The sequence below is a fragment of the Mauremys reevesii genome, unplaced genomic scaffold, assembly GCF_016161935.1.
Source record: "Mauremys reevesii isolate NIE-2019 unplaced genomic scaffold, ASM1616193v1 Contig58, whole genome shotgun sequence".
Taxonomy (NCBI): domain Eukaryota; kingdom Metazoa; phylum Chordata; order Testudines; family Geoemydidae; genus Mauremys; species Mauremys reevesii.
The window spans coordinates 178,039-249,356 of record NW_024100871.1 but is presented as its reverse complement, the minus strand read 5'-3'; the positions used below and the strand labels follow the sequence as shown (position 1 = coordinate 249,356).

Here is a 71,318-nt window from a genome sequence, read left to right as displayed (position 1 = left end):
AAGATTTCTCATTTTGGATTTCCATCTTTAAAAAAGGGAAGAAGGAAGATCCAGGGAACTACAGGCCAGTCAGTCTCACCTCAGTCCTTGGAAAAATCATGGAACAGGTCCTCAAGGAATCAATTCTGAACCACTTAAAGGAGGGGAAAGTGATCAGGAACAGTCAGCATGGATTCACCAAGGGCAAGTCATGCCTGACTAACCTAATTGCCTTCTATGATGAGATAACCGGCTCTGTGGATGAGGGGAAAGCAGTGGATGTGCTATTTCTGGACTTTAGCAAAGCTTTTGATACAGTCTCCCACAGTATTCTTGCCAGCAAGTTAAAGAAGTCTGGGCTGGATGAATGGACGGTAAGGTGGATAGAAAACTGGCTAGATGGTCGGGCTCAACGGGTAGTGATCAATGGTTCCATGTCTAGTTGGCAGTCGGTATCAAGTGGAGTGCCCCAAGGGTCGGTGCTGGGGCCGGATTTGTTCAATATCTTCATTAACGATCTGGAGGATGGTGTGGACTGCACCCTTAGCAAGTTTGCAGATGACACTAAACTGGGAGGAGTGGTTGATACGCTGGAGGGTAGGGCTAGGATACAGAGGGACCTAGACAAATTAGAGGATTGGGCCAAAAGAAATATGATGAGGTTCAACAAGGACAAGTGCAGAGTCCTGCACTTAGGACGGAAGAATCCCATGCATTGCTACAGACTAGGGACCGAATGGCTGGGCAGCAGTTCTGCAGAAAAGGACCTAGGGGTTACGGTGGACGAAAAGCTGAATATGAGTCAACAGTGTGCCCTTGTTGCCAAGAAGGCTAATGGCATTTTGGGTTGTATAAGTAGGGCATTTCCAGCAGATCGAGGATGTGATCATTCCCTCTATTCAGCACTGGTGAGGCCTCATTTGGAGTACTGTGTCCAGTTTTGGGCCCCACACTACAAGAAGGATGTGGATAAATTGGAGAGAGTCCAGCGGAGGGCAACAAAAATGATTAGGGGGCTGGAGCACATGACTTATGAGGAGAGGCTGAGGGAACTGGGATTGTTTAGTTTGCAGAAGAGAAAAATGAGGGGGGATTTGATAGCTGCTTTCAACTACCTGAAAGGGGGTTCCAAAGAGGATGGATCTAGACTGTTCTCAGTGGTACCAGATGACAGAACAAGGAGTAATGGTCTCAAGTTGCAGTGGGGGAGGTTTAGGTTGGACATTAGGAAAAACTTTTTCACTAGTAGGGTGAAGAAGAACTGGAATGCGTTACCTAGGGAGGTGGTGGAATCTCCTTCCTTAGAGGTCTTTAAGGTCAGGCTTGACAAAGCCCTGGCTGGGATGATTTAGTTGGGTTTGGTCCTGCTTTGAGCATGGGGTTGGACTAGATGACCTCCTGAGGTCCCTTCCAACCCTGAGATTCTATGATTCTATGATTTCCTCTTCCTCCCTTTTTTCCATCTTCCCACCAAGAAAAGGGGAAAAAAGGGAAAAAAATACAAAAACAAATATTTTTCACAAAAGAATTTGAAAACCTGATTTAGAAACGATCACAAAAAATATTTACCCTTTTTCACGTTGCTGTCTTCTGGGCTCTGCTTCTAGCAGGTTGGCTCACACTATGCTCCGCTGACCATCCACTATACATCTTAGTTCCCACAGCCACCCCCAAATAACTGAGCTCCCCCGAAATCTCCTCTGTCCAGCTGATCTGCAGAGCTGACTCCATCCCAGGGGTGAAATATGCCCAGGCACCATCCCAGGACAATCCTCTCCTGCATCAATTACTGTGAAAAGTTGATCTCCAAAACTGCTCTGCCTTGTGGCCCTCTGCTGCTTGGCTTCCCGCAGAGATGTTAACGTCTATTCCCACATGTTTCTTTGGCCTTTTCCCTGATTCCCACACTTGCTTAGTCACACTGATTCTGGGTCCCACCTGCTCAGAGGTCACTTCCGGATGCTCTTTCTCAACTGCCTTGTGTTCTTCCCCATCTGTCCATGCCCCGGTACCTGTTTCTCAGCAAGGGCAGCAGACTCCTCAGCAGCCCAGAATGGGGAGCGGGGGCAGTTAGGGCAGGATGGGAAGAAGTGGCTGGAGCTCGGTGTGGAGGATGGGGCAAGTGGAGACTAAGCAGGTGGGGAAGGCTGTGCAGTCTCATGGTTACCGTTCTCTGGAGGTGAAATTCACCCCTGTGGAGAGGGTCCAGCATGAGGCCCAGACCCATTTATGTTCCCTTAAGCCCAGAGGGTGAATTTGCTCCCAGTGGAGCTGGGTCCTTCTCACCAGGGACTGGAGACCAGGTTGGAGGTAAAAGGTTCAGGTTCATCCAATATCCCAGGTCCCCCAATCACCCAGTGACCTTTCACCCTGCCCCAGCTGTGCCTTTAGCCAGGGGCTGTCTTGGTCCCCAGGCAGTGAGATGGGCCGGGGGTGTTTCCTCAGTGATATGTTTAGACTCGAACAAGCAAACCAGGCCCCTTCAGTTCTCAATCTCCCAGCCCTAAATAGAGACGCTGTGGCCGGAGCACGCAAGGGGGGCGGTGTGGGGCAGGAAACGGGGAGTGGTGACGAGTATTAGACCCAAGGAGGGGACAGAGCAGATCAGAAAGAGACTCTCCTGCATCAGCCCCACAGACCCCAGGGGTTGCTGGCATCAGGGAGAAGGGCTGGCTGGAGAATCCAAACCTGGGTATCAGACGGGGCAGATCGGAGAAGAGAGACAGGCCAGAGCTTCCCCTCTGCTGAAGTCAGACAGGGCAGAGTGCGCAGGTGGGAGCAGGGAGTGACGGTGGATTGTCACCTGCCGACCCCATCAGGAGCAGAAGTTGCTGTGTCGTTTCCAACCCGATCGGTTCCCTCCACCTCCCCAATGATCCTGTGTCTGTGCCTCTTGCTTCCCGGTGAGTATCGGGGAACCCTCTGCTAATTCATAGGAGGCTGGGAGGAAACAAAGCTGAGAACAGCACCTGGTCAGGACTGTGGCAGCAGGGAGAGAAATGGGAACCAGTGTAAACAACGAGTGTCAGAGTTACTGGGCCAGATCCCCAGCTGGTGTAATTCAGTGTAGCTCCACAGGAGTCAATGCCGGTTTACACCAGCTGAGGATCTGGCCCCATAGAGAGCTGAAGGGAAGGGTGATTCCCAGCTCAGCCAAGGTCTGTGTGCGCGAGGAACCTGCCCTTCCCCAGAGCTAACGTCCTGCCTGGTTTGCTTCTTCACCAAACACAAATCAGGAATTTTTCCCTATCTATTAAAGGCAGGTTTTGTACCTCAAAAGGGATCTTAGTAAAGTGGGAGATTTTATCTCCAACACTAACCACATGGCACCTTTCTGTTCCCAGGGCTGAGTCCCAGCAGCCAGGAGATCTGCTCAGCTCCTGGTGAGTCCATCTGTCTGTCTGTCTGTCCATCCCCAGACACACTCAGCCCTCTATCTATCATGCCTGTTACCCAGCTGGGCTGAAATAAGAGGCTGCTCCAGACACATTGCATAGACCCCGCAGCCCTGGGGCAGGCTCAGTACGTCTACACTGCAATTAGAGCCTCATGCCTGGCTCATGCTGTGTAAACAGCCCCATAGATCGAACACTGTGAGTCTGAGTCAGCTGGCATTGGTCAGCTGTGGGATTTCACCGCAGTGTAGATGTACCCTTAGCAGCTGAGAGCTGTTTCCACAGCAACCAACTTCCTTTGGCAAACTGCCCCCTGGGCTCCCCCCTAATACAGGGGACACTGACGGCCCCACTGACAGCTCTGACTCATTCCCCTTCCCAGGTGCTCTCCCTGCCCCCACCCTCTACCTGAGCCAGACGTCTGCCCGGCCAGGGGTCTCCATGTGGCTCCAGTGCTCCGTGATTTCCGATGCCCCAGCCACCCACATCGTCTTCTGTAAAGACGGGGAGGAGGTTATGTCCCAGAAGGGCTCGGAGGAGAAGGTCATCTACAGCTGGGAACATGTGGTGTCCATGCGCAGCTCTGGGAATTACACTTGCGGGTACGAGATCAAGGACAGTGACAACCGGGTGAATGGATCCCAGCTCAGCCCTGCCCAGCACCTCAGTGTTACTGGTAAGAGGGATGAACGGCAGAGCGAGTACAATTGTCCATGAAATGGCAGAGAGAGAATCCAGACGCAGATACCTGAGTGACAGGGATGTCAGGAAGAAGAAGTATCTTGTTATCGTCCATATGCACCAGCCCCTAGTTGCAGACACAACACTCCTTTTGTCTGTCAGTCACACAACTGTTAGACAGCAGTAGGTTATTGGTTCCCAGGACTCCTGGGTTCTCTCCCTGGCTCTGGGAGCAGACTGTGGTTAGTATTAGAGGCAGCATAACCAAGCACATAAATCTGGCACATTCCCTCTTAAAGGCACCAAGACAAAGTAGATTCAACTGACGTTTGCTATGTGAAAACCTCCCTTCTAATCCCAGCACTGCCTCATGTGACCCTCTGCAACTTTTCCTTACCTGTACAAGGGGTGAATGACAGCTGTGATCTATACCATAGAGGCATGAGCTAGTGGCTGTGAAGTGCAGAGAGGAGATAGTAACAATCAGTGGAAGAGCTGGGCCTAGATTGCAGGGTCTCCTGGCCTGTAGCTGAGAGTCACCCCCTGGCTCCAGGACACCAAGTGAGGAGTCCAGGCCCACACCCACAGCTTCTACACAGGGGGACAGGGTTGATAAATGCCCATAAAGTGCATTGCACATGGCTGGGCTGATTGAACCACTCAGGGAGCTCCTTTGGGGAGGTTTCCATTTGGGAAACAGTCATGTCACATTTGACTGGTGCAGGGGGCTGGGCTCAGCCATCGCAGACACGTTTCTCACACACTGAGTGTCACCTGGAGGCTCTGACAGGCCCAGATTCTCCTTGTCTCCATTGCTCAGGCCAGGTGAGCAGCAGTGGAGAGGAGTCAGACCCCACAGCCCACGGAGATGCTCTTGGGCCAGACCCCGGGGATCTGAGCCCGGCTCTGTCCCTCCAGCTCTCCCCTCGCTGCATAGAGACTTTGGGTCAAACTCACCCCTGGGGTAACTCCTCTGTCTGCAGCACTTACACCAGGAACAGACTCAAGGACCAGCTCCTTGGCTGGTGTACACTAGCAAAGCCCTATGGATACCAATGGAGGGACGCCAATTTACACCAGCTGGAGATTTGGAAGATGGACTCCAGCAGAGTGGTACTGATTTACACCCATGAGGGATCTGGCCCCAGTGGCTGGTAGAACCGCTCTGTCTGTCGCTGGGAGGCGCGTCCCTGCGGAGGCTGCAGGCGTCTCTCCCACACGGTGCGATTCTCTTTGCCCTTGTCCCACAGGCAGCGCGAGCGGCAGCGGAGGAGGGGAGGAGCCGACCCCTACAGGTAATGGTTTATTGCTGTGTCACACCCTGATTATCAGAGCCCGGCTCTGTGCCCCCAGCTCTGGCCTCAGCTCTGGCATAAAGTCTGGGACAAATCCCCCCCCCCCCCCCCAGGGTGGGTAACTCCTCGGCCTGCGGCGCAGTCACTCTGGATATGCTGGGCTCTGCTGGTGCAATTCCCCCAGGGCAGAGGGGCAGCAGAGCCACCGGCATCACTTACATCCCACTTCCACCCTCATCTGAGGACATAGCTGGTGCCAAGGCCTCATGCTGCCCCTGTGCCCAGGGCGGGTCACCCCTGCAGTGAGCTGCCAGCCACACTGGAGAGGGGCGATAGGGTCTGGGTTGCTGCGTCTGTCACTGGCTCTTGTGAGGCCTTTGTACAGAGTCCCGGTGCAGCCTGAGGAAACCTGGGCTGTTCCCTGCTCCTCTGACCCCTCAGGTCTGTGCTGGGCAAAGTGGGGAGCCTTCCCAACAGCCTCCCTCACTTGGGCCTCCTGTCAGGGGAACGTGCCCCCTGCAGCGTGATCCCTCCATACAGCTAGCTCCTCAAACCATCCCCTGATTATCTGAGCTCTCCCAAGCATATGCTGAACATCTAAACACCCTGATAATTTCCATCATTTGATCTCTGCAAAACATGCACCAAACACAGCCTCCAGTCTATTCCCCAAACATCTGAAACCCCCACCTGTCCCCAACATCTGATCTCCCCCAATCATGAGCTCCTGCATCATCCACGGAATATTTGAGCTCACCTGACTATCCCCCGAACATCTGAGCTCCCCCAAACACTCCCTGTCCAGCTGCTCTGCAGAGCTGACTCCATCCCAGGGGTGAAAGGTGCCCAGCCACCATCCCAGGACAATCCACTTCTGCATCAATTATTCTGCAAAGTTGCTCTGCAAAACTGCTCTGCCTTGTGCTCCTGACACATTTCCCTTGAGGCCCTCTGCTGTTCGACTTCCCACAGAGCTGCTAACCTCTATTCACAAGACTTTCTTTCTTTCCCATGTTTCTTTGGTCTTTTGCCTGGTTCCCCCACTTGCTTAGTCACACTGATTGTGGCACCCACCTGCTAAGAGATCAATTCTGGATGCTCTTTCCCAACTGCCTTGTGTTCTTCCCCATCCAGCAGTGTCCCAGTACCCGCCTCCCAGCTGGGACAGCAGAATGAGCAGGGATGCAGAAGGGACCAGGATAGGGGGAAGGGACCTGATGTCCTTCTCTCATCAGGAGCCCAGAATGGGGAGCGGGGGTAGTCAGGGCAGAAATGGCTGGAGCTGGGGAGGGAGGACAGGACAGGGGGAGACTAAGCAGGTGGGGAAGCCAGCGCCGTCCCGTGGGTACTGCTCTCTGGGGGGGAAATTCATCCCTCTGCAAATGGTCCAACTTGAGGCTCATATTCCATTTATGTCCCCTTAACCCCAGAGGGTGAATTTTCCCCTTGGGGAGCTGGGTTCTTCTCACCAGGGACTGGAGACCAGGATGGAGGAAAAAGAGTCAGGCTCATCCAACATCTACAGACCCTGCAGACTGGGAGAGGGACTGGCTGGAGTTTCCTACCAATGGGGGCAGATGGGGGCAGATCAGAGCAGAGATAGAGACCAGAGTTTAGCAAAGGAGGCAGATCTGGGAGTGACTACGGATTGTCCCCTCCTAACCTCATCAGGAGCAGAAGCCGCTGGGCTAGAGAGCTGAAGAGAAAAGCAGTTCCCAGCTCAGCCAAGGTCTGTGTGTGCCAGGAACCTGCCATGCCCCAGATCTAGAGTCCTGTCTGGTTTGCTTCTTCACCAAAATACAATTTATTTCCCTCTCTATTCCCTCTTTTGTCCCTGAAGAAGGACCTCAGACAAGGGGGAGATTTCATCTCCAGCACTAACCACACGACACCTTTCTGTTCCCAGCACCTAGTCCCAGCAGCCAGGAGATCTGCTCAGCTCCCGGTGAGTCCACCCATCTGTCTGTCCCCACATACACCCATGCCAAAGAGGTTTGTATTAATAGAAAAGGCTTCCAGCTACAGAAGGTTATTATTAATTATTATGATTACTGTGGTCCCCAGATGCCCCCTCAAGGATCAGGGCCCCATTAACCCTATGTGAGGCTCTGGTCACTGCCTCCGAAGAACTGACAGTCTCAGATCTGACATTATCCCCCCGGTACCCAGAAATGCTGAAATAAGAGCCTGTTCCAGACACATTGCGCAGACCCTGCATCAGGCAGAGTGCATCTACATTCCAGTTAGATGCCCACAGCTGGCTTGTGATGTGCAAACAGCCCCATAGCCCAAGCCCCGCCATCCTGAGTCAGCTGGCACGGGTCAGCCATGGGGATTTGATTGCAGTGTAGACATACTCCAAGCAGCTGGGAGCTGCTTCCACAGTAACCAGCTTCCTTTGGCAAACTGCTCCCTGGCTCCCCCCCTAAATGGGCACCACCAACAGCCCCACTGACAGCTCTGACCCATTCCCCTTCCCAGGCCCTCACCGTGCCCCCACCCTCTACCTGAGCCCGACATCTGCCCGGCCAGGAGACTCTGTGCGGCTCCAGTGCTCCGTGTTCTCCCAGGCCCCGGCCACCCGCGTCATCTTCTGCAAGGACGGGGAGGAGATTTCATCGCAGACAGGATCAGAGAAGGTCATCTACAGCTGGAACCATACAGTATCCAGGGGCAGCTCCGGGAATTACTTCTGTGGGTATGAGACCAAGAACAGAGACAACTGGGCGAGCAGATCCCAGCTCAGCCCTGCCAAGAAGTTCAGCGTTACTGGTAAGAGTGATGAACGGCAGAGCGAATACAATCGTTCATACAATGGCTGAGAGAGAATCCAGAGACACATAGCTGAGTGACAGGGTGATGGGCAGAAGTAGGTTGTTATCCTCCATGTGCACCAGCCCCTAGATGGAGACATGGCACCTGCTTTGTATGTGTGTCACTCAATTGTTAGTGGGATGGGAGGGGGACACTGGTTCCCAGGACTCCTGGGTTCTCTCCCTGGCTCTGGGAGCAGACTGTGGGTAGAGTTAAGGGCAGCACAGCCAAGCACATAAATCTGGCACATTCTCTCTGAAAGGCAGAAGAGAAACTTTCACCCTTTTCTAAGCACTTAGCTGGTGCCAAGGCCTCATGCTGCCCCACTGCCCAGGGTGGGTCATCCCCATGGAGAACTGCCAGCCACACTGGAGAGGGGCAATAGGACCTGGGCTGCTGCGTCTGTCGCTGGCTCCTGTGAGGCCTTTGCACAGAATCCGGGTGTAGCCTGAGCAAACTGCAACAAGAGTGACCCTGTTCTGGGCCAAAGGGGGGACCCTCCCCAAGAAGCGCCATCACTTAGGGCTCCCGTCGGTGGAACGTGCCCCCTGCAGCATGATCCCCCCTTAGATCTAGGCCTCCGGGAGCTCACACGGGGTCCCCATTACAGAGGTGCTGCTCTGTGCCCTGTGCTGGCACTGCAGTGCCACACGCTGCTTTGCACACGGCCATCACCGTGTCCCTTTCCATGTTGCAGGACCGGCCATGTCCCTCGCCATCTGGGCCACCCGCTGCGCCCTGGTCCTGCTCCTCCTGGTGTCTGCGCCCGTCATCACCTTCGTGATGGAGAAACGGGGCCTGCCCATCCTGCGGAGGTGGAGGAGACTTGTGGTGGGAGCAGCAGCATTTTGGGGGAGGAGGCAAAGGGAGATCCGCACTGACTTTGTGCGAGCAGGAGGGAGAGTGTGGAGGGGGCTGGGGAGATACCAGTGACCAGCTCTGAGTGGGTGTTGGACCACTCAATGTGCAGCAGCAGTCAAAAAGGCAAACAGAATGTTGGGAATCATTAAAGAAGGGATAGATAATAAGACAGAAAATATCATATAGCCTCTATATAATCCATGGTACATGCACACCTTGAATACTGTGTGCAGATCTGGTCACCCCATCCCAAAAAAGATATAGTGGAATTGGAAAAGGTACAGAGATGGGCAACTAAAATGATTAGGGGTATGAAACAGGAGGAGAAATTAAAATGACTGGGAATTTTCAGCTTAGAAAAGAGACGACTAAGGGGGGATATGATAGAGGTCTACAAAATCTTGACTGGCGTGAAGAAAGTGAATAAGGAAATGTTATTTAATCCTTCACATAACACAAGAACTAGCAGTCACCCAGTGAAATTAATAGGCAGCAGGTTTAAAAAACCAAAAGGAAGTACTTCTTCACACAATATAAAGTCAACCTGTGGAATTCTTTGCCGGGGATGCTGTGAAGACCAAAACTATAACAGGATTAAAAAGAGAACTAGATACATTCCTGGAGATTAGGTCCATCAGTGGCTATTAGCCAGGGTGGGGAGGGCTGCAACACCATGCTCTGAGTGTCCCTAGCCTTCTTGCCAGAAGCTGGGAATGGGCAACAGGGGATGGATCACTTGATGATTCCCTGTTCTGTTCATTCCCTCTGGGGCACCTGGCCTTGGTGTTACATTAGCTAACTTCCAGTCATTGGGTACAGAAGCCGATTTAAAGGACAGGTAACAAACCTTAGTTAATAGTTCCGCAACTTCACATTTGAGTTCTTTCAGAACTCTTGGGTGAATGCCATCTGGTGCCGGTGACTTGTTGCTGTTAACTTTATCAATTAATTCCAAAACTTCCTCTAGTGACACTTCAATCTGTGACAGTTCCTCAGATTTGTCACCTACAAAAGCCAGCTCAGGTTTGGGAATCTCCCTAACATCCTCAGCTGTGAAGACTGAAGCAAAGAATCCATTTAGTTTCTCCGCAATGACTTTATCGTCTTTAAGCGCTCCTTTCGTATCTCGATCATCAAGGGGCCCCTCTGGTTGCTTAGCAGGCATCCTGCTTCTGATGTACTTAAAAAGCATTTTGTTATTACCTTTGGAGTTTTTGGCTAGCCGTTCTTCAAACTCCTCTTTGGCTTTTCTTATTACACTCTTGCACTTAATTTGGCAGTGTTTATGCTCCTCTCTATTTGCCTCACTAGGATTTGACTTCCACTTTTTAAAGTAAATCTTTTTATCTCTCACTGCTTCTTTGGGCAATACAGCTCTGTTTGCTGGATACCTAGGTAGATTAGGTGTGAATGTAAATACAATCTGGTCCTGAAGCCTTTCCCCCCCAGCCCCCAGCTCATCACTAGCTGTCAGGGAGAGCTCATTTACACTTTGCTTACAAATCATCATTTGAAATTATTAGATTGGCCAACATCACTGAAATGAATGCACTGACATTGTCATAGAAAACAACAGCTGTATAAGGAAGCTAGTCTATGTTCATACTTTTCAAATCTATTCTACTTTCAGATACACATATTTTATCATACATTGTATATGCTTTTAAAGTGTATATTAATGTTTCAATTTCAATTCAAATTTCCAAACAGTCACTAAATTGGCATATAGCTAGTTCACAAAACTGGGGGGGGATTCAGGGTGGGGGGGTGTAGGGAAATCACTGTAGCCAGGGTCTAGAATCTGTTTGGATTATGGTGTGGTGGCAGTTACACCATAGCTAGGATTGTGTTAAAGACATTTGTGGTTTTTTTGACAATAGAAGGGATGACACATATACTGTGGTTTTGAGTGAGATTTAATCAAACAAAACTTCTGTTATAATCTTTAGCCAGTGATGGACAGTTTGGGGGTATTGATTGTACAGTTTGTGTCTCGTTGCACACTGCACTGGGCCAGCCAGTTTCCCCAACCTGAGACTGGATCAGAGCCTGAGTTCCCTCTATTGGAAAGGCCCCATATCCCATTTCATTTTCAGCTGACACTGGAGGGTTGAAGCCCTGGCTCTTTGATCTCTGTTTTTGGCTGAAGCTGGCATGAGATTCCCCCCTGGGTGGGGGCCGTCTGGATGGGGCCAGAACTGAGGGGGACAGAATCAGAGAGAGGGAGAAAGAAATTTTCCTGTTGAGAAACCAGCCTTTTCCTAATGCTGAATTTCTGGAAAAGCTGTTGTGGGGGTGGCCATAGGGATGTTACGTGGGTGCTAATGGGAGGGGAGGTGTCTGTTAGACATTCCGTTTCTTACAGTCAGTTCCTCACAACTGAGAAGTTCATGAAACTCTGCTGTAGAGACAAAAACCATGACAAATTTTCACAGTTGCGATTATAGCTTTGGTCAGTAGATGGCAGCATTAATGAGTGAAAAAAAAAATAGCCAAGGTGTGGGAGTTCATATCTTTCATTGGACCAACACAGGTAAGATGGAGTTTTCCATTGGAACTGGTGCAAAGTTCCATCTAGTGGATGGGAAGGTTCCTTCACTGGGGCAAAGTTGCAGGGGTCAGAGATGAAATATTTTCAGGGGTTTCTTGTTATCTCTGTTCCCTACTTTAAGAATTGTACAGTGTCTATAAATCCCACAGTGGAACCCTGGCAGCACCATTGACATTCCCAGGTGTGAAATGCAGCCAAGTGCGTATTGCTGAAGACCCTGTATAGATGTGAGACATCAAGGGGCCATGTGCCTTTCCAGTGGTGGGAAACGCCCCCACAACCACCCACAGATTAGCCCCAGTCACTGTTCTCTGGCCTCTCATCCTGTGACTTCACTGATGGGAATTTTACATGGATCTGAAAATAAACACCAAGGAAACTAATGAGGGAAACCCAAATAATGAACAGGAGACAGGACCTTTCACTCAGACACTCTGCACTCTCAGATTTAACATTTCTATTGTGGTAGCACCTAGACACCAGCTGGGCGCTATACAAAGAGAGCAAATGACAGTCCCACCCCGAAAGAGCTCACAGGCTAATATCTGAATCCCAAGTATCCACTAAAGACAGAAGAAAACCCCAGCAGGGTTCCGTTGTGCTGGCTAGCATCTGTATCTCTCATTAATAACATGTATTATCCTCACTATATATATACACATTAAGCACAAATAGTATTGTTAGGTAAAAAGCAAGTCCTACTCACCTCTCCAGCACCCGAGTTTGTGCGGAGTTGGTATAAGGCTCAGAGATCTGTCAGAGACCAGACAACAATTCGTTGATCAACGGGCTCACACCATCCTTAGCTTAAGAGCCAAGCTTTGGAGTAAGTGTGGCAAGTTTATTAGGGGTGAGCATCAATGTTTATACACAGAAGTAAACAAAGTAATTAACAGATCATAATGGTCATGCATAATCAATCAAGATTCTACAGGATAAAACAGGTTAAAATGTAAATTAGAAAAGACAAAGGAGGAGATGGCTACTTATTGGGAGGGGGGAGGTGTCAGGAGTAGTTCGCAGGTCAGAGCTTTGATTAAAAGTTTCAGATAGAGACATCAAGTCTGAGTTAAGTTTCAGTTCATAAAGAGTTCAGACTCAACATTCCTCCATTTGTAGCTTTGGGATAACTATTTACCAAAGCTACACCCCATTTTAAGGAGCCAAAGGTCGCTTGGCAATTTCAGCCTGGGCCAACTCGAAGAGAGTAAGGCCTTTGGCTGAAGTAGAAAAAGAATAAACTGACCCACATGAGTTTTAACCTCGTGGGAATATCTAATAAAAGCATTATCTTCATAAGCAGAAAATAAACTAAAAAGGCATAATAAAAAACATACAGTTGTCAGAATAAAAGGTCCTCTCATTTTTTCCGAGTCAATTTAAGTCTGATGTCTGAAAGAGGTAAGCTGGTCCACTGGTCAGAGGCAGTGTCCTCAGTGGTGGCAAGAGCTGCTGGTCCGTCACTGTGGTCCACTACGGCTGGCTTGACGTGGGAGTGGTGGATCCAGGATTTGCGTCCTTCCAGGAACACTGCAGTCTGGGTTGTTAAAAGAACCTGGTGGGGTCCAGTAAACCTCGGCTGGAGGGCGTCGCCACGAACGAACTTTTGGCCCAGACGAAGTCCCTGGTTGGAACGGGTGGATCTGTTCTTCCAGTGGCACAGTCTGGGAAAACTGTGAGGCTTTCCAAAGGGTACGGAGGCGAGCCTGTAGGGAGAGAAACGGGCACGCGGTCATATGATCCCCTCCCAATAGTGAAACATCAGCACGTGGTAGCACCCCGCCTTTGAAAGGGGGATGTCCATAGAGCAGTTCAAAGGGGGATAATCCCAATACACGGGTTGGGCGAGTGCGAAGGTGAAACAGGACCAAGGGAAGTACCTGAGGCCACTTTAACCCTGTTTCCTGACAGTATTTAGCCAATGTAAGCTTAAGCTCCCTATTCATACGCTCAACTTTCCCGCTAGACTGGGGGTGGTAGGGTGTATGAAAGGAGTGTGAAATGCCCAGTCCTTGTTCTAAATGGCCAAGGACATTACCAGTAAAGTGGGGTCCGCGATCTGAATCAAGTATGAGAGGGATGCCAAAACGGGGTACAATGTCTCTAAGGAGGATCTTCGCCACTGTGGCAGCAGTACAATTAGCAGTAGGAAAAGCTTCGACCCATGAAGTCAGAGGGCAAACCAAAACAAGGAGGTGCTTTTTCCCAAAAGCCTTTGGCATATCTGCAAAGTCAATTTGAAGATGTTGAAATGGGGCAGCAGGCGGAGGTCTTCCACCCTTAATTTTGTTAAGAGGCGGAGCAGGTCCATTTCGCTGACATGTGCTGCATGCTTTCACTATTGACAGGCAGTAGGGCTGAATGCCTGGAGCATACCAAAAGCGGCGATGGTGTCCACAAGGGCGTGCGTGCCGTAGTGACCCCCTTATCATGGTGCCAGCGAACTGCCACGGGTATGTGGAGCAAGGGAGGCAGGCTCGGCCATCCGGCATAAGCCAGGTCCCTTTGACCAGAGTGGCTCCGAGGCTCTCCACGACTGTAGTTCAGCAGCAGGTACTGGTGCGAGTGCGGTGGAGTAAAGGAGGAGGTCACAATAGCCAACGTGGGCATGGCTAAGGGTAAGACGGCAGCCGCCTTGGCGGAGGCGTCAGCCAGGGCATTCCCACGGGTGACGGGGCTATCATCTTTAGTATGGGCCCGGCAATGAACTACAGCCAGGACCGAGGGTTCTTGGAGGGCATCCAAAAGCTTGTGGATGAGGGGGAGGTGCTGAATGGGTTTACCGGCAGCTGTCTGGAAACCTCGAAACTTCCAGAGGTGGATGTGACAATGCACAACTCCAAAAGCATACTTGCTATCAGTAAAAATGGTAACGGTCTTACCAGCGGCCAACTGGCAGTCTCGGGCCAGGGCATAGAGTTCGGCGGCTTGGGCTCCCCAGTTGCCTGGCAGTGAGGCGGCCTCTTGAATGTCCCATTCAGAGGTGACTGCATAACCGGTGAAACGCTTGCCATCAACATAGAAGGAGCTTCCATCCGAGAAGAGGATGCAATCAGGGTTGTCCAGTGGCACGTCAAACAGGTTGTTCCTTATCTGTAAGATGCTATGAACTACTTTCACACAATTGTGCTGATCCTGGAGGACTGGCAGGTCAGGAAGCAAGGTAGCTGGATTAAGGGGCCCACACCTTTTAAAAATTAGATTAGTGTCTTCTAGGAGTTCGGCCTCTAGCTGCTGCTGACGATGGGCCGAAAAGACTTGGGTTGTGCCCCTACGCAGAAGGGCTGACAAAGCATGAGAGGTCCAGACCGTGGTAAAATGACCAAGGGTCAGGCTCTTTGCCTTTGTGATCAGCAGGGCAGCTGCTGCCAGAGTCCGGGTGCAGGATGGGGTTCCCTGAGCGACAGGGTCGATCTGCTGGGAGTAAAAAGCAAGCGGGAAATGGTGGGGCCCGCTCAGCTGTGTAAGGACGCCACTAGCAATTCCGCCCCTCTCGTGGACAAAAAGGTGAAAGGGTTTGCTGTAATTGGGGGGGCGGAGAGACATGGAGGAGGCCACACTGTCCTTGAGTAACTGAAAGGCTTGGATCGTGTCTGGGGACCACTGCAAAGGGTCAGGAGCAAGGTTAGCAGTCAGTCGGTGGAGCGGTTTGCTCAACTCCCCGCAGGACGGCAACCAAGGTCGACAGAAGCCAATTAATCCTAAGAAACCTCGAAGTTGTTTCTTGGTGTTTGGCAGAGGGCAGTTTTGGATAGTCTTTATGCGGACTGGGTCCATTTGTCTCCCCTCTGGGGTTAACAGGAAGCCCAGATATCGGACCTTCTGTGAGACCCACTGAATCTTGTTAGGGTCTACCTTGTGGCCTCTGGTGTGTAGGTATAATAAAAGTGCCTTACCATCGATGCGGAGGGCGGCTTCTTCGGTTACCTAGTAGGATGTCATCTACGTATAGGACTAACGTGGATCCCTGCGGACTGGTGAAGCCTTCCAAGTCGTGGCGGAGGCATTGGCTGAAAATCGTGGGGCTGTCTCTGTAGCCTTGAGGAAGTCGTTGCCAGACATAACTTTGTCCCTCCCAGGTGAAACCAAAGAGATATTGAGAGTCTGGGTGCACAGGAATGCTGAAAAAGGCTGATTTTAAGTCAATAACAGTGAACCATTCAGCATCCCAGGATTTGGCTGATGATAGTAGCTGGATCAGGAACTACTGCATGAAGAGGGACCACATACTGATTAATAACCCGTAGATCCTGTACAAAGCGCCAACGAATAGGGTCTCCGTCCTTTTAGGAGGCTTTTGACAGGCAGTATAGGGGTATTACAGGAGTGCGCTGAGGCGGACTAGCTTTTGTGCAATGAATCCTCGACAATGGGGCGGATGCCTTCCGGGCTTCCAGCGACAGGGGTATTGGGGACTGACGGGGGCTAAGGAGGGCTTCACTTGAATCCTTACTGGCTCTGCTGAAAGGAGCAGGCCAACATCAGTGTCAGAAATTCCCCAGAGGGTTGAAGGCAAATCAGTGAGGTCAGGGGAGAGAGAGGGGGGGGTTTCCCAATTACCCTGAGTTAGGGCCAAATCTCCTAACACTGTCATCAATAATCCTACCCCTTCAGGAGTGCAGGTTAAAGTAGCCTCAAGCTTACAGAGTAAATCCCGGCCCATCAAAGGGATCGGACAAGCTGGGGAAAAAAGAAAACGGTGAGAAAAACATTTATCAGCATAAATAACATTTAGAGGCAAAGTGAGTCCCAGAGACTGTGGATTGCCTTCCACCCCAGTTGCAGTTTTAACCTCAGAGGATAGCCAGGGAGAGGGGGCATGATTTAAAAGAGAGAAAGTAGCTCCAGTATCAATGAGGAAACAGACAGGCAGTCCCTGGACTGAAAGGGTTAGATGAGGCTCTTTGCTGGGAGGGGAGAAAGTGAGGAAGGAGCCGGCTAAAGACATTAAGGAAATAAGAACATCACATTGTTTGCCTTCGCCCCCGGGGTACCGTCATTGAGAAGGCTGAGTTTTCTGCAGCTGTTGCTGTTGCCCGTAGTTGATCCAGGCCTGAGGAACGGGCTGAGCTGGTGGTGCAGCGGTGTATTCGTCCCTGGTGTAAGTATCTGCAGATGCGACCGGACCCTCTGGGCGTCCCCAGGGGCATTCACGTTTAAAGTGACCGGGCTGTCCGCACTGAAAACAATTTCCTGGTGGCTGGGGTTGCCAGGACCCTCTTCCCCGAGCACCCTGAAATCCCCTGCCACGGCCACAGCTTCTGCCTCGAATACCACCGCGAAAAGCTAAAGCCATCAACTTATATTCTTCCTTTTTCTCTTTCTTTCTACTACTTTCCCTTTCTTTCTCCCATGCAAAACTCCTCCCGAGGTGTGCCCCTCCAATTCCTCCTTGTCCCTCTGCAGAGATTCCAATCTGGAGTCCTGCAGATTCCCCTCTGCGCTCTGGAGAGAGCCCCCCTGCGGAGGAATAGGGGCAGGTGCAGTGGGGACCAACTGACGAGTTAAAACACGCCGTGGTTTACACCCTTCATCGAAATAACATGGAGGGGGTTCACTCTCGGGAGAATACCTGACTGCCATAATTTTTAAAGATTTCCACAGCTCTGCTGCTGTGTCCCAACAAAACCAGTAACATAACTGTCCCGGATGGTCTTTTTCGATCTGGCTCCTTACTCCTCTTAAGGCAGCCTGTTCGAAAGAGCCATCTGAAAACCACCTCATCTCGGGTCGACCAATACATGGTATACCCAGTCCAATTCCTTACACACAGTGTGTACAACTTCCTCCTAGACATTCCTGTCTGTACTGGGAGTTTCCTTCAGTCCATAACTTATTTACAATCCCCCGCGGACTCTCAAGAGGCACGCTAGTCCCTTGACCCATGGTGTCTGACAGGAGCCCTCCAGCTGGCGTTTATCCTGCTGTCCAGTACACGACCCCTCAATATTGAATTGGCTGGGAGAAATCTCCCGTGGCGCCTGCCAATTCGTATATGAGTGGTCTGACCACTGGACAGAGGCACCGCACCAGAAGGAATCCCAGACGAGCCCCAAATTGTTAGGTAAAAGCAAGTCCTACTCACCTCTCCAGCACCGAGTTTGTGCGGATTTGGTATAATGCTCAGAGATCTGTCAGAGACCAGACAACAATTCGTTGATCAACGGGCTCACACCATCCTTAGCTTAAGAGCCAAGCTTTGGAGTAAGTGTGGCAAGTTTATTAGGGGTGAGCATCAATGTTTATACACAGAAGTAAACAAAGTAATTAACAGATCATAATGGTCATGCATAATCAATCAAGATTCTACAGGATAAAACAGGTTAAAATGTAAATTAGAAAAGACAAAGGAGGAGATGGCTACTTATTGGGAGGGGGGAGGTGTCAGGAGTAGTTCGCAGGTCAGAGCTTTGATTAAAAGTTTCAGATAGAGACATCAAGTCTGAGTTAAGTTTCAGTTCATAAAGAGTTCAGACTCAACAGTATTAAGGACAATTATTAGAGCAATTATATAAGTTGAGCTACACCTTTATTATAGTCTTGTTCACTTGTGCCAAGTATCCGATCACATCCTGCATTTGCTGAAGGAAGCTTTGGCTTATAAATAGGAAAACTGCCAGGACCAGGACATGTCAGTGTTTTATCAAAGCAACAGGTGGGGAGTTACTCTTACAGGTCTGTACTGGAATGTCAAAGGAATAGGACAAGACGTATGAATGTTCCAGCCTAACACAGACCTTGGAGTTGCCGTCACGCCCTTTGGTGCCGTGTGTTCAGAACAAAGAAATAAGGGGAACACCATGGTACCAGAGAAACAAGGTAGAAAGCTGATTGGTTAAATTTAGTGTCAGATGACATACCCAGAACCTTGTACCTTTAAACAGGTAGGGTTTAAGAAGAGGCTTTAGGGGTGTAACTTGGGGAGCAAACCTTTTGTGTAAGGGGAATGTAACACAAGGGGGCTTCCAGATACTGGTATTGTACTAAACCTTTTCCCTACAATACATCATTGTTTGCTTAGACCAATAAACCTGCCTGATAGTGGTTATCTGGGCTCCTGAATAAATTTCATTATGAATCAGAGTGTTGTCAAGCCACTGACTTTACAATGTATCCACAGGACAGAATATCAAATCAGAAACAGAGACCTCTTCCTTAGCTCCTGCCCACCGAGCCCTCAACTGCAATTTCCTGTGACTATAGATGTTACAGCAGCCCCTGGAGACCCCAGCCAAGGGCAGGGCCCCTTTGCGCTGGGTGCTGCACAGACACTAACAAATTGTCTGCAGCGGGAAATTGACCTGCAGACCTATGCTGGCCTAGCTAAACCACTACAGCTATCCCGGGATAACCCTGGTGGGGACAATCTTAGCATTACTCCAGTGTATGAGGGGCTTTTTCCCGACAAACCCTTAGTGAGAGACAGCCCCCGGCTGGAAGAGTTCACAGACTAAGAGAATTTTCAAAAGCTCCTGAGGGACTTAGGAGCACAAGGCAGTGGGCACAGAGCACAGTCGTGCATTTGTGCTCCTAAATCTCATAGGGGCTTTGAAAATTGTCCCCTGAGACAAGATAAAATTATTATTCCCATGTCAAAGATGGGCTGCTGATGTCCAGAGAAAGGAAGCTACAGGGCCAAGGGCTCTATAGCAGAAATAGGAATTGAATTCCAATCTCCTAGAAGTGCTACTTTGGTGCTTCCTTCTCTAAATTTACAGTCTCTCTCAGGAGGGATTATTTGTACAGAAGGAAGGAGCTGGGCTGGGCTGTCTGGCTGGGACAGCTCATGGCAGGGCTAAGCTCTGACAGAGCTCGGTGTAGCCCTGGCCTGGCTGGGAGTGAGCAGAGGGCTGCAGGCTGCGGGGCGGAGTGACTAACAGTGTCCCCAACGAGGGGTGGGGGTTGGGACTGAAGGAGGCTGGAGGAGTTACCTGGGCAAAAACTGTTCCCGCAGGGGCCTATTCTGCAGTGCTGACCAATGGTGCCTCCCAAACACCCACTCAGAGATGGTCACTGGTATCTCTCCAGGCCCCTCCCCACCCTCCCTCTTGCTTGCACCTCGTCAATGGGGATCCCCCACTACCTCCTCCCGCAAAAAGCTCACGCTCCCCCCATAAGTCTCCTCCAGCTCCACAGGCTGGGGCAGGCTCCATTTCTCCAGCATGAAGGTGATGACGGGTGCAGACACCAGGAGCAGCAAAACCAGGGTGCAGCGAGTGGCCCAGATGGTGATGGACAACATGTCTGGCCCTGCAACATGGAAAGGGACATGGTGATGGCCGTATGCAAAGCAGTGTGTGAGACTGCAGTGCCAGCACTAAACACAGAGCAGCAGCTCTGGAATGGGGTCCCCGTGTGAGCCTGGATCTAATGGGAGGATCATGCTGCAGGGGAGCATTTTCCCCTGATGGGAGGTGGTTGGGGAGGCTCCTCTCTTTCCCCCAGCACAGGGTCACTCTTGCCCCAGTTTGCTCAGGCTGCACCAGGATTCTGTGCAAAGGCCTCACAAGAGCCAGCGACAGAAGGAGCAGCCCAGACCCTGTCACCTCTCTCCAGTGTGGCTGGCAGTTGAGCACGGGGGTGACCCTGCCCTGGGCAGAGGGGCAGCTTGAGGCCTTGGCACCAGCTCTGTCCTCAGGAGAGGGCGGGTTGGTTTGCTGATACAAATGCTTTGCGGGGGAGCTGGGGCAAAGAGCCAAGTTGGGGTCCTGCTAAAGTCAGTTCCTGGGACATGGTTGCTGCCTGGGAACTGGGAACTGGTGCTGGGCTGAGATTCCTGAATGAGGGGTTTGCCCACATGTTGTTTGTGACACCTCTGTTCCAGGACTGCAGCACAGAGCGTAAATAACTAACTACACAGAGAGACAGAACTTGTGAGCCCAGGTGTGATTATGTACCTGGTGACTCCTTCCAGAATGACAACAAATACAATGAGTGAAGAGGGAGAAAATAATTCACTGACTGCTGGTTTAGTAGAGGGTGAACCCCAGATGAAATTCCCACCCATCAGAAGAGTTTGGGATTCCCCCTTTGAAAGAGCCATTTTCCTGCCCTGCAAAGTTGTTTCCAGGCTCAGCAATGCTGGTTAAAGCCTGGGAGAGCTGCACAGAGAATACGCCGCATTGGATGAGCCTGTCACCCACCTGTTGCATTGTGTGTTTCCTCTACATCCATCGTCACGGCAATCACACTCAGACTGGGTGTTGCCCAGCCCAGGACCCACTTTTCCCTAAATAGAGACCCCAGAATAAAGAAACGCTTCAGAAACATTTACCATATGGGGAGGAACCCCTGACACCACCGCTGTTGGAGTCATCACCTAGGCAAAAAATACACAAGAGATCAGAGCAGAGCATGGCCCCACTCCAGGCCCATACACTGCCCTAGCATAACTACACCATGGGCAATGACTGGCTGGTGGCCGTGCTGCTGAAAGGGGTCTGGGGTTAGAGAGGGTCACAAACTGAATCCGAGTCAGCAGTGTGAGGTAGTTGTGAAAAGATCTAACGTTGTATGTGTAAGCAGAGTCAGGATGAGCTCTACCCTGACATCTGGTGGTGAATTGTGGTGAGTGTAGAAAAGAATTTCAGGGGCTGATCGTGTTTGCATAGGCACACCCATCCCGCCTAGCATAGCCCACGGCAGCCTAAAATGGTTACTTTGACAGCTGTGGGACCCCCAATTTCTTTGTTATTGGGGCAGGAGGAATAAAGTGTTGTCACCCTGATTATGTGAATGAGGAACTATGAAACTGCTTTATGACAGAGAGTCTCACCATCAATTAAGTAGCACTCGCTAGACAAGGGATGTGGGTGCCAAAAGCCAGTGAACTGAGAGAGAGAGGGGCTGGGAACAGATGGCTGTACTTGGTGGTGTGGGTGCTGTGTATGACCCAGAAGTACCAATTGCATCTTCTCCTTTCTTCACTGTTGAATATCAGAGCTGATTTTTGATTCCCTTAAGAATCTAAGTTACAGGTTGCTGAGCTGAACTCACATTGGGTTAATGGTGTACCAATACTGAGACTCCCCTACTATGAGCTGAAATCACTGAGTGCTGTGCTAACTACTGGGGGAGCCTGAAGCTATATTACAAAGCAGAGCAGCTGGTGGAGCAGAGCAGTTTGTGGGATGGTTGAAGTGGCCCACGGAGTGAGTGGTGCCAAGCAGTTTGTGGGGATGGCTGGACCGGATCACAGGTTGGCTGGTGGAGCAGAGCAGCTGGCAGAGCGGAGCGGAGCTAAGCAGTTTGTGGGGAAGGTGATAGCAGAATCCCACGGAGAGGCAGGGCAGACTGTGTAAGGTGCCCCGTTCTACCCAGGCTGGCACGGGGAGTGGAGGGGAACCCTGCAGATAGACTCTTGAACTCTGGGGCTGCACTGACCCGGGACAGAGACTTTTGGGTTGCGGGGACTTTTGGGACTGTGGGTGATTTTTGGGTTGCTTGACTCAAGAGTCCAGGGTAAAGGACACAGCCTAGTTGAGGTGTTTTCCCAATTTAATGTTATATTGTTTCTCATGTTATTAAACATTTTCTGCTACACCGAGACTCTGTGCTTGCAAGAGGTGAAATATTGCCTCTTTGAGGCGCCCAGGGATGTGTGTGTAAGATTTTCCCAGGTCACTGGATGGGGGCTCGAGCTGGTTTGCATTACGATGTAGGGAAGGGACCCCTATGCATTGAACCCGGCCCTTGCTGCTATCAATTCGGCCTGGCAGAAGGATTACATATGTAAGACAGAGGAGGTCATTGTCCCACTCTGCTCTGCATTGGTGAGGCCTCAGCTGGAGTACAGGGTCCAGTTCTGGGTGTAACACTTTAGGAAAGTTGTGGACAAATTGGAGAGTCAAGAGAAGAGAAACAAAAATGATGAAAGGTTTAGAAAACCTGATCTAGGAGGAAAGGTTGAAAATACTGGGCATGTTTTGTCTTGAGAAAAGAAGACTCGGGAGAGACCTGATAACAGTCTCGCAATACATTTATCGCTGTTATAAAGAGGATGGAGATCAATTGCTCTCAGTGCCCACTCAAGTTAGAAAAGACGTAATGGACTTAATCTGCAGCAAGGGAGGATTAGGTTCAATAGAAGGAAAAACTTTCTAATGACAATGCAAGTTAAGCTCTGGAACAGGCATCCAAGGCAGGTTGTGGAATCCCCATTTTCAGAGGTTATTAAGAACAGGTTGGACAAACCCTGTGTCAGGGATGATCTAGGTTTACTTGGTCCTGCCTCGGTGCTGGGAACTGGTCTTGATGACTTCTTGAGGTCCCTTCCAGCCCAACATTTCTATGATGTCCCCATCTCCCAGGTGCCAGGACTGAGCCATCGGAGCTGAGATGGGTGAAACATGGGGCAGGGAGGCAGGGGTGGTTTCCCATGACAAGCTTTGAACAAAGATGTTTTATTAGAAATTTTTGATTTCAGGTTTTGAAAATGGATGAATTTCAGCATTTGGATTTTCAGGGGGGTTTCAGGTAATTATTCTCATTATGCCGTTCACCCCATGATGCTGAATTGCTGGGCAGGGCTGAGATGGAACACAAACACACACACACACACACGTGCGCCTTACCAGTGACACTGAGATGCTGGGCAGGGCTGAGCTGGGATCTGATCACCTGGTTTTTGCTGTCCTTGATCTCGTACCCACAGGAATAATTCCCGGTACCCCAGACACAACATGGTCATAGTTGTAGGTGAGTTTTTGCAATATGCCCCTCCGGGATGAAACCTCCTCCCCGTCCTTCCAGAAGATGACGCGGGTGGCCTGGGCCCCGGAGAACACGGAGCACTGGAGCCACACAGAGTCCCCTGGCCGGGCAGACGTCTGGCTCAGGTAGAGGGTGGGGCCCCAGAGAACACCTGGGAAGGGAAATGGGTCAGAGCTGTCAGTGGTGCCCAGCACTGTGGATGGGGCAGGAGGTAAACGGCAGGTGGGTCTGTGCCATGTCTCAGATGGAGGCTCTGATTCCAGCCCAGCTGGGCCGATGGGAGTATGAGCTCTCTCTGGTGACCAGAAGCTTTATCAAGTGGTTTAACTTGGGTTGTGTAAGAGCCTAAGGACTCGGCTGGGCTGGGTTGCCATTCCCTGGCACTGCGCACTCTCCTAGAACAAGAGGCCCCAGTGCGGGCACCCCACTGACGCAGTTGGGGCAGTACAGCCAGGAGAGAGGCAAGGGGCTGGGAGCTGGGGCCAGGGGAAGATAAATCCCTTGGGGTCAAAGCCGTGGCGTTCGCTGCTTCACAGGGCCAGTGGTCCGGGGGTGGGATGGTTTGTGGACGTGACTCACTCACCCACGTCTCACACTGGCCCTTGGACAGAGCGGAGCTGACAGACAACACAGCTGGGAGTGGATGGTCCGGAGACCTGCTCACCCTGCTCGGATCCCACACAGCCCCGTCCGCTGGCACCGCACTGAGCAAGGAAACACCCAAAGGGTGTGGCTGGATGCCTTGGAGACAGAGGGGTAAATGCCATGGGTAGATTGGGCACAGACAGAGGGACTCACCAGGAGCTGAGCAGATCTCCTGGCTGCTGGGACTCAGCGCTGGGAACAAAAAGGTGACATGTGTTCAGTACCGGCTAGACTCTCCACTGCTGTGAGACACCCTGGATAGCTGATAGGATCTCTGCTCCCTGCATGAGTACAGGCCCCGGTTTCAGCTCCTTCCATCCCACCAGGGGATCCCCTGCCTGCTCCATGAGGCTGTGCCAGGCACTGTGCAGAGCCCTGACCCCTGGGTCCTCTTCCAAAAACACAGATCTGGGGTTGGATCCAAGTTGTGTGACTTGGGCCTGGCTCTATAAAGAGTCTGACCCTGAGCCCCAGACCCACTGAATTCTGTGGGATTCCAGAACCAGATCCCAGTCTGGATCCCAGCTCAGTGTCTCTGGCCCATCGGTAACAAGGAGCCCTGGGGCTGGACCCCAATAATCCTCCATCCCCCAATGGCAACAGCCTTCCCTGCTCTCTCTGCCTCCAGGCTGAGCTGACACCCCATGAGCTTCCTGCCCTGAGCTCAGCCCATCCTGACTCCATGTGCCTGGCGTGGGGAGCTGGGCCCAGTGACACACCAGGGGTTTGGATACAGCCAAATGCCAGGTCACAGCTCCCAACAAGGAACGCCGGCCAGACCTGCAGCCTGGGGACTGGGCCAGGACAGCAGGGACCCAGGGAAGGATTTAGGGCCCCAGGGGACAAGTAACTCGGCATGAGCTCCCAGGGCGCCACTGGGGAACAGGGCTGATGCGCCCCTGGGCTGTGTAATGAGGGGGCAGGGAGCAGGGAGGGGATTTCCCACAGCATGTGGCCTTGGTGAGGACGATGATGGATCCCGTGCCTGGTTCTGGGAGCCCCACTTTGAAAGACTGTTGGAAAAATGCTGCGAGGGCTGGAGAAGAGGCCTCACAGGAGAAGCCGGGGGAGCTCCGTGTGTGGAGCTGGTCAGACAGCTGGGCTGGTCACGGTGTCCAAGCTCCTTCCTGGGGAGAAACCCCAGGTGCTGACGGGCTCCTCAGTGCAGCAGAGACAGGCAGAACCAGACCCGAACTCTGGACACTGAGTCTGGGCAAACTCCAGTGAGAAAGGAGGCAGCAGTTTCTCCCCGTGCGGGGGATTAACACCCGGCACCAGCTCCCCAGGGAAGTCGGGGAGTCACAGCCAGGCCAGAGGCCTTTCCAGGGGATGCTTTAATCAAACACAAGTGACTGGGCTCAGTGCAGGGGAGCTGGGGGAAGTTCTCTGCTCTGGGCTCGGGGGTCAGACTGGATGGGATAATGGTGCCTCCTGGCCTTAAACTCTGTGAAGCTGTGACTGTAACCCCAGCGTGTGCTGACTGCTAGTCCTGGCCCGTCCCCAGCACTGAGCGCTGGCCCTGTGCTGGTTTGGGACAGTCCCACTCCCTTGAACATCACAACAGCACAAACCTTTCTGTCACTGAAGGGGATTTGCCGACAGTCAGAGCCAGGAGCTGCTCTCGGTTCTGTTTCCTCCCAACCTGCTATGAATTAGCACAGGGGTCCCACATACTCACCGGGCAGCAAGAGGCACAGAGACAGGATCATCGGGACAGTGGGTGGGACTGGATCAGGGTGGTAACAGCCCAGCAACTTCTGCTCTTGACGGGGTCGGGAGGGGACAATCTGCAGTGACTCCTGCCCCCTCTGCTCCTTACACTGAGGGGAGAGCACAACCTCCTCCCTCTCCCCCGTGCTCCGTCTTAGGGCTCAGAGAGGAAGGACCTTCTCCCTTCTCAAAGTCTCCGTCAGCCCCTCAGGGCTGGGCTGTGAACCCAGACACTGTCTCTGTCTGAATCCCCATCAGGGCCCTATGGCTGAGGCAGCAGGGATGTTCCATCCCCTCCCTGCTCTGCCCTGTCCTGGCCTCACGTCTCATCGTCACCGCTCCCTGTTTCCTGTCCCGTACACATACACCCCGCGGCCACAGCGTCTTTATTTAGCGCCAGAAGCCTGAGAATCAAACACACATCAAATACATCACAAAAAACACTCCCCTGCTTTAGTAACAGAGGGGAGCACAGGCCTGGCCTGGCTGGAGGGTTTAACAATAATCATACCTTGCTCATCCAGAGATGTGAAAGTGCTTTACGCAGGAGGGAAACATATGGGGAAACTGAGGCACGGAAAGGTGGGAATATCACTGGCTCAAGGTCACCCAGCAGGGCAGAGCCAGGGACAGGATTCAGAACACCTAATTTCCAAGCCAGTTGTATGATCACTAGGCCACACTGCCTCTCTGCACCAGGGGCCAGCGTGACAAAGATATTTAGGCACCTAGCTCTGCAGTCAGACACGTAGTGGGATTCACTAGAGCTCCTAGGCAGGCTGGGCGCACGACTCCTGTTGGCAGCCAATGGGAGTTAGGCACGTCACTCCCTTGCGCACTCTGTCAGTCACACAAGGCGACCGTCTGCATCGCTGGGCTCCTGAATCTGGCCCCAGGTATTGAAGGACCCGGAGCAGGTGAGAAAGGGCAGCTCCTTCTCTGTGCTAAGTGGGGCCAGGCAGCCCCCAAACCACCTGCCCCCTTGTGTGAGCCGTGTCCCGCACAGGCGCTGGGAGGTCACTGCTGGGATGGCGGCTGTGGCCATCACCTCAGAGGCACACGCTGCTGACTCCGTGGAGGTGGCGCCGTCCAGTCCTCAGGCATTAGGGGAGCTGGGCTCTGCCCCCTCACCTGCTGCTCCTTCAGGGGGCACTTTGGCCTGTCAGTCCCCATCTGTCCAGGCCCACTTGGCGATGAGCTCTGAGCTCTAGGGCTGACAATACTACATCAGAGCTGAGCCCATAGCCCAGGGCTCCAGTGACTTGGGGCTATTCACCCAAAGCTCCCACCTCCCCCATCACATCCCTCCCCTGTCTAACGCTGGGAACAGGCTGAGCCTTGGGGAACCTGGGCCCAGCTGACGCCAGACAAGTCCCAGTGAGAAACAGGACCCAATTTCTATCTGGGTGAGTGATTAACCCTGAGACAAACCATGCAGGGCAGGGGGGATTCTCCATCCCTGACAGTGTCGGAGCAAGGCTGGAGGCCTTCCTGGGAGACGCTATGGTCCCACACGAGCTATTGGCTCAATGCAGGTGGCTGTGGGGGGTGTCTCTGGGCTGTCAAGGTCAGACTGGCTGAGCTAACGTCCCTTCTGGCCCTGGAAGCCAATGCACAGGGGCTGCTTGTGTCCCACTGTGGGGAGAGCCTGGCTGGATGGGCCCAAAAACACAGAGCAAGTGTCAGAGACACAGCCCGGGAAATAGGCTGCAGGGCTTCATTGATCTCACAGAGTCAGTGTCCCACCACCTGCTGGGCCTGGCTCCTGGGCTTGGACCCTGGGCTGAATCCTGCCTGCCTCCCTCCCCCGGCCCAACCCCCGGGCAGAATCAGACACTGCAGGACTAGAGAGTGACCAGCTGCTGCTCAGGAGAGAGAAGGGAGAGGAGAGTTGGTGCCGTGAGCAGCGGCTTCTGCTCAGCGACTCTCTGCACACCCAGTCCAGCTGCTCTGTGCAGAGAGGGAACCACAGGAAGAGCTGACAGCAACCTGAGCATCTGCAGAATCTCCTGTGCAGACGCCTCTTTCCTGGCCCAGCAGTGAGCTCTCCCCGGCCTGACCCCGAGCTAGCAGCCCAGCGGTGCGGGGGGGTGTCATAGGCTGTATTGTGGGATTGAACAACCTCTCACACTGTGATATTTCTGGCCCAGACAGTGTCTCTGTGGCTCCTTCTCTCCGTCTCTGACGTTCTCCAGGGGAGCCTGACTCTGATGCCCAAGAGCCAGGGGTCTGAGCAGTGACAGAGCCGCCCTCACAGAGGGAAAGTGACCGAGTCCCACCAGGCTCAGACCAAAAGCCCCTGGGCATCTCCTGTTGTCATGGTGCCTGAAAAGGATAAAGCCATGAGGTGTTTGGGGTCTGTGAAGCACCAGGCCCCCTCTGGCCATGAGGAGCTGATCCCTAACTCCAACAGGCTAACTGGGATTACCCCTGCATGGCAGCACCTTGGGGAATCTGCCATTCTCCCTCCTGCCCTGGGCCCTACACGAGGCCCCCTGCGACCTCTTAGGGGTTAACAGGCACTGGCCTGACGGGCTGTGAAAGCTTTTCCCCTCCAGCTGGGAGGATGCTGTGATGCCCTGGGACAGCTGGAGGAGCCTCAAACTGCTGTTCTAGCGGTAGACACAGATCGGGGTAGGCGTACGTGGGCCTGGCGGGATGCACACTCTCCAAGCTGTGTGCTGGCCAGACCCCAGAAAGATGGATAGAGAGATCCCAGTGCTCCCACTGGCTGAGTCTCAGAGACTGGTGAGGTCCTGCAGGAGCCCCATTGGATGGTTCATATGCTTCATCCCTCCTTCCTCCCTTCCCCCCCCCCCCATAATGGCAGCACAGAGCCATGGAGCCACCCCAGAGGCACGTGACCAGCAGGACTAGGGAGCCAGAGGGGGCCTGTCACACAAAGGGAACCCAGCCCTCTCGGCCTCACTGCTGCGGCTGCCTTCAGCCCTGAAAATGAGAACAAGGAGGGGAAACAAAACCTGAAATTTCCAGGTGTTTTTGTTTTCAAAACCCAAATCGACACCAACTAGTGCTCTGGGCTGGAATTGCCTTTCAAAACATTAAACACATTTTCTCCAAAGAAAAGGAAAAATCCCAAAGACACACCCAATTTCTGAGAATCCCCCCTTTTCAGCAAGGACGTTCCCACAGCCAATCCTTTGGAGCAGCTCTACCCATGAGCCCCCGGGGGCAGTGCCTGGGATATGTATGGGTGACTTTGGATACAGGCCACACAGTGATGATGAGGCCTGGAAGGAGCTCTCCTTGGAGGGCAGATCTGGCCTGGAAGGGGCTGGAGGAAGAGGGAGTAAAGTGGAAATGGGGCCTGGAGGGATCTCTGGGGCTCCGTGAATGGCCCCATTACTCTTGCAAATACCTCTAGCTCACACTGGTTTCATTTTGTCCCTCTGGTTGCTGGGTTTTGGCTGCAGTTCCTGGAAGCTCAGAATGGCCCAGCTCAGGTGATTTCTCTTCAGTGCCTGTCAAAACGCTGCTGGGGCTGTGAGTAGCCAGAACAGAGTGTGCCAGGCTGGGGCATATTTCCTGTGTGATAAGGTATGTGTTTTCACAACGTTAACACCTCCCTGGGGTTCCCCTCCAGCAGCTACAGGGAGGTAAAATAATGTGGCACCGAGGCGGCCTTGTCTCCACTGGGATCTGATGCTGAGAGCACTGTCTGGGCCCAGCTGGCTCATCAGACACACACCTTTTACTGAGCACGGACCCAGCGTTTGTGGGTGGCACTGCCCAGGGCTCCCCACCCCCCATGCACCGCTGGATCTCATCACAGCCTGCAATAAACTGACAGCCAGGGCCTAGGGTTTAAATGCAGCACACTGAGCAGGAAAGTCAACATGGCACACAGGGCTTTGGGGTCACACTTTACTGCTCTGTGCCACAGCCACAGGCTAGAAACTTGCTGTTTATTTGCTTTAAATCAAAGCTGAGATCCTCCCACAATCCCAGGACTCCAGGAGCTGGGGCTTTAAGGGAACAACTAATACTAGGAGACTTGGCAATGCTGCAGCTGGCAGCCTGTTCCCCTCCTGCACCCCAGCCCCCTTCGCTATAATTTCCAACAGAATCTGAACTTCCCCACGTCCTTGTTCCACGAGAAGCTTCTGCAGCATTGTCCATCGTCCCTGCTCCCAGTGAGACCAGCCAGCCCTGCCAGAGCCCAGGGGAGGGCTCTGGTGGTTGGGGGGCGGGTTCAGCCCTGGGGGTGCGGCTCAGTGTGAAGCTATCACAACCCAGTCTGACAACAGAGAGCCTGATCCTCTCACCTACTCGTGCTGCCTGAGCAGAGCTGTATTAATGTAAGCAGGGGAATGGTCCTGCTATTGTGGGGAACTTTCCTGGCTTCCGTGCTACCCCGGTGAAGTGGGCTAGCGAAAGAATCTGAGTCCTCGCTCCCACTTCCTTTACCCAGAGGCCTCCCTGCCCTTGAGGACTCTCCTGTCTGGCAGAGTTCTCGTAGCCTCAACAAGGCTGGGCCCAGGATTCCTGGGGGGGCTCAACCCCCAACCCTGCTGTGGCCACCTAGGACAGGGGCTAGGGTGTCCCCACTCCAGGGTACCCTCTCTGCACTGGGCACCTCCCTGACCCACTGATTATTCCATACAATTTAAAGCAAATACAAGTTGTTTACTTAACAATTAATTTAAAGAAAAGAATAAAAAAAATGAGAAAGGTTACAGGAAAACACATCACCCCGCTCTGTGGCAGGGAACATTACAAACAATGTCTCTGGACATCAAAGCACTTCACAGTCTGTTCCTTGTAGGTCCCAGGCCTCCTTCTCAGGCCCTGGCGGTGCTGCAGTTATGCTGCCGGTTAGACACTTGCAATGGTGGTGACCACACACCTCCAGGCTTTGGGTGGTGGGACCCTTCTTCCCAGCGTCAGCCCCCCATCAGGTTAAGATCCCCCTCCCAGCCTGGCCTGCATGGACCCTTGGCTGGAGCATCTTTCTGCGCTGGGCCCTTTTACCAAGGTCCCCCCTTGGCTGGCCCCAGTTGCTCACCACATCTGGCTCTTTGGCTGCAGCTCTGCTCCCAGCACAGGATCTGCTCTCTCTGCGCTGTGCCTCTGGCTCCAGCTCTGCTCCCAGCACAGGGTCTGCTCTCTCTGCGCTGTGCCTCTGGCTCTCTGGCTACAGCTCCGCTCCCTCTGGATCTGGCCCGGCTCTGCTCTCCAGCTCAGCTTGGGCGCCTGCTTTCTCCTTAGCTCGGCCCCACTCTGTCTGACTCAGGCACATTCCTGCTCACACTGAGGACAGGACCCACCCTGGCCTTCTGTCTCCTTGATTAGCCGGCCTGCCTTGTCAATCAGGCTGACCTGGAACATTGGACTCTTGCCATTGTTCCTGGGGACTGTCAGTCTCAGGCTCCTGATTTGCCATCGATCCCTCCCCTTTTAGTGCTGGGAGCTAGCAACCAAACACCCCCACTGAATGTTAGTAAGGGGGCAACAGTCGCCTTACATTAACTCTCTTGTGGGCCCGGGGCTATTAGATTTTGTGGGGCCCTGGTATATAAGTCTTTTTCCTGGGAGGAAGTTTGATGCAGGAGTGGGCTGGGGCAGAGGACTGGGGTACAGGAAGGGGCACAGGGTCTGGGAGGGAGTTTGGGTGCAGAAGGGGGATTCTTACCTGGGGCAGGGGGTTGGGGTTTGGGAACAGGTGTGAGGTGTAGGCTCCCGCTGGGAGGCGCTTACCACAGGTGGCTCCCGGCCGGCAGCGTGGCAGGGCTCAGGCAGGCTGCCTGACTGCCATAGCGCCACCCCGCTCCCAGAAGCGGCTGGCTGCTGGCACGTCTGCACTTCCCGTGCCCGCAAGCACCGCCCTGGCCAATGGGAGCTGCGGAGATGGTGCTGGAGGTGGGGGCAGTGCACGGAGCCATCTCCCCCTCCTGCCAGGGGCCGCAGAGATGTGCCAGCAGCCAGCCGCTTCTGGGAGCAGCTTGGGGCCAGAGCATTCAGCCTGAGCGCCCAGGAGATCGCTGCCTGTGATTTATTTTTGCAGGGCCCAGGCTGCAGCCCCTAAAGCCCCTGCCTTAATCTGGCCCAGTACCAGAGGCTGGCAGGAGCAGCGTGCGTGTCTGCAATGGGAATGAGTCAATGCCCCTGCGAGACCCTTCCCCTCTGCATCCCCCGACCAGTGTGTATTCCTACATTTAACAGTCGCGTTACCGCAGTTCCCTCCAATCAGCACATTCCAATGTAACTCGGGGTTGGTTGGGTCAAAGTGTTATCACGAATCACTGCTGTTTTCCTTTGAGTTCAGGGGGAGGAAACATCTGATGTGTCGCCATTTCCCCACGTTCCCTGTGGGGCGAGGTTCTTTCCCGGGTGTCAGCGTTTGGGTCTGATTCCCCCATCGTATTTCCTGGCCCTGGTATCCCTGGCCCAAGAGTCAGCTCCAGAGACCCCTCAGGAGTCAAGTTCTGAGCATTTTTCTCGCATGATTCCCTTTGCCCCATGGGAAGGGTTCAGACCTCGGAGGTTTGATGTTTCTTTTCCCCCTTCTCTTCGGGGGCTGGTTCCAGTTGTGGATGCTCCTGCTCTATTTTATGCCCCATCCCCCAATTGTGGATATAGCTGGTGGGCAGGAAGTTTTGGACATTTTCTATCATAGTTGGCCCTGCGCTGTTTTCTTTCACTTGCTTATCTGCAGGCGCTGGGGCTGTTTCTCCTGTTGCAGCTGCCCTCTGTTGTTTCCTGACCCTGGATCTCCCTGACTAACAGACCCACTAACCATTAATTCCTGGGGGAAATCCCAGTCGCTTGGGGGGCAGATGCTGAGGGGTTTCCCCTGGTCCCTCTCCGCAGTATGGCCAGGGCTGAGGAAGGGGAATAATCTCTCAGAACCTTCCACAGAAATCTCCAGGATAAGGGCCACTGAACTGACACTATAGAATGAGAGACTCCCCGCTTCTAGATCCAGATACACCCCAACCACTGTCGGTGTCACACCCCAGCTCTGGATCACAGTGTCGGCCTCCCTGGGGTGATACCGCCCCCCAGATCTCCCCAGAGACCAGCACCCCCACTCAGGGAGTCTCTCCAGCCTCCCCTGTCTCACTCTGTCCCTCACAGACTCACTCAGCACCCCCAGCTCCCAGTCCGGGCTGTCCCCCACCTCTATCTCCCAGTACCACCTGCAAATCCTGCCCTCCCCACCATGATCCCTCCTGGACACAAACCCCTCCCTCCCCACAGTGATCAGGGCCGCAGAGGGGGCAGCTGGCCCTGGGGATGGGGGGCTGTGCTGGATTGTTCTGCCATCCGCAGACACAGTGAGTTCCATGTGTTTGTAATCTGGATCCAGGGTGATGTGGACTGGGGGAAAAAACAGAATAACCCCATTAGCCATGGGTCAGCCAGGGACCCTACGATCCCACAGGAGAGATTCCAGCCAGCACAGCCGGAGTGAATGACAGAGTGTTAAGGGTTGGGGTGACTAGTGGGACTGGCACCGCAAGCCTGGATCTGGCCGGGAGCTCCAGGGCTGTGGCTGGGCCTGGCCCTGAGCTGGTGGGGATGTGGGGGGAGCTGGAGTGGGGGGGTTGGGCTCCTTGCTCCTCTCACTCCCCCCCTGCACAGGATCTGTCCCTGGGAGGCGTTTGGGCTCCAGGAGGCCATGGAAGGTGCCCAGGGTAGGGATGGGGAGTGGGTATCAGGACTAAGTGAGGGAGGATTGTGAGGGAGCTGCCCAGGGGTGAGACTTACAGCTCAGGGCAGCATGTTTAGGGACCATACATGGCATCCAGACCCACAGCTCTGCAGCCAGCGTCCGCCCTGCCCCACCTGCCCCATGGGGACTCCACACCTCTGACAGCTCAGCTACGTAACGCTGATACCACTAACCCCAGCATAGCGTCTGCTCAGCCCCTCGCAGCCCCACTCACCCATGTAGCTCTGAGCCCTCCTGAACTCTGCAAGGGAAGAGGAACAAACATGGTCAGGGGCCCGGCAAACGCAGGGAACTCACTCCCATTGGAGAAACCATTCTGGGAGAGGGGTCATTGGCAAATAGAAAGAAACCAAGTGATGTGAAAGGTGACATGGAAACACGTTCTCTTACCTAGCTGTGTGACCGCCCTGTCTGAAATGGAAAGAGACAGAATTATTCCCTGTCATTTAGGCAGATGACTCAGTTCTGGGATCTGCTGTGTGACCATGTGATCACTTTACACATGGTTCATGGGCCCTCTCTGCGGAAGGAGAAATGTCCCGACTGTGTGAAGTGGGAGACAGGCCCTTTCACCCAGAGACCAGAGATCTCTGCTGACAGCAACGACCAGCTCTCAGTGATGTCGTCATATTGTGTCATAGTGTCTGGGACTGGAGCAAATGTTGCTCTCAGAGACACTGCTGTAAATCCATAACTCCAGATGCTTCACTGGGGCGAATCTGGATTGACACCAGTGTCACCAGAGCGCAATTCAGGCCTGTAAGAAGCTGCTGTTTGCTTGTTGAGGCCCCCAGCAGACTGGGGGATTTTGAAGGGACACTGACAGGATAAAAGTCAGGCTGGGATTTGCAAAACATTTAACTTAGATGGAACATGCATGTCTGGATCTGTGCAGCTCTGACATCCTCAACCCTTCCATCTAAAGAGAATTACTAATAACCCTTTGGAGCATCAAAGCTACACACTCCAGCTGTAACTGGGGCATAGATAGACCTGGAGAGGATTAGAGCTCAGATCTGGGGTCCAGTCTTGGCAACAACACATGGAAATGTGAGCGTGAATCTGGTCTCTTGCTCATCTCCATGTTCTGGGAAAGGACAGCCTGCACTGCCACAGTCATCTATAGAAAGTGGCTAATCCCCTTCTCCTGCCTCAGAACAATGTGATTGCCATTGGATTGTCCAAGCCAAGGTGACACCTGTCTGTCTCTCCAGACCTGAGAGCAGGTAACCCTGTGTCTTCTGCAGAGAGCTCACAGTGCTGCACTGGGACTGGGTGATTCTAATATGACTCTGATTTTGGCCCAAATTGTTCACTCAGCCCTTCCCTGTGGTGTCAGTGTTTTGCTATCTGCTCAGCACCATGTGTGACTGGGATCCTCTGCCTAGGGGCTCTAGTGGGAAGGTGGATGAACTTACCAAGCCTCTCACGCAGCTCCTGGCACTCTGGGGAGAGAAGAGAAGGAGACCATTGTGGGTTCAGCATGGTTATTCTGAGCACAGTGACATGGGGCTGTTCCAAACTCTGGGTATATCTACACTGCAGCTGGGAGTGAGCTTCCCAGTTTGGACAGGCAGACACACGCTAGCTCTGCTTGAGCCAATGCACTAAAAGTAGCCGGGTACCTGGGGGGAGCAGGTGCAGCAGCTTGGGTTGGCTGCTCAAGTACAAACCCGCTCAGACCCCCAGGAACACACTCGGGTAGCTACGCTGAGCCACCCCCACCCCCAGTACCTAGCATGTGTCTGGCTACCCGCACTGAGAAGCTCACTTCCTCCTGTAGTGTAGACAGACCCAATGCACCAAGAGCCTCAGAGCTGGCAGGACACATCAGACAAAACTGTTGTTAATGAACAACAGACACGGTCCCAGACCAGCCCCTACACAGAGCCCACAAATGGCTCCTGGAGGCATCACCCCCCACCCTCCCCCACTGACAGCACTGCCAGAACATGTATCACATAGAGAGAGGCCTGCACTGCTGCAGCCTGTCACCCAGACTCAGACCTCCTATTTCTGAGCTGTGCAATCCCTTTGTGGTGCTGATTTGCACAAGTGTGTAACTCTAGGGTCAGTGGTTGGCAGGAGCTTAACTTGGGAACAGCTCCGTGGCACTGTGTGGCACTGGATTTACTGCCCACCCCTACAGATGTGGGGTCAGGTTCTGCCCCAGCTCTTGTGAGGACAATGTGGGTGGTGGGGCCCATCAGAATGCACCTCACAGGGCCCATACACAGAGTCTGTGTTCATTCGCAGCCAAGGCTTAGCCTTGGGGGGAGGGGAAGAGGACAGGACTGTGGAGTCCAACATTGGCATAGCAGCGATTTTGCAGATCAGAACTGAGAGAAATCCACAGACCTGCATGGAGGAAGTTTGCCCAGTCCCTGACTAAGGTTTTGTCTACAGAGCCCCATTGTTCAGCTGTTATCCCAGAATTGAGGAGTGTGTTACCCCAGAATTTGACTAAGCTAGTCCCAGCCACAGAGTGTGCATTCAGCCACCAGGAATTAATAAAATAGAACACCACATAGTTAAGGGTTAATTTGGACAAGCAGGGCTTTTGGAGGCAAGATCAAATACTAGCTGCAGGCTTGTGATGTCTGATAATTAGAAAGGGAGGAGGGGAGGAAAGAGTCAACAAATTATGGGAGTGAAATAAAATAAGTGGATGGAGACCTTGAGTTTGGGTGTCTTTGATACAGAAGCTCCTTATGGCTAAGATTGTTAGGAATGTTTTAGTGATAAGTAGTTTATTGAAGTGAGGAGAAGTGATGAACCTATAGGGGTCACTAGGAGCTGTGTGTTTTGTAAAAGCTAGTTATAAAAAGACTAGATAATAGACAGAGTGTATTTTGGAGCGGTTCTCTGGAGCTATACTGAGAGACTTTTTCCTGACACTTTACTCTCCGACTTGGAAGCAACTGGCTATCGTTGTCCTGCTGTTAATTACTCAATACCATCTCAGATTGTAGGTAATTATTTGGGATGTTCTAAACCTATTGGTATATTTGTTTGTACTTAAATCTAATAAATAGTCATTTTAGATATGAGCAAACTTATTTGTATCAATCTTTCATCAGCTGGAAATGCTATGTTCCCATTGATTTATTCCAGACACCACCTGGAGTGAAACAATTAAGTTACCACTGCTTTGGATTTATGACCCTGGGCAGCACAGCCTATGAGGGTGTGATTTGCAGCATGCACGAAAGTGCTCCGCGGGGACTGTCACGTGTGGATGCTGCTGGTGAGCACTCACCCATCTCTCTTCAGTTAGGACTACGTTAAATTTTTAACTAAGAATATTTTACTTCATACCCATGGAATCCACACAGGGTTGTTACAGGGCAGCATATTGGTGCATATTCCTATTCTCGCCCCTGTAATCTGAACCATTGGGCAGTGTAGACATAGCCTGAGGGAGTCCCACCATTTCATGTGCATGAAATTCAGTCTCTGTTGTTGTAGATGATAGTGAAATGTGAGCTACAAACTCTGCAGTGTTTGTTTCCAGGGCAGAGGGGAAATGAGCATGAAGGTGACTGAAGTCCATACAGCGCACGTGGTGATTTTTCCATCTCATTATAAAGTAAAAGTCTCTAGGGGTTTAGCAAAATACCTGATTCCAAGATCATCTTCTTAAGCGTTGTAGGGTCTGAAATGGGGACGAGAAAAGAGTCAGACCTAGAGACACGCACTGTGCGGTGCTGTACACTCCCTTATCACTGGAATTAGTCACAGACACCCCACACCCGCACTCCCAGCCCCAGTGCAGGAGCCGGAAGGTTTGACAGAAGCAGGGCTGGCAGTCAGTGATATGCACCAACAGGTAGGAGACCTGGGGGAGTCTCTCACTTCTTAGCCCTTGTCTACACAGAATCTTGCATGAGTTTAATTAATTATATTACAAAACACTCCTTGAGTTAAACTGGTGCAGGTCTGTGTGTGGCACAGGCCTTGGGCTGGTGCAACTGGACTAGTAAAACCATTGGGAAGGGTCAGTTACCCACAGCGACCCCTCTGGCTAGTTACAGAACAGCACTGATTGCTAGGGGAGTCTCGTCCCCAGCTGGAGGAATGGTGGCCACAAGGGGACATGGCAGAGGGCAAAGGAAATGAAAGAGGAGGATCCTCAGGGCTCTTCCATGCTGTGATTGCCGGGAGAACCCCAGTCACTGTGCTGGCATGTTGTACCCATTCTCTGCACCTTTCATCTGTATTTCCCTGCATGCGTGCACAATGCCCAGCACAACAGGTCAGCACAACTCAGCACTATCACAATGCAAACCAATATTGTTCTTAAATACTGAAAAGTTCACAGTGGAATAAATTAGACACGTGGTGCTGCTGTGTCTATTGCTCGATTTATAGAGTTTCAGGCCAAGCAGATCAGTTAGTTCATCTCCTCTGACCTGCTGTGTATCACAGGCCAGAGAATCCCACCCAGTTGTCCCCACATTGAGCCAATAACTCGGGTTTTGCTACAGCACCTTCCAGAAAGGTGCCCAGTCTGGAGCTGACACCATCAAGAGATGGAGAATTCACCACTACCCTGGGGAGCTTGTTCCAGTGGTTAATCACCCCCTCTCTGTCCTGTGCATTGAACAGTCACAGGGATGGAATCATCTCACAGAGCGTCAATGACTGTGGTGTGTCATTTCCTTTAGCCACCGAGCAATTGCCCAGGGTTAGTGGGACAGAATATGACTCAGATTTGTCATTGCAAACCATCACCATGCCCCCCCCCCCAACCACACAGGGAATCTCACAAGCACAGACCCTTGGTTATCTGCTGCAAAATACACATTTACCAACCTGTTACCATCAGTGTGTGTGAGAACATGGTGGAGATGAGAAACCACCAGGCAAAGACCACCTGGCTCCATCCCTTTCATTGCACTGAGCCCACAGGTAATACCAAGCAGTCACCAAGCTCACGCATCTCAATAGACACAATAAGAGATAGAGCAGGAGACCTACTATAAAATAATTGACCTTCCTCTTCAGAGCGTTTCTTCTCAGAGGCCTTTTGCTTTGCTGTGAGACAGAGAATCAGACATTGCAGTGAGACAGGGAAGGAAGGGGAAACATTGAGCAATACACTAATACAGGTAGGGCCGGGGACCCAGGTGTGATTGTTTGGTTTATTTCCTAAAATCAAAACAAGGTAAATATCTGAACAATAAGACTCTCCCATACCCAACCCCAGTGCCCTCTAGGGCCGGATTCTAAACATGCAAATAACACATTCCTATTACCTGCGTATCCAAGATATGCACAAGCTCCAGCAGCAATGAGAACCAGAGTGAAAATCACCCAGAATGCAGCCCGCCAAGGAGAAACATGGGGGAAGGCGTCACCTGGCAAACAGAGAGCACAGAGTGTGAGGAGCACGGTCCCATCCTGGAACTGGAGAACGGGGTTTGCCACGTGGCTTGACAGCTGAGTTCTGGCTCAGAGATCCTCAGAAATTCCCAGGACTGAAGGGCACGTCCCCTCCAGGCTCAAATCACAGCCACTAATAGGAGCCATTGAAACCGGAGGAGTCAGCGCAGCATCAATTCCAAGAGCCAGGACTCTGCTGTGCCCAAATCCCTCCTGTTGTCATAGGTGCCGACTCTGTGTTTGCTCCAGCACCAATGGAAAAAAATTGGTGGCTGCTCCCCGCCCCACCCCCTCCGCTCCAGCTCCCCTCCACCTCCACCTCCTCCGCAAGCGCGCTGCCACATCATGCTTCTCCCCCGTCCCTCCCAGCGTTTGCACCACAAAACAGGGCAGGAAGGGGCAGAGTTAGGGCGGGAACTTTGGGCATGGGGTTGGAATGGAGGCGGGGCCAGGAGCAGGGATGGGGTGGAGTCAGGGCAGGTCTAGGGGTGGGAAAGGGGCAGGGGTGTGGGCACCCACCAGCGCCGGAGAAAGTTGGTGCCTATGCATGTCCCCTCCAGGCTCTAATCACAGCCACTAATAGGAGCCATTGAAACCAGAGAAGCCAGCGCAGCATCAGTTCCAAGAGCCAGGACTCTGCTGTGCCCAAATCCCTCCCACTGTTACAAGCCAAAAGTCACAGGTTCCTTGCCCAGCCTGCCCAGCACTGCCTGGCTGTTCAGACGGTCACTGTCACACAGCTCCCAGTCACCACCTCCAGTCCAGATAAGTTCAGCAGAGAACAAGTGTTTTCCTAGTTGGCCTCAGTGTGTTATGGATTCATAGATGTTAAGGTAAGAAGGGGTCATTATGATCATCTAGTCTGACTTCCGGTATAACCCAGGCCAGAGACCCTTCCCCAGTGATCCCTGCATCCAGTCCAGCCACAGCAGATCTTATAGAAAGAGTCATCCAGTTTGGGTTAAAAAATTACAAGTGATGGAGAATCTACCAGCTCCCTAGGTCAGTTGTTCTGATGGTTAATTCCTCTCACTGTTAAAATCTGCACCTTATTTCTAGTCTGAATTTGTCTAGCTTCAACTTCCAGCCATCAGACCTTGTTCTGCCTTTGTCTGCTAGGTTAAAGACCTATCAGCTGTGAGAAATCTCCTCCCCATGTAGGTACTTACAGACCATGATAAGGTACTTACAGACCTTGGAGAAGCTCTATAACTTGAGCTCCTACATTTCTCAGTATGAGGCAGGTTTCCAAATCTCTAATCATTCTTGTAGCTATTTCCTGAGCACTTTCCAATTTGTCATTACCCGAACTGACAGTGTGGGCACTAGAACAGGACACAGTATCCATAGTGGTCTTGCTTATGAAACCCACATGCTATCTGGGTGTGGTGTTCTGTCTCATCTAGTGGCACCAAGGCCACTGACAGAGAGAGATAAAATGAGTCTGTGCTACAGCCTTAGCTAACAGCCATTTGGATTCTAGCTCATGTGGTAGCAGCTCATGCACTAAGCTCTGGAGGCCCCAGGTTCAGTCCTGCCCACTGATGACCAGGATCTGACGGCATTACACTAATGCCACACACAGAGGTAATATCACCCCTTTCTCCTGATAGATATTGTCATTTATACATACAAGGGTTGCCTTCACTGTCTTCACTCTGGGAGCTCACCTCCAAGGCCTTTTCAGATTTCCAGGTTACAGTCTCCCATCCTGTAAGTGTGACCTACACTCTTTGTTCATAAATGTGTGACCTTGAATTTGGCCATGTTGAAATCCATGTGTGACAAAATGGAAATTTTTGCTGGAGGCACAGCACAGGTGTGAATCACTGACAGTATGTTATTAGAGTGAACCCACCTTACCAAGTGATCCAGGTCAGTCTGCACTACTGACCTGTCCCCATCATTTTTTACCATTCCACCAATTTTTGGGTCATCTGCAAACTTTACCAGCAATGATTTTACATTTCCTTTTAGCTCATTCATAAAGTTATTGAATAGCATTGGCCCAGAACAGATCCCCCTGAGACAGCACTACAAACATCCCCGTTTGAGGCTGATTCCTCATTACAGTGAATTTGAGATCTATTAGTTAGCCAGTTTTTAAACCATATAGCATGGGATACATTGAGTTTGTGCAGTGCTAATTTTTTTTATCAGAGTTTCATGCAGGACTAAGTCAAACCCCTTATGGAGTCTGAGACCCGGTCTACACTACAGAGTTAGGTTGGCTTAATTGCATTGCTCAGATCTGTGAAAAATTTCACATCCTCTGCGACGTATTTAAGCCAACCCATCCCCCAGTGTAGCCACCAGTAGGTTGATGGAAGAATTCTTCTGTCAACCTAGCTACTGCCTCTCGGACAAGTGGATTTACTACAGCCATGGAAGAACCCCTTCCGTCACTGTAGTAAGTGTTTAAACCATAGAGCTGCAGCTGTAGTGGTGTTAGTGTAGACACACCCCGAGTCTATTATGTCATCCCAGTTACCTTTATCAACCAAACACAACATCTCCTCAAAGAACAATATCAAGTTCATTTCACAAGACTCAGCGCCAGCTCCTGACAGGAAGATTGTCCAGATCACAGAAACCTCCGTCATTAACAGTCCCACAGATCAGGTTAGAAGGACATTTCCTGCTTCAGTACCAGAAAGAGGCACTAGCTGAGTGCAATTCCAGGCCCCACACTCCTGTTGGCAATGGTGGAGCCCAAGCTATAACTAAAAGTGTGAACCAAAGGCTGTGAACCAGAGTAGGCCTGGCCTTGGAAAAATAACAACAGACCAGCTATCAGCTAGCACCAGGTAAGCCCATTCCTGACTCAAGAGGATAGTATAAAAACACACTGATCTCTCGAGTAACTATGTCAACGTATTCCTAAGAGATGGTACAGGAACACATCGACCCCTTGTAGGATAAGGATGGGATGACAGGTTAATGGATGAGACTATTTTGTTCCAGCTACCAGATACAAGGATAGGGGTGATAACTCACAACATCTGGAATGTAATACGTAACTTGTTTGTATCAGGGTATAAAATAAGACATTATAGGTGAGGCATCTTTCTCCAGCTGAGAGGACAGCATCCTGGTGCACAGGCTGAGCGGGTTCCTTGTCGCAGGCAGACGTGTGTTAGTGTAACTGTGGCTCCTATGGGGCTCTAGGCTTTGTCCACAATAAACCAGGCCAAGTGCCATCGCCACTGAACTGAGCCTGTGATCTTTCTTATGAATAACATCAGGATCTGCCGAATTAACACGCTGCACCGTCTGCTGCTGCAGCTGGCATCCGAGGGCAGCAACAGCAACACTAGCAGCAGTAACAACCTAGCAACTTTAACAGTTCTCCACAGCACTAACAACAACCCCTTCTGCACAGATGGACTCACCTGAGAGGTGAATGGCCGATTGTCGCTCGGGCTCCAGCAGGCCATTCCACACTATGCAGCTGATGTCTCCATTGTCTTCCCCTTCTGTGACAGTGACGTGACTCACAACACTATAGAGTTTCTCCCTGTCCTGCGTCACATTGGTCACAATCTCCATCGACAGGTTCTGCCCGTTCTTTCCAACCCACTGGAGTTCAGGTTTGGGGAACCAGCCTGTGGAGCTACAGGCCAGCCCAATCCCCTGGCCCCGGGGGCCCAGCACGTCAATGAACACTGGAGCCACAGCTACAGGGAGAGACAGAGGGTGTGTGTATCAGGAAATTGTGTATTTGGTAGCACCATGTGATTCCCCAGCTACTGCTGGGTATAGGGAGCTGTGGCTGGAAAGCTCCATTCCCGTATGTGCAAAGCCTCCCTGGGATCCCTCATCCTGACAACTAGGACAATGAAATAATATAATCTTGCATTTCCATAGAGCACTGTGCTTTGCAGGCTCACAGAGGAAGGTGCAGGCTTATACAGCTACACAGAGATCACTGCACCCGCTGCTGAAATGCAGCTACATGTGGGGTGCAGCCCAACAGCTGTCAGGATCACTGCACTTTGGTACGGAGCAGAAGGTGAGGGATGGTGACCCTGCCTACATCTCTGCTACGACTCCTCCTATGCCCCCTTCTAATAACTGTCCCCTCTGGTGTCCTTCTCCTGCACTGGTAACGGTGCCCCAGGCCAAGCCACCCCTCATGCTGGGATTTCCCTCTCCCTGTGCTACACCCAACCACCCTCCTCTCGTTTAAATCTCTCCCTAAAAGCAGACGTGTCCTGTGGGGCCTTTGAACTAGGAGCCACCAAAGATGGGAGATGATTTAAAACAACCTCAATGCTCCACATATCACAGGAGGGTCCCTCACCTGGAGTTTGATGTTTCTGAACTGTATTGTCTGGGGCTATGTTACTCAGTGAGCTCAGTGGGCAGAGACCGTCCCTTCCACTGCCCTTGTGCAGCACTGAACACATGGTCGATGCCTAGGGAATAAAATACAATACCCCAGCCCTGGGAAACTTCAGGGGGAGTTTCAGAGAAGCCAAATTTCCTCATCACCTGAGCTGGGATTTGGGCAGAACTTGGGGGTAAAGGTCCCACTCCCTCAAACAGCACCACCATGAGCATGAGAGCTGAGGACTGTAGCTTTATGTCTCACTGAAATGAGGTTGCTTAAGAGAGCACTGACCCTGATAGCACCCCAGAGGGGTCAGTGCTGAGTGTGAGGGGAGGGCACTGCATACTGAGTCCTGGACACCAGGGCCGGCTCTAGGTTTTTTGCGGCCCCCAAGCAAAAAAAATTTGGCTGCTCTCCACCCCAGCCCTGGGCTCCTCCCACACCTCCCTGCTGCCCCAGCCCTGGGCTCTCCCACCCACCCTGAAGCCCCAGCTCTGACCTCCCCGCCTGCACCCCCTGCCGCCCCAGCCCTGAGCTCTCCCCCCCCAAACCTGCACCCTCCTGCCTGCCACCCCAGCCCTGGGTCACTGGTAACTCGCTCCCAGGGCGGGTCATTCAGCAGGAATTTTGGATGTGCACAGAACACAGACAGGATTGGTTCCCATATGGTTACAGAACTGCAGTAAAGTGGAACAATGGGTTACCTAGAGAGGTGGTGGAATCTCCTTCCTTAGAGGTTTTTAAGGTCAGGCTTGACAAAGCCCTGGCTGGGATGATTTAGTTGGGGACTGGTCCTGCTTTGAGCAGGGGGTTGGACTAGATGACCTCCTGAGGTCCCTTCCAACCTTGATACTCTTTGATTCTATGATTCTATAAATGAGGAAAAGTTGAGGTGCCTTTATTATTCTTTTGTTCCACTCTTTGTTTCTATGGGGAATCTGCCAATGCAATATCACTGTCTTCCTTTTAAACAAATAAAACTAAAAAAGGCAATGGTTGTTCAAAATAGTAATTCCAGTCCTAAAAACCACTGGGAAGCATTTCTTGCTCAATTTTATCCTACTTTTTCTACAGCAAGTAACAGTGGATCAGTATATTTGATTTGGGAGAAACGAAGTAACAGCTGCCCAATTTGAGCTTGAGCACTCCTGAATTTTGAGGTGTTCAAATCTGGAAGGCAGGTGCTAGATTCTGTTTATGAATATTAGCTAAATCTGGGAAGGAAAAGTCAATTTCTGCTTCCATGGCTCAGAGGTGGAAATCCTCCCACGTGCCTGGTACTGTACCTAAGCTGCCCAGGTCCAGAGCCTCCCCTCCCTTACTTTTCATTTTAAATTCTAGTGGGATTCACATACGTCCCTTGCTAGGCTTCAGATAGAGAGGGGCACTGTCCATTTAGTCCACCCAATTCCTTCTTTGGGGGCTGCAAGGTGAGGTCACACCAGTAACCCTAATCCAGTCTGGGGATGTCTTCTGAAGGGGATATCTGGGCCAAAGCCTTCTACTCCTTGGGCACACTTGTTCCCCGTTCTAGGGTTACCATACATCTATATTTTCACGGACATGTCCGGCTCTTTGGGTTTTAAATAACCATCTGGGAGGAATTTGTAAAACTCTCAAAAGATCTGGGATTTCCCTCCCAATGCAGAGTGTGGCACGGCTGACAGGGCGGCCCAGCCAGATTGAGCCACTCACACTGGGGCCTCCAGCAGCCAGAGCCCCTCCCCTGCTCCCCGCCTCTCCTCCCCTGCAGCTTCAGGATGCCGCACCAGCAGCACTTGGTGGGGATGGGGCTGCGCACTTTGTAGGGGAGTGCAGCAGCGTGCCTGGCTCCGCATGGAGCCAGACACGCTGGTCTGAGCGGCACGGTAAGGAGGCTGGGGGGTTGGTGAAGGGGCATGGGATCCCGGGGGACAGTCAAGGGACAAGGAGCAGGGGAGGTTGGATGGGTCAGAGGTTCTGGGGGGGCCGTCAGGAGGCAGGCAGAAGGGGGGCTTAGATGCATCACGGGTTTGTGGGGGACTCAGTCAGGGAACAGGCAGCAGTTGGATAGGTGTGGGAGTCCTGGGGGTCTGTCAGGGGGTGGGGATGTGGATAGGGGTCAGGGCAGTCAGGGGACACGTAGGTGGTAGGGTCCTGGAGGGGGAGTTAGGGTGGGGGAGTCTCAGAAGGGGGCAGTCGAGGACAAGGAGAAGGGAAGCTTAGATAGGGGTTGGGGTTCTGGGGGGCAGTTAGGGGCAGTAGTCCCAGGAGGGGGCAATCAGGGGACAAGGAGAAGGGGGGGGGCTGGATGGATTGGGGGTTCTTTGGGGGCAGTCAGGGGCAGGAAGTGGCGGCCGTGGATGGGGGCAGGGCTACCCCCCATGGAGTGTCCTCTCTTGTAAATGTTAAAATATAGTATCCCTACCATTTACAGCACCACCCCGTTCTAGCAGTGAGCTCTCCATTCACGGCAAGCTGTAGCATGAGGTCTCAGATACCTCACTCCCTTCCCCTCCCTTTCCTTTTGATAGCTGCCAAGGGAATGCTGGGAAATGTAGTTCTTTCCCTGCTCCAGGGCTGGCTCTATAGGCAAGGAGCTAACGAAGGAACTATAGCTCCCAGAGTCCCCTGGTGGTTCTCAGCTCCCATGCTGGATCCCTGCCGCCCCTGCAAATGTGCTGTCCCAAGCACCTGCTTGCTTTGCTGGTGCCTAGAGCCAGCCCTGCTGGACACCACTCCCTGCAGCACAGGACCCTATTGCAGTGCTGGGCTCAGTCTGGAGGCAGCCTCAGTGGCAAAGGAGGCTCTTGCTGCCCAGACACAGAGCCCCTCAGTGCAGTGTCTCACCTGCGACTTGTAACTCAGTGGTGGCTTCGCGGCTCCACTCTGGGTTCCTCACAAAGCACTGGTATTTCCCAGCATCTGCCACTTGGAGCTGTTTCATCTTCAGGGAGACGTTCCCACTGCTGAACTCCTGCGGGAACAGCTCTGTCCGGGTCTGGTAACTGTCTCCCGGCAGGTCCTGGGGACCCTCATCTGAGTACTCATGAATTGGGATAAATCCTGATCCAATTTTCCTCCACCGCACATCCATGCTGGGCAGTCGGGCCGGGGGTGAGAGCTGGCAGGGTAACACCACATCCCGGCCAACTACCCCCACCACGGGGCGCAGGGAGCCAGCCAAGGAAAACAACTCTGCAATAGACAACCACAGGAGCAGAGTGAGTGAGCAGAAAGAGTAGAGGGTGCCAACCCTTGAGCTACTATCTGTTTTACATAAAGCCCCAACTCCAGGAAGCATTTGATTCTGTGAGAATCTGTGCTTTCATTTAAAACAAAAGTCAGGTTCTAGCTCTAGTGATTGCAGAGAAAAGCTTGAAAATGTGACCCAAGGGTGATGGAAGCCTCAAAAAACAAAGGAAACAAGAAGAGCCCAAAAGGTGTTTGTTTGTTTTTTTTAATCTCATGATTGTTTAGGCAATCTCCTGATTATTGATTCCTGACTTGTGGTGGCTGAAGGCTTGGAGTAGGTGATGCTGCAGCTCCCATTCATCCTAATGGGAACTGGGCACCCCAATCCCTCAGGCAGCTGGGAAGATCTCGGCCTTGCAGGCCATGAGAATCCAGGTCTAGCAGCATGGTGCCTTAGGGTCCCATGGCAGGATATGAAGGGATCAGTGTCAGGGGACACTGGGAACCTCTCTCAGGGGCAACAGGGGTTCAGTGACTTGCTGCAAGATCCGACAATCCTGCCACCCAGAGCTACGACATGCCCCAGTCACCCATATGTCATCCCCACCCCACAGCCTTTTGGGCCTGGACCTTTTACTCTGCAGGACTGAGGAGGTCCCGGGGGTGGGGGTGGCTGGGCCTTAGATCCGCCTTCCCCAGCCCAGCAGGGAGCAGCGTACGTGGGGGACAGGGAGGGAAATAATTGGGATTCAAATGTTTTTACCAGAGAGAGAACACGGAGCCAGGAGAAGGATCCCCAGGCTGCACACACAGAGCCACCACCGCGTCACCATGGAGACACCCTGGGCAGGGACCTGTAAGGAGAGAGCAGGGATGGTTAACACTCCCCAGACTGTGTGAGGGGTCAGCAGTGCAGGGAACATGCCCCATCCATCGTCTGACCTGATCCACTCTGCTCCCAGGCAGAGCAGCTCCCCAGGGACAGGAGAGGATTTCTCCCCACCCAGACTGCTCTGCCGCCTGCCCAGGCCTGGCACTAGGCATTTACACCCCCAGGCAGTGCCAAGTATCCACCCCCATTTCCTCCCCTTGTCGGTTCTCTGACCATACATCGGTGCAGGTGCCCCCTCCATACCAGTGCAGGGGAAGCCTGCAGCAGAGCAGGGCCATTTCTGAGGTAACCCCAGTGGTACCCACACCGCTGTCCCCCCTGCAGAAGGGGCCTGGTTCTGTGCCTGCCTCCACCTGGGATAACACAGCAGACGAGTGACCCAGGGCTCTCCACAGCTGACTGCATGGGGACCTATAGCGTGAGCTAAAGAGCCACGCTGTGCAGCTGGGGCTGTGACAGACTCACATGCTTTTCCAATTCCAATATACCTTTCTTGAGATAGGGCGACTATATCTGCATGCAGTATTCAAGATGTGGGTGCATCATGGATTTATATAGAGGCAATATGATATTTTCTGTCTTATTATCTATCCCTTTCTTAATGATTCCCAACATTCTGTTATTCTGGGAGATCACAGGCCCTTTTCTCAAAATAATATTTCTGCTTCAACTTCTGATTTTCTTTAATCTTCCATATGGTTTCATTGTCATGAGATTTCAACAAGCTACCAGTGATTGGTAAATTAGATTTGATCCTTCTTCCCATTAACAGCTGAGCTGGAGAAGAGCCATTCTCCAGAGCTGTACTTCAGTAACTCAATAAAGCTTTATGCAAATCACCCTCACCACCAAAAATCTTTTTCATAAGGTTCTTTACTGTTCACACAGACCTTTCCACAAGCCTGTTCTATTGTGGATCATTTGGATTTGATGTTTTCTAATGAAAATCCCAATCTATGGCAAATTGCTTAAAACCTGCACTGGAAAATTGCAGCCTCTGATTGCTAAAGACTTCATCTGGAATTCCATGTCTGGAACAGATTCCTTTCATGCCGGCTGTCACTGACTTACTCTTAGTGCTGTACAGTGTGCAAATTTCTAGATACAGAGAATAATAAAATGTGAAGATTAAATAATCCTTTCATTGCCAGGTAAATAAGTCAGGGCCAGCCTTCTCAAAAGGCCTTGTCAGGCTGGAAGGAGGTTACTAGTGGAGTTCCTCAGGGATCAGTTTTGGGACCAATCTTATTTAACCTTTTTATTACTGACCTTGGCACAAAAAGCGGGAATGTGCTAATAAAGTTTGCGGATGACACAAAGCTGGGAGGTATGGCTAACACATAGAAGTACCGGGATATCATACCGGAAGATTTGGATGACCTTGTAAACTGGAGTAATAGTAATAGGATGAAATTTAATAGTGAAAAGTGCAAGGTCATGCATTTAGGGATTAATAACAAGAATTTTAGTTATAAACTGGGGACACATTAGTTGGAAGTAACCGAGGAGGAGAAGGACCTCGGAGTATTGGTTGATCACAGGATGACTATGAGTCACTAATGTGATATGGCCGTTAAAAAAGCTAATGCGGTTTTAGGATGGATCAGGCAAGGTATTTCCAGCAAAGATAAGGAGGTGTTAGTACTGTTATACAAGGCACTGGTGAGACCTCATCTGGAATACTGTGTGCAGTTCTGGTCTCCCATGTTTAAGAAGGATGAATTCAAACTGGAACAGGTTCAGAGACAGGCTACTAGGATGATCTGAGGAATGGAAAACCTGTCTTATGAAAGGAGACTGAAAGAGCTTGGCTTGTTTAGCCTAACCAAAAGAAGGTTGAGGGGGGATATGATTGCTCTTTATAAATATATCAGAGGGATTAATATTAGGGAGGGAGAGGAATTATTTAAGCTTAGTACCAATGTGGACACAAGAACAAATGGATATAAACTGGACACTAGGAAGTTTAGACTTGAAATTAGACGAAGGTTTCTAACCATTAGAGGAGTAAAGTTCTGGAACAGCCTTCCAAGGGGAGTAGTGGGGGCAAAAGACATATCTGGCTTCAAGACTAAGCTTGATAAGTTTATGGAGGGGATGGTATGATGGGATAGCCTAATTTTGGCAATTAATGTGGCAATTGATCTTTGATTATCAGCAGGTAAGTATGCCCAGTGGTCTGTGATGGGATGTTAGATGGGTTGGGATCTGAGTTACTACAGACAATTCTTTCCTGGTTGCTGGCGGGTGAGTCTTGCCCACATGCTCAGGGTTTAACTGATCGCCATATTTGGGGTCGGGAAGGAATTTTCCTCCAGGGCAGATTGGCAGAGGCCCTGGAGGTTTTTCGCCTTCCTCTGTAGCATGGAGCATAGGTCACTTGCTGGAGGATTCTCTGCAGCTTGAGGTCTTCAAACCACAATTTGAGGACTTCAGTAACTCAGACATAGGTTAGGGGTTTGTTACAGGAGTGGGTGGGTGAGATTCTGTGGCCTGTATTGTGCAGGAGGTCAGACTAGATGATCATAATGGTCCCTTCTGACCTTAAAGTCTATGAGTCTATGAGCCTTTGTGGAACTGGGTGAGGTCTCAGCAGCTCTGTCTGTTGGCATGGCTTCTATTTCAAGTATGAAAAGTGGTTTCTTACTCCAGTCATAATGCAGTGATTGATCCACAGCCAATACATCACCTCTCACAATAATCGTTTGCACTTCTCGATTCCTAAATGATCCTCCTGGATCTTCTATAGCATTTGTTTCTGGAGGCTCATTGGTATTACAGCCTTGTTGTCCTTGAAAATTACCCCATCACAATAGGTTCATTACTCCTGGGGAAATTCTGCACCAGTGCGCACGTGCATAATTTATGTGTCAAGCAGAATTTTTTCCCTCCAGAATAAATTCTGCTGCAAAGTTGTTGCAGTTATGCCTTTTGCCATAGGGAAGAGAAGGGGTTGGGGTGGGCCAGTGGTGGGCCAGGCCAGGAGACAGGATATGCGGGGACAGACAGCATAGGGCACATGGGCTGCTGGAGAGTCACAGATGGGTTCATAAAGGCTATTGGGGGAGGACAGACTGGGGCAGGGGCTCAATGGTAGTGGAAACACAGTGCCACGTGGGGACACACTGAAGACAGGGGGTGCAGGGACACATGGATTGGGGGTCCAGCTGAATGGGGTCACAGAGATAGGGGGAGGGGCTGGCTGACTGAGATGCAGGGACACATGGGGGAAGGGGTGGCTGAGTGGGGGTTCAGGGACACATAGGGATGGGGAGGCAGTACAGGGACAATTGAGGGTGTCTGAGTGGGGGTGGAGGGACACATAAGGATGGGGAGGAGAAGTGGCTGAGTGGGGGTACAAGGACACATGGGGACAGGGGTGCAGGGAATGGGGGTGTCTGAATGGGGAAATCTGAGTGGGGGTTCATGGACCCATGGGGACAAGGGGAGGGGTGCAGACACATGAGGAAATGGGGTGGCTGGGTGGAGGCACAGGGAGAGATCACAGATGTATCTTACTGAATGCGAGAGGCTAGGGATCAGCCAGAGTCTACATAGGGAGGCTCCCTAACAATCCCTCCCCCAAACCTATTCCTTATTTCTCCCACCCACACCCAACAACCCTCCAAGTTCACACCCAGACTCCTTCATTACCCCTAACTCTCCCAAGCCTTTGCACAGCTTCTAAGGGGTGTGGGGAATGTGGGTCTGTATTGTAGTTTAAATGAATTATTACTTAAGAATTCTGTATTAATATGCCTAGTAAGGAATCTATTTGTCAAAAAAAAATCCTGAATCTTTTTTGTTGTCTGTATTGTTACAGACATACTTGCTGACAGGTATTTTGAAATAAATGACCATAAATAATTGAAACTGGTGTGATTATATTGTGTTATTTTGACAAATAAAATAGAATAGGCAGAATAGAATTTTGCAAAACTTCTAATTTTTTGGAGCAGGATTACCCCAGGAGTAGTTCATATCTGTAGTTCCAATAGTCTCTTATACTTGGACAGCAATTACTTATTTCTTCAGGACATTCTTCCATTGTCACTTCTTTAAGGATCCCCAACAATTCATCTTTCTCCATTTCCCCTCTTATTTGTTGCAGCTTCCTGTTAGCTGCAGGAATTGATGTTCCAATCAGATCTACATAGCCTTGCCTCTCCGTCTCTAAGGTCTACTTTACTTTTGAAGTGGGAGTCATCATTCTATAAAGTGCATCTGCAATGAATATGAATTTATTGGGCATGTAGGTCAGAACCAAATCATACTTCTGCAGCTTTATCAATGTTCTTTGAATCTTTAAGTCACAATCATTTAGCGATTTGCCAAATAACATTATCAAGGGCTTGTGTTCTGTTTCAATATCCACATCTGGACATAAATATATTGATTGAATCTCCCACAGGTAAATAATATTCCTAAAAGCTCTTTCTCAATCTGTGTGTATCTGGTTTCTGCCTCAATCAGTGATTTGGATGTGTACACCACTGGTTGCTAACAATCTTCATGTTTCTCTAAAATAACTGCACCTAACCCAGACAATAAAGTATCTTCTGAAATGTTAATATGCCTGTCTGGTGCGTAGAACTTCAATACTGGTTCTTGTATCAGTTGTTATTTCAAACCTTCCCATGATTCCTCCTGTTCTACACCCAAGTACCATTTATTTTTATTTTCTAGGAGTTGCCTCAAAGCCACTGTTTTTGTAGGTAGATTAGGTATGAATTTTCCAAGATAATTAACCATTCCCAGGAACCCTTGAACATCTTTCTTTCACTGGGGACATCACATCATTTCAATGGCTGAAACCTTGCTCTCATCAGATGTTACATCTTTGAGGGAAATAATATCTCCAATAAAAGTCAGTTCTGTAACCCCTAAAACACATCTCTCCCTGTTTAGTTTCAAGTTTGCAGTTCTAGTTGTATCCAAGACTTCTCTAAGTCTACAGTAATACTCTTTATTTGGGCACCAGATCATGATATCATCCACTGAGGTGTCGATACCATGAATATATTCATAGATCCTGTAGCGAGCAACAATCATATATACGGTTTTGTGGTACGCTTCTGGTGCTGAAACTATGCCAAAGGGTAGATGTAAGAATCTGTATCTTCCAAACGGGGTATTAAATGTCATAGTTTTGAGCTTTGGTCAGTTAATTTTATTTGCCAAAATCCTGAGGGTGCATCCAATTTACTGAACTATTGTATGAGCCATAATCTCTTCTCTGGTTGGCAGTTTGAAATGTTCTCTTTTTATAGCCTTTTCCCTCCTTCCATCAGGCCTAAAATTGGTGTCACCTCCTTTGGCATCACAATGAATGGGAGCGTGTATGTGGTGTTTTTATCGTTAATGCTAAACATGAACCTCTCCTTCACTGCTATATTTGTTCCAGAATAACCAGTTACTTTTATTTTCATTGGTCCCAATTTGGTCTTATTTTCAGTCTCTCATCATGTTGTTCACACAGAATATTAACCTGAGTTCCTGTATCCAATTTCAGTGGAATAATTGTTTCATTCACTTTCATAGGCAGTATCCAGCCCCTCTCATCAGGTTTGCTTAATCCCAGCATATCTATGTAAAACCAGGTTGTCTTCAACTGAATGCACTTGACTTCTCTACATTTGGGATCTGCAGCATTTTGCAAAATGATTATTTTCCCCACCTTTATGACAGAGTTTTCCAAAGGCAAAACACTGTTTGGGGCCATGCTGTGATCCACACCTTCCACATAGACTCATAAGATTAGAAGGGACTGCAAGTGCAAGATGCAGGATTTGTTGTGTCTATACCATCCAAGACAGATGACTATCCACATAACCATCTGTATCCAGTCCACCACTACCAATGGTTTTCCTAGTGACTGGTTCCACTTCTTGATTTGAGCTTCCCAGGCTATATTCTTTTGTACTTCATACGTGGATAAGCCCTTCTGCTGAATTCAGCTCTTTGACTTGTGCTTTCACTGTTTCTGCTGCTCTGCAGATCTGAAGAGCTTTTTCTAAGGTTAAATCTCCTTCACGGAGCAGTCTGTCTCTTAACACATTGTCTTTAATGCCACAATTGAGCCTGTCTCTGACCAGAGAGTCTCTCAAATCACCAAAGTCACAGATTTTATTGAGTTTCCTTAATCCTCTAACATATTGCTCTATGGTGTCATCAGTTGTTTGCATGCATGTAAAAAATGTGTGTCTCTCAAAGGTTTCATTTATTTTTTGGCATGCAATGCTCCTCAGATGTAGTCAGAATTTTACTTAACTTCATGCTTTCACCTTCTTCAAACCTGTTATAAATATCCAATGCTTCCTCCCCAACAACATGCAAATACACTAATGATTTCACTTTATCATTTTTCTCCTCTGCCCCTATGGCTGCTAAATACAATTCCAATTTCTGTTGGAATGTCTTCCAGTTCTCTGCTACGTTGCCTGACAGTTGCAGACTGGATTGAGCTTGCAAAACAACCATGTTTGGCTTTCTTCCCTTCTTCAGCTAGTTAAACTAGTACCGTGCTCATAAATCACATAGAAAAGCTTGTGTTTCTTGTCTGTCTGCTGTTCCACCAGTCCCCTTGCTTCTACTTTCAGTTTCAAACACAGGAGTTAACCTCAAAATGACTGCTGCAGTCTCTTTGTCACTCGGCACTTCTGACACCATGGAAGGCTCTTGAGGTTCATTAAACAACAACCCAGTGAACAAGAAAGGAATAAACTTTAATTAAAAACAAACTAGAGAGTGTCTGTGGGGAACTGCTGTGCACAGCTGCACGGTGGTCTTCACCTTGCTACCAGGCATGGCTCAAAATCCTATATTCATAACAGTGTCCCTTATGTGCAAACCTCAATAAATTATAATCTTGCAGAAATGTATCTCTACAGCCGACACCCCACAGCTAAGGGAAGTAGTGGAAGTGAGGGAGGGAATGCCCCAACCCTTCTGGGGGCAGAGGGGGCCCATGTGCTGTCCCCATCTTTTAGGAGGAGAAGGCAGCATCCAGCCACTGCCACTCCATTGGGCAGGAGGCACGTCTAGGGCACAGCATTGCCTGAATCCAGCCCCACCCTCAGCAGAGCTCCCAGCACCTGCTGGCCAGGAAGGAGGGATTGGAGTCTGGCCCCCATCCAAGGGCTCTCTATTATCATTGCATCTCCAGCCCCGCCCCAGAGCAAAGGGTGAGCGCAGGTTTCTAGCCATTTTATTACCTGTTTGCCCTTGTGCAAAGCGGGGCTCTGAGAGAGCCACAGAGCCAAGGCCTGGCAGGCACTGAGCATTCTGGGAGGCTGGTGAAAATGGGGATTTTTTTTTGAGGAGAATTTTCTTTTCATTCAAAAGTTTTCCTGAAATTTTCCAATATTCTGACAAAATGACTCAAAACAAAGCAATAATGGTTTCAAATAGATTGGAAATTCAATTAAAATAGATTCAGATTGAACTTTTTTCAAGTCCACTTCTTAGTTTTTGCCCCCTTAAAAATAAAAAAAATCAATTTTGATTGCATTAGACTAGAATTGAAATGAACATTTTTTTGTTGTGAAATGTTTTAATGACAATTTTCAAATTAAATAAAATACTTTGGTGAAAATGTTCATATACTTTTGAAAGCCACTTTTCATTACAAACTTTTTTCATGAAACATTCTTGACCAGCTCTAGTTTCCAGCTTCCTTACAGGGCTCTTGTTCAGCCTAATAACAGAGGGTAAAATACTGAAAAAGCACATAAGCCCCATTGGCTTTCAAGAGGAGTTAAGGGCCAGAGCCACAAAGGGGCATAGACAGATGAAGGGCTAGCTGCTCTGAGAGCACCTACCAGTTCAGACTCTGCACTAAAGGCAGCTGGGGGTGGGTGAGGGATTTGGGCATGTGGCCAGAATACCCAAGAGCCCTTGGTTGAAGCACTCACCTGGGCTGTGGGAGAACCAGGTTTGATTCTCCTCCTCTGCCTGCTTTGGGGCAGGGATTTGACCCCTGGTCTTTCCCCTCTCAGGTGAGTCCCCTAGTAACTGGCTGGGGGATGAGTCTCTCCTGCTGGAGCTGGTCCACTTTGAATAAATAGCTATTGGAGCAGGGATTTGAATCTGGATCTCTCACATCACATCCCAGCTGAGTACCCTGACCCCTGGGCTATTGGCTGTAATGCAGGGGAAGGGTCTGACTTCAGCTGTGATCTGGGCAGCGCCCAGCACAATGGAGGTGCCAATCTTAGCTGGAGCTCTAGGTGCTACTGTAATACACACAATAATAATAACAGCCAGGGAGGCATCTTCCATTTTGATCTCTGAGCCAAATGACTGCTCCCCACCCCCACTTCTCACCTGAGAGCCCCGCCTCCTAGGGGCATCAGCAGGGCAGGACTGTGCAGCTCTTTTGAAGAGACACCAAATCACCCGTGCGCCCATCACACCCTCCAGGGAAAGGCCACAAGGAACCCCAGCAGGCCACACTGTGCAATGAGGGGACAATGGGCTGAGCAGTGAATCACACCCACCATTGGGGTTTGGCACTGATGGGAGGAGGGAACAGGCCATGGCAGGGGAACATGCTCCCGGGGGCAGGAGCATGAGCACCTCTAAGAGTGAAGGAAAGGGGGTAATAATGGGGAAGGACCTACCTTAAGGATTCAGCATGTCCCAGGAAATGCCATGCAGCGAGCCGGGGGTCCATCCCCACACAGAGCACCCAAGGAACTGAACTGACGTGTTGGGGCAGAGGGGGAAATGGATCCCGGAGCCGTGTGTGAACTCTGAGCAGGAGAAAGTGAAAGCACAAGGACACCTGTCACACATTAACCAGGGTACTTCTGAGCATTCAAACACTACAACCAACACATTAACCTGGCAGAGGTATGATCTGGCCAGGACCCAGGGCAGGTGTTCGGTTACTGAGGAGACAGGGGGAGCAGTGAGGAGTTTATACGCCGATGAGTTCCTGTTCTTCCTCCCATCTCATGGGAAGCCCATTGCAGGTCTGCACTGAGTGCTGTTACACCCCTGCCCTCCATCCAGTCCCCATTCCCATCCTCTCACCTCCCCGCCCAACCTCCCACTCCTGCCCCAGCCTGGGCAACACTCTGGGCGTGTTACCGGGGAGATGGAAAGGGCTGGGCTATGCCCCAGCCTGTAACCGGTCCCTTGGGAGGGACCCCTATAGTGTGTTGGGCCTAAAGGACTCCACGGGGGGCAGGCCTGGGGCCCCCATGGCTCTGAAACTGGGCATCTGTGATCCCTGCCTCTCACCATGGCTCCTTGCAGCTAATCCAGCCCAGGCAGACCTGGCAAGAGGCTTGTTCTAACTGTGTCCCTTCGGGGCGCACTGCTCTGGGGGGGGGGCAGTGACCCTGGGCCCAAGCAGAAATGGTATTTTTAGCCCTGTAGCACAAGACCCATGAGCCCGAGTCAGCTGACCCAGGCTCTGAGACTCGCTGTTGCAGGGTTTTTTGCAGCCTGCACGTGCCCTGTCTCCCTTTTTTTGTGTAAGTCCCAGGTGAGCCGGTATCTCTGTAGTGTTTAGAAACGGGAACCGGCTTGGAGTGGTTAAACCGAGAGGGGACGTCTCTTTCTACCAGACAGGCTCTAGCTCAGCCATGAGTGAGCAGCTCAATGCAGGGATTCCTGGGGGAGGCTCTCTGGCCTGGGCTGTGCAGACGCTCTGATTAGATGGTCCCATTGATCTCTTCTGGCCTTTAAATGTACGACTATGAAAATAAACTGCCCTGGAAACCTCATGAGAACAAACTAACTGGAGAGAGAGAGACAGAGAGAGAGATTGAGAATGAGGCAGGTTAACGTGTGAGGACAAAAATAACATTGTCAGAGCAGGTTCTTCAATCCCACATCGCAGCGTGTGATACACCCCCGCCCCGCTGGGCTGCTAGCTCAGGGTCAGGCCTGGGGAGAGCTCACTGCTGGGCAGGGGAAGAGGTGTTTGCACAGAGGACTCTGCAGATGATCAGGGCGCTGTCGGTTCATCCTGTGGTTCCCACCCACCACGATTGCAAGGAGCATCTGGACTGTGTGTGCAGAGAGTCGCTGAGCTGGAGTCACTCATGAGTGACACCAACTCTGCTCTCCCTTCCCTCTTCTGAGCAGCAGCCAGTCACTCTCTAGTCCTGCAGCATTTGGCTCCATCAATATCCCCAGCAGGGTGGGGGAGATGGGTCCAGTTCTGCCCTGCAGAGGTTTGGGCCAGTGGAGGGAGGCAGGATCTAGCCCAGAAGCAACAGGGGGTGGGATGCTCTGTGAGATCAATTAAATCCCCTGTGGCAGATTTCCCAGTTTGTATCTCTGATTTTTTACCCTGTTTCCCAGTCCCATCCCATCCAGACTCTTTCCCCCTTTGGCTGAAATAGCCCAGGGTCATTGGCCTTCCAGGCAGGTACAAGGCTGGTGATTGTCGCCCAGGCTTAGGGAGGGCTGGGGGCTGAAGGGAGGAAGGATGATCTAGTCACTAGGGCAGTGGATTGGGGATCACAAGCCATTGGTTCAACCCCTGACTCGGCTGTGGACTCCTGTGTCCCCTGCGCTCAGTCATGTAGTCTCTTTCTCTGAGGCTCAGTTTCCCCATGAGTGAAATGAGGATGAACCTCCTACCTCTTGGGAGTGTGTGAGGAGAAACCCCATGAATGATTGTGAGAGACTCAGATACTACAATGCCACAGAGTGTACAAGGACAGGCAGAGCATTGATGGGAAGAGCTGTTTCATCTCATGGCTTCTCTATAGACAGGGAAATGTACCAGTATAATTAAACTGCTCTACCCTTGCGGGTGTAACTCCCACAGAGACACTCTTATTGTGGAATCAGAGCATTTGTCAGGTTCATTCATAGATTCTCAGGCCAGAGGGGACCACTGTGATCATCTAGTCTGACCCCCTGTATCACACAGGCCAGAGAACTGCCCCCAAATAATCCCTGTTTGAACTGGGGCTTCTCTTTGAGAAAAACATCCACACTTGATTTATAAATTGCCAGTGATGGAGAATCTGCCACAGCCCATGGTTTTTCCCATGGTTAATTATCCTCACTGTTAAAAATTTACACCTTCTTGTTAATATTGCTTCCAAAACAAGATAAAGTAAACCAGAAAACGTCTATTAGACCAGAACCCAGATGTGCACAGGGACTTACACTGGGGTAACTGGACAGTATAAATTCACCTCTTAGCTGATACCAGATAACTTCCCATGAAGTACTATAGCGGCAGGGGCCATGTGGTTTATCGGAGCAGGTGCTGGGTCGAGTCCATCTGCGTTGGGAACATGTCAGGGTGGCCACAGCTTTCACACAGCTGCCTCTGTTGCCTCAGCAGGAAATGATCAAGGTTCACTGTGCCAGGAAGTTTGAGGCAGCTGAGAACTGGACTGGCTGCTCAGCATCCATGCAGTGTGGTTGTGCCAGAGGAGCTTTATCACAAAATCCCCATCACAGCTGGCACTGACTGCCTTTGATTGCAGTCTTACCCTGTTATATCCTTGGGGGCAGCCGGTTTAGGAAGAAATCACTTGAGGCCAGAGAGCAGACAGCTAACAAAACTACCATTTTATTTACAGACACAGAGCTCACCCAACCGGCCGAAGCTGGCTGGGCTATCCCCTAATAATCTAACTCAGTTGCCATAGGAACAAAAACCATGACAACAAAATACACAACATATTCCTCCCCCACCCCACAATAAGAACATTCCCTAAATAAAACACACGCTAGACTAGAGAAGGAGGGTGGACTGCCTCCATTCCCAGCTAAACCCTGGGGATTATTTTGCCCCATAACCGTGGGTTCGTCCTAGCTAAAGATCCAGCCGATGAGGAGGCCTTCTGTCTCTAGGTGGATTCTGGCGAACTTCTGGTGTTGTTGCACCCGTAAATACCATGTGCTAAGGGTCCGCAGCACGAACAGGTGAGGAGGTGGTATCAGCTCGTGCTGGGCAAAGGGGTATCTCAGCCACCGGCAGTAATGGAGGAGAACAGTCAGGAACAGGTGATTCGTGATTCAGTGTCTCACCAGAAGAGGTGAAGTCTGACCATTCAACTGCAGATGTGTCCTGAGAACATAAGAACATAAGAACGGCCGTACCGGGTCAGACCAAAGGTCCATCTAGCCCAGTATCTGTTTACTGACAGTGGCCAATGCCAGGTGCTCCAGAGGGAGTGAACCTAACAGGCAATGATCAAGTGATCTCACTCCTGCCATCCATCTCCATCCTCTGACGAACAGAGGCTAGGGACACCATTCTTACCCATCCTGGCTAATAGCCATTTATGGACTTAGCCACCATGAATTTATCCAGTTCCCTTTTAAACATTGTTATAGTCCTAGCCTTCACAACCTCCTCAGGTAAGGAGTTCCACAAGTTGACTGTGCGCTGCGTGAAGAAGAACTTCCTTTTATTTGTTTTAAACCTGCTGCCTATTAATTTCATTTGGTGACCCCTAGTTCTCATATTATGGGAATAAGTAAATAACTTCTCCTTATCCACTTTCTCAACATCACTCATGATTTTATATACCTCTATCATATCCCGCCTTAGTCTCCTCTTTTCCAAGCTGAAGAGTCCTAGCCTCTTTAATCTTTCCTCGTATGGGACCCTCTCCAAACCCCTAATCATTTTAGTTGCCCTTTTCTGAACCTTTTCTAGTGCTAGAATATCTTTTTTGAGGTGAGGAGACCACATCTGTACACAATATTCGAGATGTGGGCGTATCATGGATTTATATAAGGGCAATACTATATTCTCCGTCTTGTTCTCTATCCCCTTTTTAACAGCTGATCTACATGTCACCGCCAGGTAAGATTCTCTGCAGTCTGGACTGTGTAGGAAACAGGTCCTGTTTGAGTGATGTTTGTGGCAGGGACCCATTTAGCTCTGGAAGTATAATTCCGAGCCAAAGCTGGCTGTCCTGGGCTAAAGGTTCGGTCTTTTGCTCTGGGTGCCCGTCTGATGACTTGATATTGCTGCTGATGTTGCACAATTTGTTGGGGTTCAGAAGGCTTCAACAGATCAAAGCAAGTGTGCAGCTGTCGTCCCATCATTAGAAAGGCCGGGGATGCCTGGGTCGTAGCATGAGATGTGTTTCTGTAGGAAAGTAAGAAGGTATCCAGACGCTTTTGAATGGAGTGTTGTCCCCTTGCTGATTTCAACGCATGTTTCATTGTCTGCACAAATCTTTCAGCTAATCCGTTGGTGGATGGATGATATGGTGCTGACATGATGTGGTGTATCCCATTTGCCTTCATTAAATTTTGAAACTCCTGAGAGACGAACTGCGGTCCGTTGTCGCTCACAAGTTGTTCTGGCAGACCAAAATGACTAAAGAGTCCTCATAGTTTTTGGATAGTACTCTCTGCACTAGTGGACTGCATTATAGAGACTTCTGGCCATTTAGAATGGACATCTACTGCCACCAAGAACATGCTTCCTTCAAGGGGGCCAGCGAAGTCAATGTGAATACGTTGCCACGGGTTTTCGGGCCAGTCCCATGGGTGTAGGGGTGCCCACTGTGGTGCATTCCTCACACCCTGACATGACATACAAGCTTTTGCCTTCTCTTCAATAGCACTGTCCAATTCAGGCCACCCAAAATAGCTTCATGCAATTTCCTTCATGTGCACTATTCCACAGTGACCGGAATGGAGCTGTTCTAACATCTGTGATCTCAGTGGTGGTGGAATAATGACACGTCTCCCCCACAACAAACAACCAGATTGGACCGATAACTCCGTCCTCTTGGACAGGTAGATAACAAGGTCGGGTGAGACCGGAGAGGTTTGTTGAGATTTCCATGCATCACCATGTCCATAACTTGGGACAATACTGGGTCAACGCGAGTTGCCTTCTTTATCTGAGTAGCTGTGATGGGTGTATTCTCTACCTGTTCAAAGTAGAAGATTTCCTTTTGGGCACTATCTTGATGTTTGACTGGCAAAGGCAACCTTGAGAGGCCATCTGCATTGCCGTGCAGAGTGGATTTCCGATATTTCATTTCATATGTGTGTGCTGAAAGTAACAATACCCAACGTTGCATACGACTAGCAGCTAATGGCGGAATGCCTGTGTAGGGTCCAAAAATTGACGTCAGAGGTCGATGGCCTGTGAGAAGAATAAACTTCTGCCCAAACAGGTACTGATGAAACTTCTGAATTCCAAAAGCAATTCCTAATGCCTCACGTTCGATTTGGGCGTAGTTAGTTTCTGTTTTGCTTAGAGTGCATGAAGCAAAAGCAATAGGTCTCTCTTCTCCCGAAGGCATAATGTGTGACACGACTGCTCCCACTCCATAAGGGGTGGCATCGCAGGCCAATTGTAGGGGTAAGGATGGATCAAAGTGTGTTAGCACTTCAGAATTTAGCAATGCATCCTTAGCTTTGTTAAATGCAACATCACAGGCTTCAGTCCACTTCCAGGCCTTGTTCTGCCCAAGGAGCTCATGAAGTGGTTTTAGCAGTGTGGCTAACTGTGAGATGAACTTTCCATAATAGTTAAGTAGTCCTAGAAACGAGCGCAGCTGGCTTACATTTCAAGGTGGGGGAGCCTCCACAATAGCTTTAACTTTGCAGGGGCCTTGTGAAGACCTGCAGAATCAATGATGTGTCCCAAATGTTCAACCGAGGGCTTTTAGAATTCACACTTGTCTTTGCGAACTCGTAGGCCATACTCTTTCAGTCTTTGTAAGGTAGCCTCTAAATTCTTTAAGTGATCCTCTTCATTTCGGGTATTGCTCTGCACACAACACTGGGTTGACAGTGACTTTAAAATCACCGCAAATCCGGAGAGAGCCATCTTTCTTCACTATTGGAATGATAGGAGTGGCCCATGAGCTATGGGTAACTGGTATTAGGACTCCATTGGTGACCAGGAGCTCCAGGTCTGCTTCAACTTTTGGCCTGATGGCATATGGCACAGTTCGGGCTTTCAGATATTTTGGTGGACTGTCAGGTTTAATGTTCAAGGTCACAGTGATTCCCTTCAAATCATCTCCAAAAACAGCAGCATGTTTCCTTAGTAGAGGGGTTGGACTGGTTTCTTCTTTAGTCATCCGGTGCACTTCTGCCCAGTTCAGTTGAATCTTCCCAAGCCAAGACCTACCCATTAATGCTGGGTAGTTACCTCTCACCACAAACAGTGGCAATTTAGCAGCCTGTCCATTGAGCTCCACCTTAACATCAATAGTGCCCAACATGGGCACAGCTTCTCCCGTATACATCTTCAGAACAGTTTTTGTTGCCTTAAGTGGAAAATGCTGTAGCTTTTCTTTATACACAGTCTCGGAGACCAGCGAGATGGCTGCACCAGTGTCCAGTTCCATGCTTACCCATTATTCATGTGAGCCCACTGCCAAACACAAAACATGCAGTGGCACTTCCTCTTGCGATGAGGAGGTGTCACCTTGATCATCCTGGGTCTGCTCTAGGGTATGCAGGGTTCCTCTTTTTGTCGGCCAGACCACAGGCCTCCTTTTCTTTTGTTTACGGGCACACTCAATGTGTCCCTTTTTGCCACAGTGTCGACACACCAGGTCCTTACACCCAGCATTCTGATGCCTGGTGACCCGGCTTACCACAGCGGTAACATTCCTGAATCTGCACAGTTTTGTGGGTCGATTCTTGTGACACTTTTTGCACCCTAGGGGATGCACCGATGTATTGTGCCTCCCTTGTAGCCAGTTCCATGGAGACAGCAATATCAACAGCCTTCTGTAAGGTAAGCTGAGCCTCTGTCAGTAGGCGCTTCCATATAGCTTCACTGTAGAGGCCACACACTAACCTGTCACGCAGGGCATCATTTAACATCACTTTAAATTCACAGTGTTCTGCTAGCTTTTTTAAAATTGCTACAAATTGAACAACTGTTTCATCTTCCTTTTGGTCTCTTTTGTGGAACCTATATCTTTCAGCAATTACCAGTGGTTTTGGGGAAAAATGGGACCCCAGGATTTCCACAATGTCACTGTAAGATTTAGTCTCAGGCTTAACAGGGTGTAGTAAGCTGCATAGCAGGGAGTCGGTTTTAGCCCCTACAACACTTAAGAATATTGGCACCTTCTTCGCTTCTGTAATGTCATTTGCAATAACAAAAAGCTCAAAATACTCAGTATACACATGCCAGTGCTCTCTATTCTCATCAAAAGATTCCAGTGGCCTGGTCAGAGTAGCCATGATTTTTAGTTTCACTTTCACAGTCAGTGCAAACAAGCAGGGTTTTTTTGTTTGTTTGTTCTTTACCTTGACTTCTACTTCCTTCTGTTACTGGAGCAGCACCGGAATCCCATCCATCGTCACCACTTGTTATATCCTTGGGGGCAGCCAGTTTAGGAAGAAATCATTTGAGGCTAGAGAGCAGATAGCTAACAAAAATTACCATTTTATTTACAGACACAGAGCTCACCCAACCAGCCGAAGCTGGCTGGGCTATCCCCTAATAATGTAACTCAGTTGCCATAGGAACAAAAACCATGACAACCATATATACAACACTCCCGAGGGACAAGGACAGAATGAGCCATGGGGACACAGCCCCTCGCACCCCTACAGCTGGTCTCACACTCAGATTCAGCACATGCATAATTGGCACAAGCACTTCTGGCCAAACCTTCCAAAATGGCCAGTGATTTTGGAAGCCCAATGTGAGACAGCTTAAGGGGTGACCGACTTGTACTGAGCCCTCACCTGCTGGAAGTCAGCCCCTTTAGAGTGGCATCAATTGGTCCCCCAAAATCACTAATTGTTTTTGAAATTCTTGGTTTCTGTGCTTATCCATCTATCTATCCCTATATACATCCTCCATTGCTCTCTCTATCCCCATACATAGCCCTCTACCAATCTATTGATCTATCTATCTCTCTCTATGGCAGGTTCTGTGCAGGTGACTTCTTTCAAGTCTCTGTTAAAGCACTAGTGTAGAGAGGAGCCCTGGTCATTTCTCTCCTGTGTGGAACCATCTCTCTGCTCCTTTCAGGTCTGTGCGAGTGGTGGAGCTGCAGGGTCTGTGCAGCAGGAGGAACTCACTCTACAGTTGCTTTTCACGTGTCTGCATTTCCAGCTCTGGGTGGCAGTGTTGGGGTGAGTTCCCCTTGTTCACATCCCATCATCAACCTGCCATGGTGGGGATTTTCCCTGTTTCTGTTCATTGTCTGAGCTACAAGCAGGGCCCGGCTGCCATCCAAGGGTGTCAGCAGCTCAGCCTGACCCACAGCCCCGGGAATCACTTGGGAGCAGAGCCACCAAAATTTTGTGATCTAAAAATGACCATTTTTAAAAAGTGGGAAGTTTTGTTAAACATTTCCATTTTTTCAAAGAAAAAAATTAAAATGTTTTTGTTCTTTTTTAAAAAATACCAATTGGAAAATTAAACAAAATTGATGAAAATTTTCATTTTTTCACAGAATATATTTTTAAAAGCTTTCTCACTTTGGATTCCCTCTTCCTCCCTTTATTCCATCTTCCCACCAAGAAAAGGGGAAAAAAATACAAAAACAAATATTTTTCACAAAAGAATTTGAAAACCTGATTTAGAAACAATCATAAAAAATATGTACCCTTTTTCAAGTTGCTGTCTTCTGGGCACTACTTCTAGCAGGGAGTCTCACACTATGCTTCACTGACCATCCACTATACATCTTAGTTCCCACAGCCATCCCCAAATATCTGAGCTCCCCCAAAATCTCCCCTGTTCAGCTGTTCTGCAGAGCTGACTCCATCCCAGAGATGAAATGTGCCCAGGCATCATCCCAGGACAATCCTCTCCTGCATCAATTACTGTGAAAAGTTGGTCTCCAAAACTGCTCTGCCTTGTGCTCCTGACAGATTTCCCTTGAGGCCCTCTGCTGCTTGGCTTCCTGCAGAGGTGCTAACGTCTATTCACAAGACTTTCTTTCTTTCCCACATGTTTCTTTGGCCTTTTCCCTGATTCCCACACTTGCTTAGTCACACTGATTCTGGGTCCCACCTGCTCAGAGGTCACTTCTGGATGCTCTTTCTCAACTGCCTTGTGTTCTTCCCCATCTGTCCCTGCCCCGGTACCCATCTCTCAGGAGGGACAGCAGACTCCTCAGCAGCCCAGAATGGGGAGCGGGGGCAGTCAGGGCTGGATGGGCAGAAGTGGCTGGAGCTGGGTGTGGAGGATGGCGAAGGTGGAGACTAAGCAGGTGGGGAAGGCTGTGCAGTCTCATGGTTACCATTCTCTGGGGGTGAAATTCATCCGTGTGGAGAGGGTCCAGCATGAAGCCCAGACCCATTTATGTTCCCTTAAGCCCGAAAGGTGAATTTGCTCCCTGTGGAGCTGGGTCCTTCTCAACAGGGACTGGAGACCAGGTTGGAGACAAAAGGTTCAGGCTCATCCAACATCCCAGGTCCCCCAATCACCCAGTGACCTTTCACCCCAGCCCAGCTGTGCCTTTAGCCAGGGGCTGTCTCGGTCTCCAGGCAGTGAGATGGGCCGGGGGTATTTCCTCAGTGATATGTTTAGACTCGAACAAGCAAACCAGGCCCCTTCAGTTCTCAATCTCCCAGCCCTAAATAGAGATGCTGTGGCCGGAGCATGGAAGGGGGGCGGCGTGGGGCAGGAAACGGGGAGTGGTGACAAGTATCAGACACAAGGAGGGGACAGAGCAGATCAGAAAGAGACTCTGCTGCATCAGCCCTACAGACTCCAGGGGGGTGCTGGCATCAGGGAGAAGGGCTGGCTGGAGAATCCAACCCCGGGTATCAGACGGGGGCAGATCAGAAAAGAGAGACAGGCCAGAGCTTCCCTTCTGCTGAAGTCAGACAGGGCAGAGTGCACAGGTGGGAGCAGGGAGCAACTGTGGATTGTCACCTGCCGACCCCATCAGGAGCAGAAGTTGCTGTGTCGTTTCCAACCCGATCGGTTCCCTCCATCTCCCCAATGATCCTGTGTCTGTGCCTCTTGCTTCCTGGTGAGTATCGGGGAACCCTCTGCTAATTCATAGGAGGCTGGGAGGAAACAAAGCTGAGAACAGCACCTGGTCAGGACTGTGGAGGCAGGGAGAGAAATGGGAACCAGTGTAAACACTGAGTGTGAGAGTTACTGGGCCAGATCCCCAGTTGGTGTAATTCAGTGTAGCTCCACAGGAGTCAATGCTGGCTTACACCAGGTGAAGATATGACCCTCTAGAGAGCTGAAGGGAAAGGCGGTTCCCAGCTCAGCCAAGGTCTGTGTGCGCAAGGAACCTGCCCTGCCCCAGAGATAACGTCCTGCCTGGTTTGCTTCTTCACCAAACACAAATCAGGAATTTTTCCCTATCTATTAAAGGCAGGTTTTGTACCTCAAAAGGGATCTTAGTAAAGTGGGAGATTTTATCTCCAGCACTAACCACACGGCACCTTTCTGTTCCCAGGGCTGAGTCCCAGCAGCCAGGAGATCTGCTCAGCTCCCGGTGAGTCCATCTGTCTGTCTGTCTGTCCATCCCCAGACACACTCAGCCCTCTATCTATCATGCCCGTAACCCAGCTGGGCTGAAATAAGAGGCTGCTCCACACACATTGCATAGACCCCGCAGCCCTGGAGCAGGCTCAGTACGTCTACACTGCAATTAGAGCCTCCTGCCTGGCTTGTGCTGTGTAAACAGCCCCATAGCTCGAACACTGTGAGTCTGAGTCAGCTGGCATTGGTCAGCTGTGGGATTTCACTGCAGTGTAGATGTACTCTTAGCAGCTGAGAGCTGTTTCCACAGCAACCAACTTCCTTTGGCAAAATGCCCCCTGGGCTCCCCCTAAAATGGGGGACACTGACGGCCCCATTGACAACTCTGACTCATTCCCCTTCCCAGGTGCTCTCCCTGCCCCCACCCTCTACCTGAGCCAGACGTCAGCCCGGTCAGGGGTCTCTGTGTGGCTCCAGTGCTCTGTGATTTCCGATGCCCCAGCCACCCGCATCATCTTCTGTAAAGACGGGGAGGAGGTTACGTCCCAGAAGGGCTCGGAGGAGAAGGTCATCTACAGCTGGGAACATGTGGTGTCCATGCGCAGCTCCGGGAATTACACTTGTGGGTATGAGATCGAGGACAGCGACAACCGGGTGAACAGATCCCAGCTCAGCCCTGCCCAGCACCTCAGCGTTACCAGTAAGGAGGGTGAACGGCAGAGCGAGTACAATTGTCCATGAAATGGCTGAGAGAGAATCCGGATGCAGATAGCTGAGGGACAGAAGTGTCAGGCAGAAGAAGTACATTGTTATCCTCCATATGCACCAGCCCCTAGTTGCAGACACAACACTCACTTTTTCTGTCAGTCACACAACTGTTAGTTAGACAGCAATGGGTTATTGGTTCCCAGGACTCCTGGGTTCTACCCCTGGCTCTGGGAGCAGACTGTGGTTAGTATTAGAGGCAGCATAGCCAAGCACATAAATCTGGCACATTCCCTCTTAAAGGCACCAAGACAAAGTAGATTCAACTGGTGTTTGTGTAAAAACCACCCTTCTAATCCCAGCACTGCCTCATGTGACCCTGTGCAACTTTTCCTTATCTGTACGAGGGGTGAATGACAGCTGTGATCTATACCATAGCAGCATGAGCTAGCGGCTGTGAAGTGCAGAGAAAAGTTACTAACACTCAGTGGAAGAGCTGGCCCTAGAGCACGGGGGTCTCCTGGCTTGTAGCTGAGTGCCGCCCCCGGGCTCCAGGACACTAAGTGGGGAGTCCAGGCCCACACCCACAGCTTATACGCAGGGTGACAGGGCTGCCAAATGCCCATGATGTGTGTGACACTTGGCAGGTCTGACAGAGACAATCGATGAGCCCTTTGGGGAGGTTTCCATTCGGGGAACAGTCACGTCCCATTTAACTGGTGCAGGGGGCTGGGCTCAGCCATTGCAGCCGCATTTCTCACACACTGAGTGTCACCTGGAGGCACTGACAGGCCCAGAATCTCCACATCCTCATTCCACAGGCCAGGCGAGCAGTGGTGAGGAGTCAGACCTGACATCTCACAGAGATGGGAGGAGTCAGACCTGACAGCTCAGGGATCTGAGCCTCCGTGGTGAACTGCCAGCCACGCTGGAAAGGAGTGATAGGGTCTGGGCTGCTGCATCTGTCGCTGGCTCTTGTGAGGCCTTTGCATGTTCCCTGCTCCTCCGACCACTCAGGGCTGTTCTGGGCAAAGGGAGGAGCCTCTCTAACAGCCTCCATCACTTAGGCCTCCCACTGTGGGAATGTGCCCTCTGCACATGATCCCCCGAGATCTCTCTCTCCAAAACATCCCCTGATCATCTGAGCCCTTCCGATAATCGCCCAAATCCGACTTTCCCCAACCATCCCCCAAATATCTGAGCTCCCCTGACCATGCCCCAAACATCTGAGCTCCCCCAAACATCTCAAAACCTCCGTGGCCCTGGTCTGTCCCCCAAACATCTGAGCTCCCCATCCATCCTCTGAACATCTGAGTTCCTCCAACCTTCCCCAACATCTGGGCTCCAGGGGCGGCTCTAGGAATCCAGCCGCCCCAAGCACGGCGGCATGCCGCAGGGGGCGCACTGCCGGTCGCCGGTCCCGCGGTTCCGGTGGAGCTTCCGCAGGCATGCCTGCGGGGGGTCCACCCGAGCCGCGGGACCAGCGGACCCTCCGCAGTCATGCCTGCGGGAGGTCCACCGGAGCCGCGGGACTAGCGGACCCTCTGCAGGCATGACTGCGGAAGGTCTGCCGGAGCCGCCTGCTGCCCTGCTGGCAAAATGCCACCCCAAGAGTGCGCTTGGTGCGCTGGGGTCTGGAGCGGCCCTGCTGAGCTCCACAAAACAGCCCCCAAACATCAGAGCCCTTGGTCCGTTCCCCAAACATCTTAGCTCCCCCAACCATCCCCTAAACATCTGAGTTCCCCAAAATATCGCCCCAAACATCTGAGTCCCTGGTCCATCCCTGAAATATCTGAGCTCAGCAGCCATCACAACATCCCCCAACTATCTCCCAAATATATGAGCTCCTGTGACCATGTTGCCTGGAGGGGCCACACTGAGAATGCTTACTCAGGACAAACTGCAAGCAATAGGGCAGACAACCCCCAAAACTGATTTTTAAACTGAAGTTTACTCTATCATTAGATTCACCAAGCCAGTAGCCAAACAGCTTGTGTAATATCACACTCTTTAACAAGAAGCCAAACTACAGTCCCCTTTAAGCAATTCAGCCTTTGGCTCCCACCCAGACAGCCAAATCTAATATAGTGAAGGTTTATTGAAAACCTTATTCACCATACTTAAAGTTCTACCTGTGACGGGTTCGGTCACAGAGACCTCCTTGGGACTGTCCCCTGATGTGCTGAGGTTACCTCTGAGCCCGTTTTCCACTGACAGCTTGGGACTTCAGAACCATGCCTGGTTGATCCAGATATGCTAGTCTGCTGCAGCACAGACCCAAGTCTGATCCACACCCCCAAAGCTGCATACTTTAACCAAAAACTGCTCAGGAGGTCACCTATCTCCAGCACCCAGACACCCAGCTCCCAATGGGATCCAAACACCAAATAAATCCATTTTACTCTGTATAAATCGTATACAGGATAAACTCATAAATTGTTCACCCTCTATAACACTGATAGATATGCACAGCTGTTTGCTCCCTCAGGTATTAATCACTTAATCTGGGTTTTTTAATAAAGAAAAGTGATTTTATTAAGTATAAAAAGTAGGATTCAAGTGGTTTGAAGTAATAACAGACGGAACAAAGTAAGTTACCAAGCAAAATAAAACAAATTTTCAGAGGAATAGCTCAGTGGTTTGCGCATTGGCCTCCTAAAGCCAGGGTTGTGAGTTCAATCCTTGAAGGGGCTATTTAGGGATCTGGGGCAAAATCAGTACTTGTTTCTGCTAGTGAAGGCAGGGGCCTGGACTTGATGACCCTTTGGGGTTCCTTCCAGTGCTAGGAGATAGGATATCTCCATTAACTTTGGGGGGAGGGATAGCTCAGTGGTTTGCACATTGGCCTGCTAAATCCAGGGTTGGGCATTCAATCCTTGAAGGGGGCCATTTGGGGAACTGGTGTAAAAATCTGGGGATTGATCCTGCTTTGAGCAGCAGGTTGAACTAGATCATAGAATATCAGGATTCAGAAGCAACCTTAGGAGGTCATCTAGTCCAACCCCCTGCTCAAAGCAGGACCAATTCCAAACTAAATCATCCCAGCCAGGGCTTTGTCAAGCCTGACCTTAAAAACATCTAAGGAAGGAGATTCCACCACCACCTCCCTAGGTAACCCATTCCAGTGCTTAACCACTCTCTGAGTGAAAAAGTTTTTCCTAATATCCAACCTAAACCTCCTGCACTGCAACTTGAGACCATTACTCCTTGTTTTGTCATCAGGTACCACTGAGAACAGTCTAGATCCATCCTCTTTGGAACCCCCTTTCAGGTAGTTGAAAGCAGCTATCAAAAGTTGAAAGCAGCTATCAAAGTTAAAAGATGACCTCCTGAGGTCCCTTCCAACCCTAATATTCTATGATTCAATGAAAACACACAAGTCTAAGCCTAATGCATTTATGAAACTGAATACAGGTAAATCTCATCCTCAGAGATTTTCCAATCAGCTTCTTTCACAGACTAGACTCCTTCTTAGTCTGGGCCCAATCCTTTCCCTGATACAGACCTTGTTAGTTCCAGCTCAGGTGGTAACTAGGGGATTTCTCATGACTGACAGCCTCCTTTGTTCTGTTCCATCCCCTTTTATATCTCTGGCACAAGGCAGGAATCCTTTGTCTCTCTCTGGGTTCCCACTCTTCATTCTGAATGGAAAAGCACTGGGTTTAAGATGGATTCCAGTATCATGTGACATGTCCACATGTCCTGTGAGACTTCATTACTCACTGTCTGGCAAGCCCCGTATACAGGAAACCTTACAACTAAACAGAGCCATTTATAACCAATTGTCCTACTTAATGGGAGACATCAACAATCCAAGCCACCATTAGTGGCCCACACTTTGCATAGTTACAATAGAACTTCAGAGTAATACTTCATATTACTAACTTCACATACAAGAATGATGTATTCATACAAATAGGATGAACACACTCAGTAGATTATAAACTTTGTAATGATACCTTACAAGAGACCTTTTGCATAAAGCATATTCCAGTTACATTATATTCACACTTATAAACATATTTCTGTAAAACATATGGCGTGGAACATCACACTACGAATCCCAAAACACCAGACACATTGCCCAGTAGGTCAATGAATATTTC

The 71,318-nt window shown here is 50.7% G+C and overlaps 1 protein-coding gene across 1 annotated transcript; it reads right to left on the bottom strand.

Annotated features, from left to right (window-relative positions):
* Positions 1-32,248: 32,248 nt before the first annotated feature.
* Positions 32,249-47,064, bottom strand: LOC120394426 (butyrophilin subfamily 3 member A2-like). Its single transcript, XM_039518656.1, has 10 exons — positions 46,995-47,064; positions 45,887-46,234; positions 42,117-42,401; positions 38,598-38,699; positions 38,320-38,376; positions 36,959-36,994; positions 34,758-34,784; positions 33,730-33,750; positions 33,554-33,580; positions 32,249-32,984 (listed from the first exon to the last, which is right to left on the bottom strand). Exons 1-10 carry the CDS (start codon positions 47,062-47,064, stop codon positions 32,302-32,304), a joined length of 1,656 nt encoding a protein of 551 aa, XP_039374590.1. The 3' UTR covers positions 32,249-32,301.
* Positions 47,065-71,318: the final 24,254 nt, after the last annotated feature.

Coding starts and splice junctions, on each gene's coding strand:
- LOC120394426 (XM_039518656.1), bottom strand. CDS start 47,064: ATGGTGACGCGGTGGTGGCTCTGTGTGTGCAGCCTGGGGATCCTTCTC. Junction 42,402..45,886: donor CACTGAGTTACAAGTCGCAG/GTGAGACACTGC, acceptor CTCTCCCTGTAG/CTGTGGCTCCAGTGTTCATT. Junction 36,995..38,319: donor GGAAGGTCAATTATTTTATA/GTAGGTCTCCTG, acceptor TCCCCATTTCAG/ACCCTACAACGCTTAAGAAG.